The sequence below is a fragment of the Zea mays genome, chromosome 10, assembly GCF_902167145.1.
Source record: "Zea mays cultivar B73 chromosome 10, Zm-B73-REFERENCE-NAM-5.0, whole genome shotgun sequence".
NCBI lineage: Eukaryota > Viridiplantae > Streptophyta > Magnoliopsida > Poales > Poaceae > Zea > Zea mays.
In genome coordinates, this window is record NC_050105.1 from 69,885,241 (window position 1) to 69,957,329 (window position 72,089).

A 72,089-nucleotide genomic window follows, 5' to 3' on the forward strand; every position below is an offset into this window, starting at 1 on the left:
GAAGGGTTTTCTGTCAAGAATATTCCACGAGGAGAAAATGACCACGCTGATCTGCTAGCCAAGTCAGCGGCACAGGGGCTTCCCTTGCCTTCGGAAGTATTTTTTGAGACAATAAGAGCACCTTCGGTGGAACTTCTTGAAAGAGCAGTGCTCAATATATCTCCTGTTCATAGTGAAGATTGGAGGACTGAGATTATATCTTTTCTCCAAGGCAACTGCCTTTCAAATGACGAAGCTTATAATAATAGAATGGAGGCAAGAGCATGACCATATGTAATAATAGAGGGGGAGTTATATAAACATGGAGTCTGCTCCCCATTGCTCAAGTGTCTATCCAGAGCTGAAGGTATAGAATTGATGAAGGAAATACACGCAGGATTGTGTGGATCTCACATTGGATCTAGACCTTTGCTGGGGAAAGTCTTCAGACAAGGATTTTATTGGCCGAAGGCAGCTTCAGATGCAGCGGATCTAGTTCAAAAATGTGAAAATTGCCAAAAATGCGTAAGATACCAGAAACAACCTTCGTCGTTAACCCAAGTGATACAACCAGCCTGGCAATTGCAAAGATGGGGCCTGGATTTGTTAGGTCCACTTCCACCAGCACAAGGCAATTTAAAATATGTTGTGGTGGCTGTAGAATATTTTTCTAAGTGGATTGAAGCGAAGCCTTTGGCCACAATAACTTCGGTCACAGTCCAGAAATTCTTTTGGCAAAACATTGTTTGTCGCTTCGGCGTACCAAAGGCTATAACTGTGGACAACGATACACGGTTTCATGCCGAAACCTTCAAGGAATTCTGTGATCAAATCGGCACAAAGATCCATTTTGCATCAGTCAGACATCTAGAATCAAATGGACTTGTCGAAAGAGCAAATGGTATTATAATGACAGGAATAATGAAGTTAATTTTTAATTAGCCCAGAGGATAGTGGCCAGAAGAGTTGATTAAAGTGGTGTTGAGTCACAACACAACTGTATCAAGATCAACAGGTTTTACGCCATTCAAGCTACTATTTGGTGACGAAGCCATAACCCTAGAAGAAGCTAAAATGGGGTCAATAAGAACAACAGCTTCGACTGAGAACGAAGCTGTTATCATGTAGCAAAAGTCACTATAGAAGGGGTCAGACTTCAGGCTGTAGAAAATATTAATAATATCAAGCTGAAACAATAAAATGACGCGACAGAAAAGTCCGGCTGAAAAATATCAAGCTAGGGCATCTGGTGCTTCGGAGAGTGGCTAATCCGAACATAGTAGGCAAGCTACAGCTGAAGTGGGAAGGACCTTTTCTGTTCGTATCTTCGTCAAGGCCCGGTTCTTACAGACTAAAATATATGGACGACAATGATATTCCTAGGTCTTGGAATGCAGATGAGCTTCGGCGGTATTATGTATAGATTCATGTAATCTTTTTCTATTTTTCTATGGCACCCTTTTCCTTTCCGAAGGGGGAGAAAGGTTTTTAATGGGGCCATAGTTTGTAATCTTTTCCTTTCTTATTCAGCTCCACGAGAGCAAAATCCCCCAAATATGTAAATGTAAAATCTGAACATGCACCATCGAGTGCAGAGAAAAAGAAAAAACAGGGAGAAACTCGAAAGTCGTCCCTAAGGGGATGCAGAGCATGACGAAGCCACAAAAAGCCGTTCCTAAGGGAGTGCAGCGTAAGTTTTCTGCTCAAAAGTCGTTCCTTAGGGAATGCAGAGCCAAATACCGCCGAAATATAAGGTGAAGCGCGAAAAGTCAATGCGAATATCGCCGAAATAGAAGGCGAAGAAGTTCAAAAGACGTTCCTTAGGGAATGCAGAACTTACACCGAAAAATAAACGGTGCAGCCAAAAAATAAACGGCAAAGATCCAGTCATTCCTTAGGAATGAAGGTTATGGATGAAGCTTCGGATGTGTGTGCTTGGGCATTCATTTGCACGATACATTACATCATACATTGCATACATAAACATTCATTTAGACATACATAGGATCATCATCATCATACCATACAGATACAAACAGTTGCTTCGGCTCTAAGAATGCAGCTTCGAAAGCAGTATCATGCTTCATTGTGTACGAAAAGAAGGGAAGGTGTTTTTCACCTTCGACTCAAAAAGTACAAGTTTCGTTCACATAAAAGCACTTCACACGTTGATGGAAAGGTAAAAATATATTACAAGGTATGGACAAAATTTACAGAGTAGAATCTAATTCTTAAATTACAATATTCTTTACAAAGGTTAATACAAGAGTTCTTAGAGTTTTTTTCCACAGCTATCTATTCAAGCTTCATCATTATTTATTGAGCTTCGGATCGTCTGTTAAACTTTGGCTTTGTGCTCTTCAGCTTCGTCATCCTGTACATATTAAAGTGTTGTAAGGAAAATTCAAGTTTAAAGGAAAAAGTAAGCACAAGGTATGATTTTGTTACCGACTTAAGATGACTTCGTGCTTCGACACCAGCTCAGCTTCGTCCACCCTTCGTCCATACTAGCTTTATAAATCTGTTTTCTATGCTTCGGGCAAGACTCGGAATATCAATCAGATCTGCTGGTGATAAGCTAAAGTTGGGTCTATTGACAATCTTTCCATGTGTGCAACTAGATTTCAGGAAAACAACAGCTGTGCCTCGAGAAGCTACCAGGGCACAGAAATCACCATGTCCGGCTATAATTTCATCAAGGGCATCAACTTCACCCTCGATATGTTCGAAGGCCCCTGGCAGATCTTCAATCGAAGGAATAAATTTTTCATAGCCGGCTCCAACCGAATTGAAGATGTGCTTCAGCCGTTGCACACATCGACTACTGAACTCCAGACATTTGTTTTGAAGCTCTGTCAATGATTTTTGCAAATTTGAACTTTTTCGACCTCAGCCTCAAATTTTGCATCAAACTTCTGCTTTTCCTGTTCGAAGCTTTCTGACTTTGAGAGAAGATCATATTCAACTTTGCAATTTTAGCTTCAGCTTCTGCCAATAAACCCTCTGTTGTCTGAAGCTCGAAATCCTTCTTTTCAAGAGCAGCTGCTTGATCTTTTATTTTGCTTTCTAAACCCTCAATTATAACTTCATATTTTTTATCTTCAAGATCTTGTTGCATTCTCAACGCTTTACTCAATAGCATACTCTGTGCAGAAGCAACCTTCGTTAGAAAACACCTTCGTTGTTAAAAACAATAAAAAGTTGAAGAAAAGTTTTTACCTTGAAATTAGAATAGAATAAACTACCGACGATATGCTGTCGTCGGTAGCGGCTAATGTCTGTCTCAAGCTTCGGGAAACCAATACTCTTTAATAGAGTACCGATAACCTTGGCTCCGGTTTGATCTTGGAGACAGCCTAACCTTTCATCGTCAACACCGTTGAAGAGTAGTGCCCCTGGTTGATACCCGCAGGATATGGCGTATTCTCTCAACTCTTCTTTCTCAGCCTTCGTCGATTCTTGCCCAATTAAGTTTTGAAAGTTAAAATTTTCTTCTTCTAAAGCAGCTTCGGCTATTTCCTTCTCCTTCTCAAGCACTATAGTTGTGGTCTCTTCGGCAGCTGCAGCAGCTTCTTCTGCGGCCATGTCCAGAAGTATCTTATCAATATTAGAAAGCATGCTTTCTAGATTTGCATCTTCGGTCGGTTCAGCTTCGACAGTTGCAGCTTCAGTAGGTGCAGCTTCGGTAGCTGTAGTGCTCTCAACAACTGGTGCTTTTGAAGCCGAAGTCAGTTATGGTGTTTCTTCGATAGCTTCTGTCACAGTAATAATTCTTCGTTTTTTCGGCCGAGCTGCCTTCTTCGCTATCGAAGGCTCCTTCTTCTTCTGAAAAAGCTTCGTCAGATGTGGCGCCAGTGGACTTAGCTTGATAGGCAAGGATTCAGTCATTACCTTTAGAATTTCTGCCACATCAGTAGTAGAAGGTGATGTAGGAGTTTCTTCTTCTATATCAGTCGCCTTCTGCTTCGGAGCCGCAACTTTTCTCTTCTTCGGAGCAACTGTCGTCGGCTCAGGGCTCAATTTCCTCTTCTTCAGGTTTTCTTCATCTTCTTTTACCATTCTAGTGGTGTAACACCCAAAATACCTATTTTGGAATTTGAAAGAGGTTCTCCAAAAGATGTCATTGATAAAGATCATCATATCCATGAAAACACCTTCTTGGAACACATAAATGATAATATTAAATTGTTCATATATATATATGTTTGAATACTGAGGTTGGAATTCTAATTAATATATATATATATAAATAAATATATCTATATATTGATTATGTTTTTTTGGAACACAATCATTCCTATTGAATTATATATTATGCCTCTAAACTTAAAGAGATAGAATAAATAAGTAATGATACCGAAAATAGTAGGATTTATATGGCACCCTAGGATTGGAATCTGTTTTAAATTTTAAACAGAAAGATGAATCAGAGTTGAATTCAAACTTGAAATTTGAAAATGAAAACCAAAATAGGAAAATAAAAGAAAAAGAAAATGAGGATGTACCTGTATTGGGCTAAAACCCTCAGTCGGCCCAAATTCGCTCAGCTCGCGTGGCCCACCAATTCCCTTTCACGCCTGGCTCCCACTCTGCCGCGCTCTGCTTGCCTTCTCATCGGTCGGTGGGCCCTCGCTTTCAGATCCTTCCCCAACCAAGCTCCACGGTAAACCTCCACCGCTCACGCGGAATCAGCGTGGGTGGTTCAACAAACCATCGTGGATCTCGCAGCTTGCTCTGACTCAGACTTTGGCCGCTACCCTGGGTATAAAACCCGTGCTGCCCCCCTCTCGCCATCTACCTTGTGCCGCAGCTTCTTTCGCCTCGTAGCAGCGCCACCGAGTGGAAAGGGCAAGGAGGATGGAGCCACTGCAACCAGATCTCGTCTGCGCAGTCACTCAGACCTTCTGCGTGGTCGAGCGGGTTGTCTGGGTGGGCAGCATTGTGACTGCAAGAGAGGGAGAAACGTGTTCGGTCGCTGGAACCGTGTGGGCGAACATGCCATCGTGGAGGAGAGAGAGATGCAGGAAGGGAGAAAATAGAGCAGGGCCTCGGCTACGCGCTTGCTGGTAAGGGCTCCTCTGGTGAACTCAGCTCTTACCCCGCTTTGTGTAGCACGTTTCGGATTTAGGGATAGTCGCCGGTTGGGTTTTATGGCTGTGCATCGGCGTGTTTGCCGCCGGTCAGGCCATGGCGCCGCCTCTGAGCAAGTTCCTGGGAAGACGATGGGTTTCTGGCCGTCGGATCCAAACCTGTGGTTGAGATTAGAAGTCGCATGCCGATCGGGCTGTCCATTGGATCAAGATCGGGTGTACGGGTTTCCATCTCGGCTATTTAAATCCTGAGCGTTGTTATTTGATCGGAAGGTCCATATTGTGTACCGGTTCAGGATAATATAGATCTAATTCCGAGCCGTTGAGATTGATCGAGCGACCCATATCCAACAATACCCCTTCGGCCGAACAAATTTACAAAAGAGACCTTCTGTTTTCTCTATTTCAACCCGCCGTCCATATAAGGTTCGCCTGAGTCTTAGTACAAATTGCTCCAGTGCCCTGTACTTTACAGAAATTGTTAAGCAGTCCAGAAAATAAAGAAAATAGGGAAAAAGAGATTTAGAAATTGATTTTGAGTATAGAAATAATTGTAAAACTTGTATAATCCATAGAAAATTCATATTAAGTCCAAATTACCGATTCCAGTTCCTATAATTTTGTAATATTATCGTTTTTCATTTAGTGCCACTGTTTTGCCATAAAAGCCACATTAAAATTGTTATCTTAACTAATCTTATTAAAAGCACATAGAATCTTTGGAAACCCGTAACTTAAAATCTATAACTCCAAAATTAATAATTCATGTTCCTATCATCTTATTTTCATATATATATTATTAATATGTATTTTGTTCTTATGTTTGGTGTAATGTTAATTTTGCCCATACCATGTTTGGTTGTATTGCTACGAGTAGCGCGAGGTCACGTGTCATCTGAAGAGCAAGTTGGTACCTGGAATCTCAAGTCCCAGGCAAATTGTGCCCTTGATCACTTCTTTTTACCCACTCATGTTCTAATTAATCATAATGATCTGCATAGGTTAATTTTGATGGGACCCAATAGGTTACCCTAGTTTGATTATCTTTATACCTTGTTTACCACTGAACTTTTTGGGTAGTACTTGCTAGTGCTTTATGTGGTTTTGGGTATGAAGATACATTATTCATGATTATACTTTTGTTATCCGTTGTTATTTACTGTTCATGATAAGATCATTATGTTAATTGGAACATGGAGCGACCACCCGGGAAAACAGTGCTACCACATGGGTTTATGGACGCCCTTGGCTGATTAATTAGGAAAGCTAGTGGAGGACTACCTTACCCAAAAGGGGCAAGGGCAGTAGGGGAGTGGTCAGTGTAGGGAGGTCCTTGGGATGATTTTGCTGCGATGGCGATCATGCGGGGGATCCCTGCATTGGAGCTTCCTATAAACTGTAGCGGGTTTTCTGAAGCTAGTGGAACTTTGTAAAGGCCTCGTAGTGTTACCCTGCCTCGCCTCCTCGGTAGAGGTGTATGGGAAGTCGCGATCCCTTGGCAGATGGGTAACATGACTTGTGGGTAAAGATGCATAACCTCTGCAGAGTGTAAAACTGGTATACTAGCCGTGCTCACGGTCATGAGCAGCTCGGACCCTCACATGATTAATTTATGGAACTAAATTCAATTTGTCATATGCATTGCATCGCAGGTGATGTTGTTACTTCTGTTCTACTACTTAATTGGGTTGGTATTTACTTATACTTAGTAACTGCTAAAAAAAATTTGATCAACTTTAAAAGCAATGCTCAGCTCTAACTATCCTCTTTGGTAAGCCTTACACTTCACGTGAGCTCCCACCTTTGGCGAGTTCATTCACATTATTCCCCACAACTTGTTGAGCGATGAACGTATGTGAGCTCACTCTTGCTGTCTCACACCCCCCCCACAGGTCAAGAACAGGTACCACAGGATGAGGCGCATGGACGATGCTGTGATGAGTTCGTGAGTGGTCTAGGTCGTCGTCTCCCAGTCAACTTTGGGTTGCTGGACCGTTGTCTCCTTATAATGTAATTACTTATTTATTTTGTATAGAACTCCTATTATATAGTAAAGATGTGACATTCGATCCTGTGCCATGATTCATCATATGTGTGAGACTTGGTCCCAGCACACCTGGTGATTATGTTTGCGCCCGGGTCTTGGTGCCCCTGAAATCCAGGTGTGACAGAAGTGGTATCAGAGGAATGTTGACTGTAGGACGAAACCTAGATAGAACTGGACAACCAATACTTACTTACCTTTGCTACTCTGATTCTTTTCTAAACTTCTCTTAATCTTTTCTCATCTAATTCTGCTTTACTCTGATTATTCTTACCTTTTCTTTCTAAGAGACAAATGTGGATTTTACACTTTGAAATCATGTGCCTAAAGTGACCTTTAGGAATAGGAGACCTAATCTTAGGAGCAAAAACAAAACTAATTTTTTTGGCATCTATACGCTTGAGTGATTGTTCTTATGATACATGTCTGATTTGGATCTTTGATTGAGTGTGATGAGTTGTGGAGTAATGTCCACAATTACATCTGCATATACATAATGCTTACAAAACTAACTAAACAAACTAGATTATCCCTCATTAAAGTATCTAGCCTAACAATATCCATCTCATCTTAAAAGATTCTATCCTACACTCATAGATCCATCTTATCTTAAAAGATACTCTATTACCTTAGTAGATTCATCTAATCTTGAAAAAAATTATGTCACCCTAATAGATCTAACTGACCTCAAAAGATTCTACCTTATCCTTATGGATTTATCTTGTTCTAATAGGCATACATATCCCACTCTACCGTAACAACCATGATCTAGCCTAAAGTAAATAGATCTTATCTAGTTATACCAATCTGATCTAGATCCCACCTAATCTAACATGATCTAATCCAAATTGAGTTACTTAAATAAGTTAGATAATGTTGGTGACATAAATTAGGCCCTAATTCTGTAAACATATCTTACCCTAAATTAATACCTTGGACTAACTCATCCGTAAACAACAACCTAACTTACATCATAGGTTGTTTATTCCAGATATCACAAAAGCGAAGTAAAACTTTGTTCAAACCTACCTACCTCGTGTACCCCAGCTATCCTAACTATATATCCTTAGCCATATGTCCCTAACGTAGATGGCAACTCCAAGATTAAAGACTGAAGATGACCAACTTCATCAAAGAAGGATAAGCACCAACTCAAGTCTTCAAAGAGCCAAGTTGGATCACCAGATGAATCAAGGTCCACCATCCGGAATGGAAACTCCTTGCCCTAATCCTTCTTACCCCCGCCTTCTCTACTTCTGCCTAATAGTTAAGCATAATGCACCCAGGATTTCCTAACCCATCCCTTACTTAAGGACTTAAGGAAAATAGAAAACATATGTGCTTAAAACCACTTGGGAAAACTCGAAGCTAAACTACAACCAAACGTTTGGATTTCTATATCCCTTTTCTAACAAATCTCGAGGACGAGATTTCTGTTAAGGGGGTAGGATTTGTAACACCCAAAATACCTATTTTGGAATTTGAAAGAGGTTCTCCAAAAGATGTCATTGATAAAGATCATCATATCCATGAAAACACCTTCTTGGAACACATAAATGATAATATTAAATTGTTCATATATATATATATATATATGTTTGAATACTGAGGTTGGAATTCTAATTAATATATATATAAATAAATAAATATATCTATATATTGATTATGTTTTTTTGGAACACAATCATTCCTATTGAATTATATATTATGCCTCTAAACTTAAAGAGATAGAATAAATAAGTAATGATACCGAAAATAGTAGGATTTATATGGCACCCTAGGATTGGAATCTGTTTTAAATTTTAAACAGAAAGATGAATCAGAGTTGAATTCAAACTTGAAATTTGAAAATGAAAACCAAAATAGGAAAATAAAAGAAAAAGAAAATGAGGATGTACCCGTATTGGGCTCAAAACCTCAGTCGGCCCAAATTCGCTCAGCTCGCGTGGCCCACCAATTCCCTTTCACGCCTGGCTCCCACTCTGCCGCGCTCTGCTTGCCTTCTCATCGGTCGGTGGGCCCTCGCTTTCAGATCCTTCCCCAACCAAGCTCCACGGTAAACCTCCACCGCTCACGCGGAATCAGCGCGGGTGGTTCAACAAACCATCGTGGATCTCGCAGCTTGCTCTGACTCAGACTTTGGCCGCTACCCTGGGTATAAAACCCGTGCTGCCCCCCTCTCGCCATCTACCTTGTGCCGCAGCTTCTTTCGCCTCGTAGCAGCGCCACCGAGTGGAAAGGGCAAGGAGGATGGAGCCACTGCAACCAGATCTCGTCTGCGCAGTCACTCAGACCTTCTGCGTGGTCGAGCGGGTTGTCTGGGTGGGCAGCATTGTGACTGCAAGAGAGGGAGAAACGTGTTCGGTCGCTGGAACCGTGTGGGCGAACATGCCACCGTGGAGGAGAGAGAGATGCAGGAAGGGAGAAAATAGAGCAGGGCCTCGGCTACGCGCTTGCTGGTAAGGGCTCCTCTGGTGAACTCAGCTCTTACCCCGCTTTGTGTAGCACGTTTCGGATTTAGGGATAGTCGCCGGTTGGGTTTTATGGCTGTGCATCGGCGTGTTTGCCGCCGGTCAGGCCATGGCGCAGCCTCTGAGCAAGTTCCTGGGAAGACGATGGGTTTCTGGCCGTCGGATCCAAACCTGTGGTTGAGATTAGAAGTCGCATGCCGATCGGGCTGTCCATTAGATCGAGATCGGGTGTACGGGTTTCCATCTCGGCTATTTAAATCCTGAGTGTTGTTATTTGATCGGAAGGTCCATATCGTGTACCGGTTCAGGATAATATAGATCTAATTCCGAGCCGTTGAAATTGATCGAGCGACCCATATCCAACAATACCCCTTCGGCCGAACAAATTTACAAAAGAGACCTTCTGTTTTCTCTATTTCAACCCGCCGTCCATATAAGGTTCGCCTGAGTCTTAGTACAAATTGCTCCAGTGCCCTGTACTTTACAGAAATTGTTAAGCAGTCCAGAAAATAAAGAAAATAGGGAAAAAGAGATTTAGAAATTGATTTTGAGTATAGAAATAATTGTAAAACTTGTATAATCCATAGAAAATTCATATTAAGTCCAAATTAGCCCATGCCAGTTCCTATAATTTTGTAATATTATCGTTTATCATTTAGTGCCACTGTTTTGACATAAGAGCCACATTAAAATTGTTATCTTAACTAATCTTATTAAAAGCACATAGAATCTTTGGAAATCCGTAACTTAAAATCTATAACTCCAAAATTAATAATTCATGTTCCTATCATCTTATTTTCATTTATATATTATTAATATGTATTTTGTTCTTATGTTTGGTGTAATGTTAATTTTGCCCATACCATGTTTGTTTGTATTGCTACGAGTAGCGCGAGGTCACGTGTCATCTGAAGAGCAAGTTGGTACCTGGAATCTCAAGTCCCAGGCAAGTTGTGCCCTTGATCACTTCTTTATACCCACTCATGTTCTAATTAATCATAATGATCTGCATAGGTTAATTTTGATGGGACCCAATAGGTTACCCTAGTTTGATTATGTAAAGCCCAAAATTGGTAGGAGAAAAAAAATAATGATAAAATAAATAAATGAATATATTTAAGATAGTGTTTTAGGGATTCTTGAAACCTTTGGATAATATTGGGATTCTCATGCTTTTGAATGTCTAATTAAATAGAATTAAGCTAGCCAAATAACAAAATAAATAGATACAGAATTATGCACCTAGAGTTCTTGCATTTTTACCTTTGTACTCAAAATTTTAAGATAAGCTTAAGTTTGAAAAGTAGAATTTGTAACACCCAGAATAATATTTTGGTGATTTAGAAAAATTCCCGAAATAAAAAATGAGAGGTTAAAAGGCTTCTAATAATGATTTATTTCGTTTATAAAGTTTACCTCTCTATAATGACAATGTTTTGGCAGTTCAAAACCTAAACCCAATAAACTTTATAGAAATGGCCCTCATACGTGCATACTCAATATGATAATTTATAAAATACTATAAACAAATATTGCACAAATTATTTTCTAGATTAGAGCCATGGTCACGTGATGACCTTGGAATTTTCCTCAAACACAACATCCAAATCGACCTCTAGGTGATGGTCTTTGGGCTGCGTCCTTTTTTTTAACTTAAACACTCGATAAACTAAACCATACCAGAAATGAATGGATGTGGCTGCATTAATCTATTGCATTGGATGGATAAACATGCAGTTAAAAGTCATTATCTCGTACCCCTGTGGCCTATAAAATTAAAGGATCCTAGGCGTGGATCACATAAACTCAGACAACCGCCTCCAGCCATCCGCGTTAGGAAGTTAGAAAAGCTAGGAGGACTCCGCACGTCGCTCAACCTCACCGGCAATCGCGCAGCCGCATAACGACCACCGAATTCCACGGAGCATGTAACACCCCTGGTGTTACTGTAACTAAAACTTGAGCATGGCATCATAAGCATTGGCATTGCATATGTTTGACACACCTAGAGTGCATTCACTAGGCAAAAATTTCAAACAAGTTGTATTGTTTTAATGTATTACAAATAGGACCCTGGATAGGGAGCTTTAACCCTAAATAGTGGTTAAAGGGGTAAAACTTAACCTAGTTGAGAAAACCTAAAAGCTTTAGGGTAAAAGTCATAAAATGACCCCAATCATAAAGTTGAATCACTTCTATACCCCTGGGATACCAGAAACCCTAATTGGAACCCTGGAAAACCCTAAAATCAAACCCTAGGGGCTTATGTACAAAAGTGGTGAACCTTTGGACTAAAGTGTAAAAACTACTATGTTTGAACATATATAGTCATTTGGTTCACAAATCTGTGAATTTGCAAGTTAAACCCTAAGTTTTGGGTTTATTTGCAAAAAGTACCACTTGACCTCTATAGAGTCTAAGTCTGAAATCAGTGTGTTTTCTTCAACTTTGAGCCCTTGTATCTTACAAATTAATAAGAATTTGCCCTAGGTTACCACACCAAACTTGCAGACCAAACAAAGGATAACAACTTTGCTTAAGGTTGTGAGCATAGTTGTTAAGGAATATTTGGAGATAATCCCACTTAAAATCAGACTGTCAGGCTGACTGATGACTGAAACTTGGTCTGACAGTGGGGTGGGTCAATCTTTGAACCCAGATTTAAACATGATCCAGTGCAAGTTTGGGCATGGTTCCCATAACAAAATTGTAGCTGGAACATGGGGCTATAACTTTGGTACAGAAGGTTGATGAATTTCTCATGCAAAATCTGGAGAAAATCTGGCCCCAAATCGCTCTGTCAGACTCGTTGATTTTACTGAAACCGAGTACTGTTCACCGGCCTTCAGAAATATCGCGCCATGGATATGGTCAGCCCCTCGCCGACGATAAGAACGCCACCGCAGCGGATGGTCGTCGGCGGCTGCGGTAAAGTTCTGGTGCGACGTGGCTTCAAGCGTTGAGGTGGCGCTACCCGGTTAAACGGCGGCCACCGGACTTGCGCCGTGGCTCTGCCATGCGGGTGAGCTCGCCAGCGCGATTACTGCCGGTGAGGCTCATCCGATTGCGGCCGGTTAGCTATAAATTGAGGGCGAGCGTTGCTTCTTCACCGTATCCCACCTCTCAGCCACTAAGCGCCCGACTCTGGCTCACCGGAATAACCCCGAGCCTGTTTCCTCTCTGTTTTAACTCCGCCGCGAAGAACATCTCCGTGGCCAGCCTTCTTCGAGTGAGTACTTGCCCAATTGTTTCATGTTCTTGCTTGCTATTAGCCCCCTATTGCTCCCAGTGCCAACCAATCGAACTTAAGCCAAGAGCTTTCACCGGAACGTGTGCTTGCTCTGAAAAACACCGCTGTGACCCCCTCGCCGTCGACCCGCTCCTCGGGCCTTGTTCTGCCCAAACCAACATGTGTCCGTAGAACCTGGTGAACCCGTGAAGCTTTGCCCAGCCCCAATTTGGCCATCCTCATCTCTGTTTGATCGGAACACGTTCATCCCCTTGCCCATCCGCTCGGACACCATGAACCGATTGATCCAACGCCCCCTTGGTGAAATTAATGGAGGGGAAATGCTCGGGCTTGGTTCAATTTGATGTCCGCCGCTCGGGAACCCCAGCCGTTGCCCTAATCGGCCGGCGTAGGTGCTCGCCGGAGCTCTGCTGGACGTGAGCGCAGTCGGGGACTAGGTGTGGTAAAAGATTAGAACGCGAAGGGTCTTTCTGCATATGTCAGGGACTCACCGAAATAGTGCTCTGACCCCGCTTTAAGTTATTCTGTTTGTCAGGGCCTTTTCTGCAAAACCCGCAGCGCGGGCGCGCGCTGGCGCGTTTCTGCGCTTGTTGGGCCGACTTGGGCTGATTTCGGCCCGAGTCTGTTCATTGTTTTTCTTTTTCTATTTCTAGCGGGCTTTGGAAAGCTGTCATAAATTGAAGAAAAATCCTAAAAATATGAGACCAATTTTCTTAGAACCCTAATTTCCTGTAGTATTTAATAAAAATAAACTCATGATTTTTAGATCAAATAGGGAATTTTAGAGTATTTAAAATAGCCTAAACTACTGGTTCTGGATTTTTAGAAAATAGATAATAATCCCAAAATTGCCCACACTTTTTATGTGAGCTTTTCACAATATTTAGAAGCCTTGGGTAGAGTTTGGTTTGATTTGAACATTGTTTGATAACTAGAACCCAAAAACCCTACCCCTGCCCTATGAACTCCTTTACCGACTCCGGAAACCCTAAGTTCCCGGAATCCCGTGAAGGAAAGTTGTACTCAAGACTTAGTTAATAAATCCTTATTACCTTTGCACTCTCATAAGCATTACATGGAATTCATTCTTATATATATACCTATATGGTTATATCTAGAGAACGAAGAAGAGAGTGAAGTGACTTAAAGAGAAGACGCCACCACCACCTTTGGAATCTCAGGCAGAGACTTGGCTCTACTTCGACAACTGCGAGTCCGAGCCTGACTCACCTACTAACGAAGGCAAGCCCCGGTGCATGCAACCCCTTTCCTTGTGTTTTAAATACTTTTCGCACACTTTAAGTCTAGTGAAATGTGCATTAAGTTCATAGGAATTGCTTGAAACCCTTTGATGCATTGCTTTCCTTGATATCCATACCTTTATAGATACTTCTGTGAAGTATCAAAATATGATTTACAAAAATGCTTAGCCTTGCTTAGATCTTGTGGATAGAGGTTGTCCTCAATTTAACCCGGGAGAGGATGACTTCTACCTGCAAGAATATTTTCATTTGGAGCAATGGTGGGATCTTACTGCAAAGTTCCCTGTGATGCTCTTTTCATCCTAAGGAACAGAAACAATCCTAAGGATGGAAGTACTTAAATCGAGACTTGGGCTAGGAACAGGTGATGCTCCGCCCGGGTCAATTAAGGATTGGATGCGTATGTAGGCCTGTTGATCAAGGACTATCTTATCTAGCCACATGCCCTGAGAATGGGACAGGGTAAGCTTGAACCCGGCTATTCCATTCATGAAAAGACAATCGCGCACTGGGCGTGGAGAGATGGCGAGAGTGGCACGTACCCTCCTGGCAACGGATCGCCTAAAAGGGGTGGTGTACTTTCGGGTGGCGCGGACCTGTTCATGCAGTGGAGGATCCGTGGGAATAGTAGACATCAAGGTTTACGAGAAACATATGTCGTGTGGTTAGAGATCCTCAGCTGAGTAAATCGATTCGGATCGCCGTTATATCCCCGGAGAGTGGAGACTTGAGCTCCGACCTACAACCTAAGTCAAGATGTGAACACTATGGATAAAAATGATGTTGTATTGATGAGATGATGAAATTAGACTAGATGCAAACAGAGTCTATTAAATATTTAATCTGGCGTTAAAATATTGAAAGTAAGGACTCACTTTAGTAAGCTATTTCTGCAAAAGTATCTAAGTTGATTCTTGCTAAAGCCTCTCCTTGACTCCTATTTATCCAGCATACCCTTGAGAGTCTTTTCCTTAGTCGGGTAAGACTTGCTGAGTAATTCCATACTCAGGGTTTATCCCTTTGTTGTTTTTAGGTGAGGAAGCGACATATTTTTGTTGCTTTTGCTCCAAGGTGGTACCAAATGAAGGAAAACAGGAGTGAAGATGCGGGAGGACTTGGTCCTCCATATAGGATCTTCTTGTTTTAAAGCTATCGGGAGGAGTCTGTGCCTCCCTTGATATGTGTAACTACTCAGCACTCGTTTATAGCTCTGGTCTGTAACAAGTAACTTGATCTTACTTTCTAAATAAATGAAAGTTTATGTAATTGCTTCCGCACTTCTATATCCCCGATGATCTGTAATGTCTGCAAGACGGGTGAGACGTTCCTGGTAAGGTAAGGAAAGATATCGAACTTGTCAAGTGACTTAGGAACATCTACAGGGTGTCTGATGTCTGTTAGACAAGGACAACTGTAGGTCGGCCTAATTACTTGGGAGGTTCCGTCACAGCTGGTATCGGAGCGTAGCCCTTCTTTGCAGATATTATGAGGCATCTTCAAAAAAAAATTTCAAAAGTCTTACCTAAAAACTCTTTTCTCTTCTTACCTAAGTATTCTGAAGAGTCTATCTTAAAGACCAGATAGGAAGAGTGCAATGTATAGAAGGTTGAATCGACTAAGGTTGATTCTGTAATTATACATGCATCATGCTAAGAATCATACTAATAACATTTTCCCCCTTAGAGAAATGCTGTCGCGCATCAGAAAGACCGCGCGCAAATCTACTAGACCCATTGGCATACCTGCCATTAACTTACCCTAAGACATGAAGAAAGTAGCAGTGGTAGCAACGATCCTATCGGGATCTGGAAGCACAAGTCAAACTGCTTCAATCAGAACTCCGTCGCAGGAATGATCTATGGGTCGCGGATGCAGCCATCCGCTACTTACAAGACCAACTCGTGAATCGAGATCTAGCGCTCGATTGGACGGTTAACTCTCGTCCACTCGCCTGGGCTAAGAAAGCCAAAGCTCGAGCCCATGTGGAGGAGCTTAGCTTAGCCATGAATAACTTGCAGGTCTATTATAATACACTACATGAAGGAATTCATGTGTTGTATTCACAACTGCACCCGAACGTCCCTGTGAATTCTGTCGGGATGGAAGCCGGACCTTCTCATGTAGCGGGAGAAGCACTTGATGGTGCACTGGACCTTTTCAGGCCTCCTCCCTCTATGAAGTTGGTTGACGAATGGTCTTCTACGCCCGACAGTAAAGCTACCAAAGGTGAAAAGAAGCGGCTTACCATGTGCCCATGACATTGGCCGGACGAAACTTTCCTACTAATATGATTGTTCCAAAAGGCCAAGACTTAGATGTCATCTTGGGCATAAACTGGTTAGTCCAGCAAAAAGCAATTCTCAAACACTGATCTGAGAACCATCAGGTTGAGTTATAACCAATAGAGAGTTGATGATTTGATTGCCTAAACCCAAGAATTAGGCTATATTCGTATTTAGTGAACCATAACACGGCCCAAAGTCGAATTTTCCGTTATCACTTCATGGCCAAACCCATACAAGTAAATGCCTAGATAATTTCTTTGTCGGACCTAGAGTATACCTAGATTTCAAACAAGGATCTCAAGTCATGCCTCCTCCTAGAGCCGTTCTCTTGATCAGCTGATGCAGGTTGCAGTCTCTAGTGTATTTGGCCTCTCCTTGCGGATCGTCGTGTTGCTCTATTAACCCAACCTAGAAAAGCCATGTCCGACCATTTCCTTGAATTTGATGCCTTTGGTTTCTTCATATCTATCGAAGGCCTACCAACTTAATCCTTGACCTTGTGATTTCTATGATGGGCATAAAAAAATATGCTTGGGCTGAATTAACAGTCTCCCATCATACTTCTTTCATCAAGTTTAGGTTATGGCCATTCCTTGTTCACTTCTTTGGGCCATGATCTATTTGGCGCTCTACTTGTAGCCATTTTTACTGGTGGAGTATCCCTTTGTATGTAGTCACCCTTGCTCAATCTATTGGTGTCGCATGAGGTTTCTTATTGGTTATGTCTGGTAATGGCGTTATGACTAAAATCGGTGATACCGCGCTGAAACCGAGGGCCTCCGGTGGGTGCACACACAGGGTTGCGCTACTTGGCACGCGCTAGTATCACAGTTAGTAGTCATAATCCATTATAAGACTATATTGATATGTTATCTCTACGCAAATTATTCTTGCCACGTGAGATTCAGTATTGGTGCCAGTTTTGTAATGGTGTCATGGTTAAGAACGTATGGTACTGCAGCGAAGCTGAGGGCCTCCTGTGAATGCGCACACAGGATTTTGCTGCTTGGCGCCTGCCGGTACCAAGGTCTCTGGTCATGATCCATTGTGAAACTACACTGATGTGTTGTCTTCTATTGACCTTTCCTTGAAACAATTTCTGTGTTGTTTATAAAAGAGATCAAGCAACATCTGTTATTTCCATTGGATCAAAAGGGCATACCACTTTCATGTGTGGTCTTATTTCTTTTGATCTTGGTAGTGACTATTCACATAAGTTCCCTTTGCATCCTTTGTGTAAAGGTGAAGCCTTGGAGTTTTTTTAGTGTCGAGAGACAACTGATTAGCTCTCAGAATGGAGATTGGATTTCCCCTGCTGCTAAAATGCAGGAGTTTGTTCATTCGCTCTCCTATTTTCCATGTATTTCCGAACCTAGTCCGTTCATCTCGCATGAAGAAACGGATGAACCACCTGACCAAATGGATTTTTACCCAAATGCATGACCTTTTGTTAGCAAATGTGAACTCTCAACTCCTTGGCTTACCAATGGTATTGAGAGGATTTGCTTAATGTCACAAGTAGTTCAACAAGTTGGTTTTGACTAACTTGTAATTGCCCGTTGAACGAATGTTGAGTTTAGAGATCGTTTCATCAAGTTGTCTAAACTCACTTTAGTTCAACCTACCCCAAAGAAAGTACTTACCAAAATGAGATTAAGTCAGCTAATAGTCACCTAATCATCGCTCTAGTCGTGCCTCGACCACCTCACGCATGTTTTTCCTGCATGTGTGATCATGCCGATCCATGACTAGTGTTGGATAAAAGGGACTGGTTGCAAAGTCCGTATCTATTGATCCCTCCGCTGGTGATTCTCTCGAATTTATATCGCCTTCTAGAGACTTGGATTTTCTGCTTAGCCACGGGTCAACTGTGATGTTATTTGACATTCACACCCGTCTCGTGTATGAACCTACTGTAACCACTTATTGGTAAACCTCTTCTTGTGTGTTTTACCCAAGATGGTGCATCTGATTCTATTTGGGTAAAGTTGCATAATTACCACCTCAGATAGTACAGTGTCATCAGAAGAAGCAAGTTGCACACCTGGAACCTTATGTGTTCTTCTGGTGGGCAAAAATGCAAATTAAAATTGCACCCTACGTGGCTAGATGTGACACTTGTAAACGTGTCAAGGCCATATACATGAAGACTGTTGGTCCATTACAATCCTTACCTATCCCAACATGGAAAGGGGAAGATATTGTGTGGACTTTATCATGGGATTACCCAGGACTACAAATGGGTATGACTCTATCTGGGTTATTGTTGATCGGCTTACGAAAATTGTTCATTTTCTGCCAGTCAAGACAGATCACCCGGCTACTGTCTATGCCCAATTGTACATTGCTCGTATTCTTAGTCTGCATGGTGTTCCGAAGACCATAGTGTCGGATCGTGGATCGCAATTCGTATCCAAATTTTGGGAAGAACTTCATAAATCCCTGGATACCAAGCTGTTCGACAGTTCGGCCTAGCGGACAGACTGAGAGAGTCAATCAAGTACTGGAAGATATGCTACGGGCATGTGTTCTGGAATTCCCACAAAAAGGGGATGAATGTTTGCCCTTAGCAGAGTTTTCATATAATAATAGCTATCAAGAAAATATCAAGATGGCACCCTTCGAAGCTTTATATGGACGACGATGTCGTACTCCGCTAAATTGGTCTGAACCTGGAGAAAGATACTTCTTTAGACCTGATATGGTGAAAGAGGTCGAAGAAAAGGTTCAGAGAATTATTCATAATATGAAGAAAGCTCAAACTCGACAAAAGAGTTAGGCAGACTGACGACGACAACCCTTATGCTTTCTGGTAGGCGATTATGTCTACTTGAAAGTTTCACCAATGAAGGGTGTATCGCGTTTCGGGGTTAAAGGGAAGCTTGCACCCAGGTACATTGGTCCATTCCTGGTACTTGAGCAATGTGGACCAGTGGCATACTGACTCCAACTACCCGAAACATTGTCTGCTGTGCACAATGTGTCCCACGTGTCACAATTGAAGAAGTGTCTTCGGGTTCCCGATCGAACCATTGAAGTGATTGATGTTGTCCTGGAACCAGATTTAACATACTCGGAATATCCTATTCGAGTTCTGGATCAAAAGGACAGGGTTACCCGGAGAAAGACTCTCAAGTTCTACAAGATACAGTGGAACCAGCATTCTGAAGATGAGGCTACATGGGAAACTCAAGACTTCTTGAATAAGAATTTCCCAGGCTTTTTAGCCTCATGTAAATTGTAAAGCCTGTATAGCTGTGTAATAGAGAAGTAACCCCCACATTACCCCTGCCTTGTACCAAGACTTAAGAAATAAAAATGTGATGTGTTTCCTTTACCATTACCTACCCTAGGATTTTAATCTCGGGACGAGATTCTTTTATGGGGGGAAGGATGTAACACCCCTGGTGTTACTGTAACTAAAACTTGAGCATGGCATCATAAGCATTGGCATTGCATATGTTTGACACACCTAGAGTGCATTCACTAGGCAAAAATTTCAAACAAGTTGTATTGTTTTAATGTATTACAAATAGGACCCTGGATAGGGAGCTTTAACCCTAAATAGTGGTTAAAGGGGTAAAACTTAACCTAGTTGAGAAAACCTAAAAGCTTTAGGGTAAAAGTCATAAAATGACCCCAATCATAAAGTTGAATCACTTCTATACCTCTGGGATACCAGAAACCCTAATTGGAACCCTGGAAAACCCTAAAATCAAACCCTAGGGGCTTATGTACAAAAGTGGTGAACCTTTGGACTAAAGTGTAAAAACTACTATGTTTGAACATATATAGTCATTTGGTTCACAAATCTGTGAATTTGCAAGTTAAACCCTAAGTTTTGGGTTTATTTGCAAAAAGTACCACTTGACCTCTATAGAGTCTAAGTCTGAAATCAGTGTGTTTTCTTCAACTTTGAGCCCTTGTATCTTACAAATTAATAAGAATTTGCCCTAGGTTACCACACCAAACTTGCAGACCAAACAAAGGATAACAACTTTGCTTAAGGTTGTGAGCATAGTTGTTAAGGAATATTTGGAGATAATCCCACTTAAAATCAGACTGTCAGGCTGACTGATGACTGAAACTTGGTCTGACAGTGGGGTGGGTCAATCTTTGAACCCAGATTTAAACATGATCCAGTGCAAGTTTGGGCATGGTTCCCATAACAAAATTGTAGCTGGAACATGGGGCTATAACTTTGGTACAGAAGGTTGATGAATTTCTCATGCAAAATCTGGAGAAAATCTGGCCCCAAATCGCTCTGTCAGACTCGTTGATTTTACTGAAACCGAGTACTGTTCACCGGCCTTCAGAAATATCGCGCCATGGATATGGTCAGCCCCTCGCCGACGATAAGAACGCCACCGTAGCGGATGGTCGTCGGCGGCTGCGGTAAAGTTCTGGTGCGACGTGGCTTCAAGCGTTGAGGTGGCGCTACCCGGTTAAACGGCGGCCACCGGACTTGCGCCGTGGCTCTGCCATGCGGGTGAGCTCGCCAGCGCGATTACTGCCGGTGAGGCTCATCCGATTGCGGCCGGTTAGCTATAAATTGAGGGCGAGCGTTGCTTCTTCACCGTATCCCACCTCTCAGCCACTAAGCGCCCGACTCTGGCTCACCGGAATAACCCCGAGCCTGTTTCCTCTCTGTTTTAACTCCGCCGCGAAGAACATCTCCGTGGCCAGCCTTCTTCGAGTGAGTACTTGCCCAATTGTTTCATGTTCTTGCTTGCTATTAGCCCCCTATTGCTCCCAGTGCCAACCAATCGAACTTAAGCCAAGAGCTTTCACCGGAACGTGTGCTTGCTCTGAAAAACACCGCCGTGACCCCCTCGCCGTCGACCCGCTCCTCGGGCCTTGTTCTGCCCAAACCAACATGTGTCCGTAGAACCTGGTGAACCCGTGAAGCTTTGCCCAGCCCCAATTTGGCCATCCTCATCTCTGTTTGATCGGAACACGTTCATCCCCTTGCCCATCCGCTCGGACACCATGAACCGATTGATCCAACGCCCCCTTGGTGAAATTAATGGAGGGGAAATGCTCGGGCTTGGTTCAATTTGATGTCCGCCGCTCGGGAACCCCAGCCGTTGCCCTAATCGGCCGGCGTAGGTGCTCGCCGGAGCTCTGCTGGACGTGAGCGCAGTCGGGGACTAGGTGTGGTAAAAGATTAGAACGCGAAGGGTCTTTCTGCATATGTCAGGGACTCACCGAAATAGTGCTCTGACCCCGCTTTAAGTTATTCTGTTTGTCAGGGCCTTTTCTGCAAAACCTGCAGCGCGGGCGCGCGCTGGCGCGTTTCTGCGCTTGTTGGGCCGACTTGGGCTGATTTCGGCCCGAGTCTGTTCATTGTTTTTCTTTTTCTATTTCTAGCGGGCTTTGGAAAGCTGTCATAAATTGAAGAAAAATCCTAAAAATATGAGACCAATTTTCTTAGAACCCTAATTTCCTGTAGTATTTAATAAAAATAAACTCATGATTTTTAGATCAAATAGGGAATTTTAGAGTATTTAAAATAGCCTAAACTACTGGTTCTGGATTTTTAGAAAATAGATAATAATCCCAAAATTGCCCACACTTTTTATGTGAGCTTTTCACAATATTTAGAAGCCTTGGGTAGAGTTTGGTTTGATTTGAACATTGTTTGATAACTAGAACCCAAAAACCCTACCCCTGCCCTATGAACTCCTTTACCGACTCCGGAAACCCTAAGTTCCCGGAATCCCGTGAAGGAAAGTTGTACTCAAGACTTAGTTAATAAATCCTTATTACCTTTGCACTCTCATAAGCATTACATGGAATTCATTCTTATATATATACCTATATGGTTATATCTAGAGAACGAAGAAGAGAGTGAAGTGACTTAAAGAGAAGACGCCACCACCACCTTTGGAATCTCAGGCAGAGACTTGGCTCTACTTCGACAACTGCGAGTCCGAGCCTGACTCACCTACTAATGAAGGCAAGCCCCGGTGCATGCAGCCCCTTTCCTTGTGTTTTAAATACTTTTCGCACACTTTAAGTCTAGTGAAATGTGCATTAAGTTCATAGGAATTGCTTGAAACCCTTTGATGCATTGCTTTCCTTGATATCCATACCTTTATAGATACTTCTGTGAAGTATCAAAATATGATTTACAAAAATGCTTAGCCTTGCTTAGATCTTGTGGATAGAGGTTGTCCTCAATTTAACCCGGGAGAGGATGACTTCTACCTGCAAGAATATTTTCATTTGGAGCAATGGTGGGATCTTACTGCAAAGTTCCCTGTGATGCTCTTTTCATCCTAAGGAACAGAAACAATCCTAAGGATGGAAGTACTTAAATCGAGACTTGGGCTAGGAACAGGTGATGCTCCGCCCGGGTCAATTAAGGATTGGATGCGTATGTAGGCCTGTTGATCAAGGACTATCTTATCTAGCCACATGCCCTGAGAATGGGACAGGGTAAGCTTGAACCCGGCTATTCCATTCATGAAAAGACAATCGCGCACTGGGCGTGGAGAGATGGCGAGAGTGGCACGTACCCTCCTGGCAACGGATCGCCTAAAAGGGGTGGTGTACTCTCGGGTGGCGCGGACCTGTTCATGCAGTGGAGGATCCGTGGGAATAGTAGACATCAAGGTTTACGAGAAACATATGTCGTGTGGTTAGAGATCCTCAGCTGAGTAAATCGATTCGGATCGCCGTTATATCCCCGGAGAGTGGAGACTTGAGCTCCGACCTACAACCTAAGTCAAGATGTGAACACTATGGATAAAAATGATGTTGTATTGATGAGATGATGAAATTAGACTAGATGCAAACAGAGTCTATTAAATATTTAATCTGGCGTTAAAATATTGAAAGTAAGGACTCACTTTAGTAAGCTATTTCTGCAAAAGTATCTAAGTTGATTCTTGCTAAAGCCTCTCCTTGACTCCTATTTATCCAGCATACCCTTGAGAGTCTTTTCCTTAGTCGGGTAAGACTTGCTGAGTAATTCCATACTCAGGGTTTATCCCTTTGTTGTTTTTAGGTGAGGAAGCGACATATTTTTGTTGCTTTTGCTCCAAGGTGGTACCAAATGAAGGAAAACAGGAGTGAAGATGCGGGAGGACTTGGTCCTCCATATAGGATCTTCTTGTTTTAAAGCTATCGGGAGGAGTCTGTGCCTCCCTTGATATGTGTAACTACTCAGCACTCGTTTATAGCTCTGGTCTGTAACAAGTAACTTGATCTTACTTTCTAAATAAATGAAAGTTTATGTAATTGCTTCCGCACTTCTATATCCCCGATGATCTGTAATGTCTGCAAGACGGGTGAGACGTTCCTGGTAAGGTAAGGAAAGATACCGAACTTGTCAAGTGACTTAGGAACATCTACAGGGTGTCTGATGTCTGTTAGACAAGGACAACTGTAGGTGGGCCTAATTACTTGGGAGGTTCCGTCACAGAGCATATGCCCAGTGCATAAATACCCAGACCGCCTCCACCTCTACTACCACGAGATCGAGCTGGGACCATTACTTTGCACCATCACCGAAGGGGAGAGAGCTGGGGATCGCCGCACCAGGATCTTGTCCATGCCGATTTTTTTCAGCACCTGTTTAAGGACGCCACAGTTCCCCTCGAATCCATAAGTCGAGCTGTCTAGGGTCGCGGGAATCCACACCGAGAGCACCACCATGAAATCCAAAGTTCAGAGAGGGCGAGGAGAAAAGAGACACCACCGGGACAAACTTCACCGCGGCACCATTCCTGGTAAGAGCTATTCCTAGTTATTCCCTATAATCAGCACATCATTTTGAACCCAGCCTATGGTTGGTGTCGCACCTGTGTGCCTGGACGTATCTCCGCTGAGCCACACCGCCATTGGGTGGGCATGCCTCCGCTTAGGCGACCACCGGGAGGAAAGAGAGTACACCGACCGTCGTAGGTAGAAGATGAACCCGGGGCCGTTGATCTGACCACGGACGATCCTGATTAGGACGTGAATACCTCTTCGCGCGATCAAATCTGGGCCATAGATCCGTGATCGTGCGAACTAGGATGGATCGCGGTCGTTTTAAATCTGAACCGTAGGTTGTCGATCCAACGAACCCCTATGCATACCGGTTCGGTAAGGGCTAGATCTAATCTCGTGCGTCCATCTCAGATCGCATGGCCTAGATTGAGCGATACCTCTTCGACGCGGAGTTTTACATAAGAGCCCCATTGTTTTAGTAAAATCGACCCGTCGTCCTATACCATTTGAAAACCAATACAGATAGGTCCTGTTTTATGCGAAATAGACCCTAGGCTTCTGGAAAATTGTGAGCGCAGTCCAGACCACGAATAAATCAGAGAAATTCATTTATAAAATCATTTTAATGTAAAAATAACTGTAGGAACTTGTATAATTCATAGAAAATTTATACTAGCTCATTTTTAATCCATTCCAGTTTCTATAATTTGGTAATAATATTTTCTATCAATGAGTAGCACTGTTCTAGCATGAAAACTATATTAAAATTTATCACGCAATTATGTTTGTACCAAACACAAGGATTTCAGAAATTCATAACTCGCAATCCGTAACTCCAAATTGATCCATTCTAATTGTAGTAAATTCATAATAATATTGTTCATCCTCTGGTAACCTTAGTTTAGTATGAAATATAAGGTTAAATTTATGTGCTTGATTTGTTTTGTATCTACCGCTTAAAAACTTTAGAAAATCATAACTAATTTATTTTAAGTCTGTTTCAATCCGTTCAAATTGCATTAACTTCATGATAAAAAATTTTACACCTTAAAAATATTATTTTTTATTAGTCCACATAAAACTAGATATTTATTTAACTTGTGTTAGTTGATTAATCAATCTAGTCAAGTCGACATGTCTATAAATGTAGTTTGACTGTAATATAATTTCTAAACAAGTTATAATCTTGATTAAAGTAGAATTAATTATTTTGAGGATATTTTCTCATATGTTGTAGATTAACCAATTTATAATATAGTTTAATATTTAATTACGTAGATCTTTAGAAAATCGTATCTTTATAATCGTAACTCCGAATTTAGCGATTCTCGAACCCATGATCTCGTAGCAACGCGTAGATCATTATTATGTAGTTTATTCTTATGTTTGGTGTGATGTTAATTTTGTCTATACCATGTTTGTTTGTATTGCTACGACTTGCGTGAGGTCACGAGGATCCGAAGAATCACCCTGGTAACTGGAATCTCAAGTGCCAGGCAAGTTGTGCCCTTGATCACTTCTTTTTACCCACTCATGTTCTAATTAATCATAATGATCTGCATAGGTTAATTTTGATGGGACCCAATAGGTTACCCTAGTTTGATTACCTTTATACCTTGTTTACCGCTGAACTTTTTGGGTAGTACTTGCTAGTGCTTTATGTGGTTTTGGGTATGAAGATACATTATTCATGATCACACTTTTATTATCTATTTACTATTATTGTTCATGATAAGATCATTATGTTAATTGGAACATGGAGAACCACCCGGGAAAACAGTGCTACCACAAGGGTTTAATGGGACGCCCTTGGCTGATTAACTAGGAAAGCTAGTGGAGGTCTTCCTTACCCGAAAGGGGCAAGGGCAGTAGGGGAGTGGTCAGTGTAGGGAGGTCCTTGGGTTGATTTTGCTGCGATGGCGGTCAGGCAAGAACCCTGCATTGGAGCTTCCTATAAACTGTAGCGGGATTTCTGAAGCTAGTGGAACTTTGTAAAGGCCTCGTAGTGTTACCCTGCCTCGCTTCCTTGGTAGAGGTGTATGGGATTCATGACCCCTTGGCAGATGGGTAACACGGCTTGTGGGTAAAGATGCGCAACCTCTGCAGAGTGTAAAACTAGTATACTAGCCGTGCTCACGGTCATGAGCGGCTCGGACACTCACATGATTAATATATGGAACTAAATTCAATTTGTCATATGCATTGCATCGCAGGTGAGGTTGTTACTTTTGTTCTACTATTTAATTGGGTTGGTATTTACTTATACTTAGTAACTGCTAATAAAATTTTGACCAACTTTAAAAGCAATGCTCAGCTTCAACCATCTTCTTTGGTAAGCCTTACACTTCACATGAGCTCCCATCTTTGGCGAGTTCATACACATTATTCCCCACAACTTGTTGAGCTATGAACGTATGTGAGCTCACTCTTGCTGTCTCACACCCCCCACACAGGTCAAGAACAGGTACCGCAGGATGAGGCGCTTGGAGGATGCCGTGATGTGTTCGTGAGAGATCTAGGCCGTTGTCTCCCAGTCAACTTTGGGTTGCTGGACCGTTGTCTCCTTATAATGTAATTATTTATTTATTTTGTATAGAACTTCTATTATATAGTAAAGATGTGACATTCGATCCTGTGCCATGATTCATCATATGTGTGAGACTTGGTCCCAGCACACCTGGTGATTATGTTCGCGCCCGGGCTTTGGACCCCTAAAACCCGGGTGTGACAGATTATCTTTATACCTTGTTTACCACTGAACTTTTTGGGTAGTACTTGCTAGTGCTTTATGTGGTTTTGGGTATGAAGATACATTATTCATGACTATACTTTTGTTATCCGTTGTTATTTACTGTTCATGATAAGATCATTATGTTAATTGGAACATGGAGCGACCACCTGGGAAAATAGTGCTACCACATGGGTTTATGGACGCCCTTGGCTGATTAATTAGGAAAGCTAGTGGAGGACTACCTTACCCGAAAGGGGCAAGGGCAGTAGGGGAGTGGTCAGTGTAGGGAGGTCCTTGGGATGATTTTGCTGCGATGGCGATCATGCGGGGGATCCCTGCATTGGAGTTTCCTATAAACTGTAGCGGGTTTTCTGAAGCTAGTGGAACTTTGTAAAGGCCTCGTAGTGTTACCCTGCCTCGCCTCCTCAGTAGAGGTGTATGGGAAGTCGCGATCACTTGGCAGATGGGTAACATGACTTGTGGGTAAAGATGCACAACCTCTGCAGAGTGTAAAACTGGTATACTAGTCGTGCTCACGGTCATGAGCAGCTCGGACCCTCACATGATTAATTTATGGAACTAAATTCAATTTGTCATATGCATTGCATCACAGGTGATGTTGTTACTTCTGTTCTACTACTTAATTGGGTTGGTATTTACTTATACTTAGTAACTGCTAATAAAATTTTGACCAACTTTAAAAGCAATGCTCAGCTCTAACTATCCTCTTTGGTAAGCCTTACACTTCACGTGAGCTCCCACCTTTGGCGAGTTCATTCACATTATTCCCCACAACTTGTTGAGCGATGAACGTATGTGAGCTCACTCTTGCTGTCTCACACCCCCCCACAGGTCAAGAACAGGTACCACAGGATGAGGCGCATGGAGGATGCTGTGATGAGTTCGTGAGTGGTCTAGGCCGTCGTCTCCCAGTCAACTTTGGGTTGCTGGACCGTTGTCTCCTTATAATGTAATTACTTATTTATTTTGTATAGAACTCCTATTATATAGTAAAGATGTGACATTCGATCATGTGCCATGATTCATCATATGTGTGAGACTTGGTCCCAGCACACCTGGTGATTATGTTCGCGCCCGGGTCTTGGTGCCCCTGAAATCCGGGTGTGACAAGCGGCCTGTCTGCCAACAACACTGACAGCTCTTTTTCTTTTCTGCCCTTCGGCACCCTTGTTCAACCGCTCATAATCAGGATATTCAAAATGTAGAACATCCATTACCCGATTCAATCTTCGCTTCGATCAAGAGCCGAAGGCTGCAGTCATCAACTGATCTTCTTTTTTCGTATAGTTCCCTAAAATCTCGTTATACATAACTTCGATCGTGTCCAACCATTCTTGGCAGGGTTCCTTGAAGTGTTTTTTGAATTTAAAGTGATAAGGCAGCCGAACGAGTTCACCCTCTTTCTTCTCTTCTTCAAGCTTCATCACTTCCTCAGCGTTGGGAATACTCTGTTGGCCAAGTATTCCTGAACTAGGTCCCTAGTTCCAATATGTTCAGACACAATTCTAAACTCATAAACAGCATCTTGGCATGGATCCCCCGGTGTCATGTTGCATTGAGGCCTAGTCAGCCCGAAGATTAGCTTCATCGGGCTCTGAACTAACTTCTCCTTTTCTTCATCAATTTTAACATAAAACCATTCAGATTTCCAACTGGTCGGCCATTTTGTACGATAGCTGACCACCGGTGTCTTCATATCCTTCCAATAAGCAAAATTATAGCAGCCGAAGTTCTCATGCAATCTGTCCTCTCTAGCCTTCATCTGATAGTGAAGTTCATGTACTCGGCAGAATGCATCGGCCAGCGGCTCTACCCCTTGACTTCGGAGGGCCCAGATGTACACGTTGAGCCTAACAATGGCGTTAGGGATCAGCTGCTGAAGGTAAATCCCGAATTTTTCCAAGATTTCTGCAATCATTCCGTGCAAAGGAAATCTCAACCCTGCTTTGAAGAAGCTCTTAAAAACTACAACTTCATCATCTTCTGGTTTCGGGATAGTTTCTTCCCCGCCAAAGCGAACCAACCCCTTCTTGGTTTCTCTGAAGTAGCCTAGCTTCGTCATCATAGTCATATCAGCTTCAGACATAGTTGATTTCCCAAAATCCAGATGGCTGGGTTTCGATGGCATAATGATGTCATAATCAATCTCTCCTTCATTAGCATCACCCTCTTCAATATCTGCCTGCTCCGTTTCAGCAGCGGGTGATTCTTCGTCAGTAGCGCCTTCAGTCACAAACAATCCCGACCGCCTCATAACTTCAGAGATCGGAGCAGTTTCAGCAGCTTCGGCTTCCTCTCCATCGCGAGTAACTCTAGCTGTTGAGCGTACCCTGGCCATTTGATGCTGAATTTTTTGCGTTTTGACAAAGTTGAAAATTTTTATCTTTGCCAAAGCTCCCTCTTGTTACGAAGCTAGAGCAAAACGATCCTTCGGTTCAGAATGCAATGAGCAAGCTTCGGCTGTGGTCAAATTTTTTGGCAGCACAATGATGCAATAGCAATAAATGTTGTGGTAACTCCACACCTACCCGTCTGTTTATATAATGCTGCAGGTGGGAAGGTGAATCGTCAAGCTGCCCGCACCCGTTGAACAGTCACCCGCACCCGCTGAACGGTGGACCACTCGGTGCCTGGAAGGTGAATCGCCAGATCGCTCGTATACACTGAACGGTGGACCACCCGATGCTGGGAATATTTTAATCGTTTCTCGGCAACAAGCTCAGGGAAGGTGTTTCTCGGACCTTCGGCATTCCGAAGCCTGGGAGAGTTTTTCACGGATCGAGCTCGTCACGAAAAACGATCCAGTACCGTGAAGGGGCTACTGTTGGGGGTCTGCTTCATCGCCGAAGGTCCCATAAGAAGAAACACCTTCGGAAGATTGACATAAAGCCGAAGCTACCAATCAGAAGGCTTCGGAGTACATTTCCAAAGGCACCGACTTAAAGATGAAATGACCAATCGGCCCATGATAATTTGTATTATGATTGTAGACCTTTGTAAAGGGAGTGAATGTAATTCCCCACAGGCTGCGTCCTGTGCCTATAAATAGATGAACAGTACCCCTATACTGTTCACGCTATCCTGTAATTGCCCGCGTGCCACACTTGGGTTTTTGCCTTCTGTCAAGTCGAAGGTATAAATGTAATTAAATATTATATTTAATATTCAAGTTTATATAATGATAACATGTGAATAACAATATATGTCTATTCATATAACCTTTTATGTTTCATATGTTTCATCTTTCATTATCTTATAACTGTGATGATGAAGGTACGTCCTTCATGTCCTTCGTCCGAAGATCGTTATATCCTAAGAGAAATAATGCTTCGAAGGACGAAGGACTTTAACATTTAATATTTTGTGTTGCCTTGTTCTTGATTCATAGTAGTTGAGAACAAGTCCACAACAGTCCTTAAAGTGACTTTTAGGAATAGGAGACCTACCCTTAGGAACAAAAACAAAACTATTATTTTTTTATATGCATGAATGCTTGTTCTTATGATATTTGTCTGATTTGGATCTTTGATTGAGTGTGATGGGTTGTGGAGTAATATCCACAATTGCATCTGCATATACACATAGGTATAAAAAATATATTTATAAAATAACTAGACAACCTAGATTATCCCATTGGAACATATCTAGCTTAAGAGATTTATCTTATCCTAAAAGGTCTCATTCGAACCAATTCATCTTTTCTTAAAAGATTCTCCCTTATCTTAATAGATCCATCTCATCTTAAAAGAAACTCATCTTATCCTGAAAAGATTTTATATTATTCTAATAGATCTAACTGACCTCAAAAGATTCTATTATATCCTAATAATATGCTATCCTACCCTGTTAGATCTAGATAACTTAAACTAGTCTAATCTAGTTATATCCAATTTAGTGTGAGTTACTTAATGCTGGTACAAAGAATTAGGCCATACTCCTAACCCACTTAAGCCTAAATTGGTGACTTAGATCAACTCGGCTGACTCGACCATACCCAAAAAAACCTAACCTACATCATAGGTTGCCTAGTCCATCTATCCTAAAAGCAAAGTAAAACTATGTGTAAACCTACCTACCCCATGTACCTCGGCTAAACTATATGTTCTTAGTCATATGTCCTTAGCGTAGATGGCAACTCCAAGATTAAAGACTGAAGATGACCAACTTCATCAAAGAAGGATAAGCACCAACTCAAGTCTTCAAAGAGCCAAGTTGGATCACCAGATGAATCAAGGTCCACCATCCGGAATGGAAACTCCTTGCCCTAATCCTTCTTACCCCAGCCTTCTCTACTTCTGCCTAATAGTTAAGCATAATACACCCAGGATTTCCTAACCCATCCCTTACTTAAGGACTTAAGGAAAATAGAAAACATATGTGCTTAAAACCACTTGGGAAAACTCGAAGCTAAACTACAACCAAACTTTTGGATTTCTATATCCCTTTTCTAACAAATCTCGAGGACGAGATTTCTGTTAAGGGGGGTAGGATTTGTAACACCCAAGATTCTATTTTAAGATTCATATGTGTTTCTCCAAAAAGATGGGAGTGAGAAAGTCATAGAACCCTTTACTAAGGATAGTCCCCTAAAGTAAATAAATAGTAATGTCAAAAGCTTGGTAGTTTAACACTTAAATCCAAATCTTGAAACTAAAGTTCAAGTTGAAACTATGGAACAATAAGTAAAAGAAACACCTTCAACATATTTATTATAACTTTAAAATTAACACACTTGAATCAAGAGATAAGTTATGGTGGAGATTTTTAGGTTTTCTCCTAAACTAAAAGTATTGAAATTATAGTTAGCTTTTTATTTGATTACACATTCAAAAAAATATACTTGCACTTATGCTGGAATTTTGAGTGAGCACTTTGTTTTGAATTTGGAATGTGGGGATTAAAATAGAAAAGAAAACATAAATAAAAATTAGAAAAAAGGGGAAACTCACCTGCACCAACATGACCCTATCCTTTCCCCTTTCCTTGGCCGGATGGGCCAGGCCCATCAGCTCGTCGTTCTCATTTTCTCAGTCATTGACGCGTGGGGCCATCTCGTCGGTTCCATCTTCTACCCTATACCGAACTCGTCCGTGAATCAAAATCTGCGCGGATCTCGCGGGATTGGCGCGCCCACGCACTTGGCCGATCCATTTCAGCCGCTGACCCACGGGTCCCCATGCTTAGCCCCTCCGCTCACATCAGATCAACAGCACGTATCACCAGATCGCAACGAACTGCGCCGGAGATCCCGAAATCGCCTGCGTCGATCTCGCTTGCCCAACTGAATGCTCACCCGCTGCCGTGAACCGCGGACTCGGCCTCGTGCGATCGTGGAGCTCTGGGCTATATAAGTGCAGGGCGCCGCAAACACCAGCTCATGCAGGGAGGCAAACGAAGCAGAGAGAGCAGCGTGAACCCGACCTCCGCCGCAGCTGTCCTTGGCCTCCATCGCCGTTTGAAGTCCGCGGTGTGCTCGAGGAGGGCCGCCAGGGTGCGTGAGTGCTCATCGTGACGTTGGCTGGCAGGGAAGACCACCGTTCTTGACCCAATTTCTCGTCGGACTTGGGGAGGGGCCGGTGTTCCACGCCACACCGTGGGCAGGACTCCGAATGCCACGATCCTTGGAAGTAAGCCCACCTTCTGTCTCGCGATCGCCTCCATGTTGTTTTGCACTAGTCAGGTTGGGTGGTGTGGCCATCTGTCGCAGTTTTGACCAACTCCGGCGGGCGCACCGCCGTAGCTCCAACGCGCCGCCGTGGTCAAACCACCTGGGGTAGGGGATAAGCTTGCAACCATCAGATCTATGATGGATGGCTGCGATTAGAAGCCCCATACCGGTTCGGCTGGGATAGATCGTGACCGCAGATCTGCTAGTGGGTGGGCAAGGATGGTCTGGAACCGTATAAAATTCTAAGCGTTGAATCAAGATCTAACGGCCCGGGCTGCATACCTGTTTGGATAAAAGAGATCTAATCTGGACCACAGATTACCTATCGCGTGACTGTAATCGTCCCATACCCCTTTGCATGGCATTCTTACTTATGAGCCCCTCGGTTTATTCCAAATTAACCTGTCGTCCACGCGGGGTGAATATGGGTCTTGAGAAATTTTGCGAGTTAACCCCTGCATTTCTCTGCTTTTGACGCCCGGTCCAGTGAACCAAGAAAATAGTAAAAATAATATAGTAAATACTTTTAGTACATAAATAAACCCAAAAACTCAATAAATTCATAGAAAATTCATATTAAATCCTTTTTCGTCCATTCCAGTGGCATTCATTTTGTATTAATATTGTCTACCAACCAGTAACATTGTTTAGCCATGAAACTTGAATTAAAATTGTTCAATTGAATTAATCTATTCTAGGTGCTAAATAATTTCAGAAATTCATAACTCAATATCCGTAACTCCGTTTTGATCCATTCTAGTTGAATTAGTCTCACAATAAAATTTATTATCATCTGGTAACTTTGTTTTGTCATGAGATATAGGTTAAGATATTGCACTTAGTCTATTATATACTTAACCACGTGGATCTTCGGAAAACCATAACTTCTTAACCGTAGCTCCGAATTTAGCGATTCTCGAACCCACGATCTTGTAGAAGCGCGTAGATTATTATTGCACAGTTTATTCTTATGTTTGGTGTGATGTTAATTTTGTCTATACACTATTTGTTTGTATTGCTACGACTAGTGCGAGGTTACGAGTTATCTGAAGATCATCCTGGTACCTGGAACCTCAAGTCTCAGGCAAGTTGTGCCCTTGATCACTTCTTTTACCCACTCATGTTCTAATTAATCATAATGATCTGCATAGATTAATTTTGATGGGACCTAATAGGTTACCCTAGTTTGTCTATCTTTATGCCTTGTTTACCAATGAACTTTTTGGGTAGTACTTGCTAGTGCTATATGTGGTTTTGGGCATTGAGATACACATTATTCATGATTATACTTTTGTTATCAGTTGTTATTTACTGTTCATGATAAGATCATTATGTTAATTGGAACATGGAGCGACCACCCCGGAAAACAGTGCTACCACAAGGGTTTAATGGGACGCCCTTGGCTAATTAATTAGGAAAGCTAGTGGAAGACTACCTTACCCGAAAGGGGCAAGGGCAGTAGGGGAGTGGTCAGTGTGGGGAGGTCCTTGGTTGATTTTGCTGCGATGGCAGTCAGGCAAGGGATCCCTGCATTGGAGCTTCCTATAAACTGTAGCGGGTTTTCTAAAGCTAGTGGAACTTTGTAAAGGCCTCGTAGTGTTACCCTGCCTCGCTTCCTTGGTAGAGGTGTATGGGGCCCGTACAACCCCGTGGCAGATGGGTAACATGACTTGTGGGTAAAGATGTGCAACCTCTGTAGAGTGTAAAATTGGTATACTAGCCGTGCTCACGGTCATGAGCAGCTCGGACCCTCACATGATTAACTTATGGAACTAAATTCAATTTTTCATATGCATTGCATCGCAGGTGATGTTGTTACTTCTGTTCTACTATTTAATTAGGTTGGTATTTACTTATACTTAGTAACTGCTAATAAAATTTTGACCAACTTTAAAAGCAATGCTCAGCTCTAAACATCCTCTTTGGTAAGCCTTACACTTCACGTGAGCTCCCACCTTTGGCGAGTTCATGCACATTATTCCCCACAACTTGTTGAGCTATGAACGTATGTGAGCTCACTCTTGCTATCTCACACACCCCATAGGTCAAGAACAGGTACCACAGGATGAGGCACATGGAGGATGCTGTGATGAGTTCGTGAGTGGTCTAGGCCGTCGTCTCCCAGTCAACTTTGGGTTGCTGGACCGTTGTCTCCTTATTATGTAATTATTTATTTATTTTGTATAGAACTCCTATTATATAGTAAAGTTGTGAAATTTGATCTTGTGCCATGATTCATCATATGTGTGAGACATGGTCCCAGCACACCTGATGATTATGTTTGCGCCCGGGTCTTGGTGCCCCTGAAATCCGGGTGTGACAATAGGTGAACCTAAGGATACTTGGTGGTGGACCGAGGACGTTCAAGTAGCAATAAAGGAGAAGAAATAATGTTACAGGAGCTTGTTCCATGATAGGAGCATGGTCAACATAGATAGGTATAAGGTAGCAAAGAAGACTGCAAGGCAAGCTATGAGTGAGGCAAAGGGTCAAGCCTATGATGATCTTTACCAAAGACTAAGTACAAAGGAAGGGGAGAAGGATGTCTATAAGATGGCTAGGATTCGGGAAAGGAAGACGAGGGACCTAAACCAAGTTAAATGCATTAAGGATGAGATGGATCAACCCTTGGTGAGAGGACAAGACATCAAACATAGGTGGCAGAGGTATTTTGACAATCTTTTCAATGGTGAGAATGAGACTATGGACACCCAATTGGATGACTCCTTTGATGATTTAAATAGATGCTTTGTACGCAGGACCCAAGAATCAGAGGTCAAAGAAGCTTTAAAGAGGATGAAAGGGGGCAAGGCGATGGGCCCGGATGGTATCCCAATAGAGGTGTGGAAATGCCTTGGGGATATTGCTATAGTTTGGCTAACCATGTTGTTCAACCATATTTTTCGATCAAACAAGATGCCCGATGAGTGGAGGAGGAGTACATTAGTACCAATCTTCAAGAACAAGGGCGATATTCAAATTTGTACCAACTATAGAGGGATTAAGCTCATGATCCACACTATGAAGCTATGAGAGAGAGTTATTGAGCATCACCTGAGAAGGAATTATGCATATTACCATGAACCAATTTGGATTCATGCCTAGAAGGTCAATCATGGAAGTAATTTTCTTAATAAGACAGGTCATGGAGCGATATAACGAGCAGAAGAAAGACTTGCACATGGTTTTTATCGACTTGGAAAAGGCCTATGATAAAATACCTTATCTCATGTGGTGGGCATTGGATAAGCATAAAGTCCCAATAAAGTATGTGTTAGGAGCCTAGGTAATACAGGTTGGAGATTAATGAGCTGTTAGTGAGCTATTAGTTAATTGCCAGGAAGAATAGCTGTCCGGGGTTAATAAGCTGTCAGTTAGCTGTTAGTAACTGCTAAGAAGATTAGCTGTCAACAAGCTGTGATTTGGGCCCATTAATCGGTCTTGTAAGGAGGAATCACTCCTATAAATACTTGTATTGGGTGATTGAGAAAAGGGGAGAAAATATAACTGAATACCAGACTCAAAATCCATTTTCCCAACTGACTCACCTGCTGACGCCCTCGGCTCAGCGCCGTAGTAACCTCACCGCCGCTAGAAATCTCACACCGGAGTGGAAATCATCTCCCACGGCCAGGGAGTCATCACATCGTATCAGAGCCATCGGAGTCGGTGATCGTTGAAGAGAAGACGCAACGACTCCTTCTATAAAACCATCCGTGCAGACCTGGTTTCTACTGGAAGCCATGGATGAGAGAGATCGAGCAGTGCAAGGGAATTGGGACCGTATGTTTGAATCTGGAGTTTATGACTGGAAGACTGAAGGAGGTGGAGAGAGTCCAGCAACAATTGTTGATGCAGTCAGAGCTGGCGGCAGTGGTGGCTGAACAAGCTGCTGTTGAGAGGAATGATCTGTACCGGAAGTTGGAGGAAACAGGTTGAGAAGTATCTCAGTTGAGGTTGGAACAGATGGGAAGAGAGCTGGGTGAAACATCGCCTTCTACTCAGGAACAAGGAGGAAATGTCCGAAGGAATCAACAACATTCTCATGGTGATCAGAATCGTGGAAATCAATAGCGAGGCATTAGAGGTGATCCTCGCCAGTCTGCTGATTCAGGTAATCAAGCAATCCCCAAACTACCTTTTCCAAAATTCTCGGAGGGCGATCCTGTGGTATGGTTGGACCAGTGCAGAGAATATTTTACAATCTACCGTGTGCCTGAGTCTATCTGGGTTTCGGTGGCCTCTTTGAATTTGGAAGGCATAGCATCACAGTGGTGGAAGAGTTACAAATTGAGAAACGGAATTGGGGGTTGGCAGGAGTTTGAGGGGGCAGTAACAGATAAGTTTTGGGGCTACTGCATATCCAAAGGTTTTAAGGAGATTGATGTCACTCAAACAAACTGAAAGTCTTGCTGCCTATATTTTAGAGTTTGAGCAGGCTAGATATGGTGTCACAGTTCACAACCTACAGTATGATGAAACATATTTTGTGACCCAATTTGTTAGGGGCCTCAAATTTGAAATACAAAGTGTGGTAGAGGTACAACTGCCTTCAATAGTGGATAGATCCATTCTATTGGCCCAGACCCAACAAGAGGTGCTAGAGAGGGGTACGATGAAGGTAACAAGGCCCTACGTGGAAGGAAAAATGATGAATACTGGAGTGAGAGGTGAAGGGAGGGCTCTAACAGGAGGTGCTAATTTATGCAAAGAGAGACAAATAAGGGAGTTTAGAAAACTGAATGGGTTGTGCTATGTTTGTGGAGATAAGTTCGAACCTGGTCATCTTGCTAAATGTACTAAGAGGGGACAAGCACAACTAAATATGGTAGTAACTGAAGAAGATTCCACATTATTAACTGATGAGGTTCTGCAACAATTGGAGCAGGAGGATTAGAAGGAAGAAATATGTTGCAAAGTGTCCTTGCAAGCTATGGTGGGTAAGGATAATGAGAACAACATGGTGATAAGTGCAACTGTGAGCAAACAAACTTTAGTGATGCTGATTGACTCAGGAAGTTCATCAAACTTCATCAGTGCTCACATGGTGCAACATTTGGGGTTAGTAGAGGCGGTCTGTTCTCTAGTTAAGGTGAAGGTGGCTAATGGAGAAGCTATGATGTGTGATAGAATGGTAAGAGGAGTGGAATGGTGCTCTCAGGGTTTTTTATTTTGTACTGATATGAGATTCTTACCCTTGAGTGCATTTGATGTCATTTTGGGCTATGAATGGCTTAGGCAGTTTAGCCAATGCATTGTGATTGGGACCACAAGATATTGGAATTCATGCACAAGGGAGTCATGGTGAAAATCAAGGGGGATAATTCTCAGCCCCAAACTTCTATACAAGATGTGTCTGTATTGCAAGTGCATAAATGGCTGAAGGGACATGTGGTCTGGGGATTTGTCTTGCTGGAAGTAGTGGAAGACAGAGAGGATTGTGATCAGAAGGAGGAGATTCAAAGCTTACTATTGGAGTTTGCTGATCTGTTTGCAATACCGCAACAATTACCACCCTCCAGACAATATGATCACTACATTCCCTTGGTTCCTGGTGCAATACCTGTGAATTCTAGGCCCTACAGATACTCACCTTTTCATAAGAATGAGATAGTGAAGCAAGTAAAGGCTCTCTTAGAAGCAGGACTTATTGTGCCTAGTGTAAGTCCCTTTGCTTCACCAGTACTATTGGTTAAGAAGGATGGAACATGGAGGTTTTTTGTAGATTACCGAAAGTTAAATGATTTGACCATAAAGAACAGATTTCCAATGCCATTAGTTGAGGAAATCTTGGAAGAATTGGCAGGAACTCAGTATTTTTCTAGTCTGGACCTCACAGCTGGTTATCACCAGATCAGAATTGGTGTGGCAGATGAGTTCAAGACTGCCTTCAAAACTCACCATGGTTGTACCAATTTCGAGTTATGCCTTTTGGATTGACCAATGCTCTAGCAACTTTCCAATGTGCAATGAACTCAGTCGTAGACCCTTTTCTAAGGAAATTTGTTAGGGCCCGTTTGTTTCCTTGGAAATGAAACTCATTCCATGAATAACATTCTAGATATTAGATTCCTAAAGAAAGTAATTCCTTAGAATTTGATTCAATTCAATTTTTTTGTTTGGATGCTAATGGAATTCTTTTCCATGAATCAAATTCAATATCCTGTTTGGATAGTTATATATAGAATTTACATATTTGGAGGGAAGTAACCACATCAACTTGCACACGACAAAATACACAAGTTTTCACCCTACAATTTATCAAGCAACGTGCATCACGAGAATAGTAATAATAATGCAGATTTGTTTCAAATGTCTACATATCATTGGAACACATTACTTGCTACTCAATGTGATGTTCAATTCATCCAACATAAACTAAGACAACAACATCAACACACCCAACAATAGTTCAATTCACCCAACCACAACTCGGTTCACTTTTTAAGTTGCTTCAACAGACATCTCTTCCTCAGAATCAATGGAAGTGCCAATAAGGACTCGTACTTGCGCGCATCACCTGTTAATAATAATATAGCCAATAGAAATCAAACATGAAGTTTTTTTCTGAAAAACTGAAACTTACCGCCACATAAGCCTCCCATACAGAATCACTATCGACGGTGATAGCAAGATAATTGTTGTCTATATTGATTGATGAAGAGAGGAGTACATGCGCACATATTTATAGAGGGACAGAGAGGTAGGAGATCTCAGGTTTATAGAAACAGTACCCTGAGATCTCCTGGAATGGAAGGAAACTATCTCTGCCCCTAAATGGGAGGATTGAATCCATATCTTCCTATATGCGGCTGTAGCTTCCTATATGTGGCTGTAGCTAGAAAGGCAAGGATGCCTGCACATGTATGGTAGGGTATCCTGCGCCTATATGGCAGGAGACACAAGTCTGATATATCAGCTAACAGACGGATATCTTGTTCTTGTTCCAATCCCAACCAAAGCCACTTGTAATGCACAATTGTTTGAAAAAAAGAAACGTGGAGAAACTCAATAATCTGAAAAACTACAAGCAAAGTTACAATAATCTGAATTTTCAGAATGCTGTGCGGATTTAGTACACGATAAAGTTACAATAATCGTGTGTTAGATTTAACGGCCGCGTGATGAACAAATATAATGATGATATTAGTTAGCGATCGAGCGAGCGAGTGGTTTGCACTGTCTTGTCTAGCTATATATATGTGTGTGTCCATGAATAGGACGCAATCATGCACTAGCTGGTGCCTTTTAACAAGAAAATAATCAACAGATAAATCCTCTCTGCCGAGAGTAGCTAGGTCTTCTCTGGAAGATAATCAATGTCTGTACTATTTTTTTATCGTGTACTCATCCATTTCCAAGCACGCACGTGTACTAAATCCACACAGCATGTACTCTATTGTGAATTTTCAGAATGTTGTGTAGGTTTCTTGTGCTTGGATGTGAATTCTGGCAGGTGGCGTTTGCTGGACAAATCAGTTACTCCTCCACTCCACAGTCCACACCACTGCACCGCTGGTAACGCACGCAGGTAAGCGGCCATTCTTGTGCTGTGCTGCCCAGACTGACCCAGAAAGACGCAGGTAGATGGTAACCGCAGAAAGACGCAGGTAGGCGGCTGTGCTAGAAAGAGATCTGGTGGCCGGGGAGAAGGCGAGGACGAGGGACAGAAAAGCAGCAACTCACCATGGCCTCGACGAACTGCCGGTGCAGCTCCTCCGTCCACCGTAGACGCTCGGGCGGCGCTCAGGCGTGCGGCGCTCGGGAGGAGACGGCGCGGGCGTGTAGCGGGGCTCGGGAAGAGACGGCGCGGGCGTGTAGCGCGGGGCTCGGGAGGAGACGGCGCTCGAGAGGAGGCGGCGCGAGCGTGTAGCGCGGGGCTAGGGAGGAGACAGCGCTCGGGAGGAGACGGGCTGGAATCTGTTTCCTCGTTTTAGGTTAGGAAAGTTTTGCAGCCTTCTAATTCCAGCCCAAGAAATGGATGGAAAGTTAGTTTCCAATTCTATAACTTGCCAAACAGATCAGCCCAAGAATTAAATTCCAATTCAACCCAATTCCAATCAAACAAACGGGCCCTTATAGTTTTTATTGATGATATTCTCATCTACAGTACTTCATGGGCTGAGCATATGAAACATGTTAGATTGGTGTTTGAACAATTGAAGAAATACCAATTTTTTGGAAGAAGTCTAAGTGTGTATTTGGAAGGACCCAACTTACCTATTTGGGACATGTAATTTCTCAAAATGGTGTATCCACTGAGTTTTTTGGATAACCAGGTGTTACATTCAGAATTGCAAAGGAAGGCCATGGCAAAACTGATGGGACTGCAGTTCAGGATTGAGTACAAAAAGGGAAAGGAGAATCAGGCTGCAGATGCTCTCTCCAGGATGGGAGATTTCATGGCTTTACAATCAGTAGTGGAAGTAAAACTTGTGTTGATTCAGGAGTTGGTAAACTCATATGTTATAGATGAGGAGGCTCAGGTGTTGTTGGGCAAGTTGTCTGTCCATAGTCCCAATGAAGGGGGTTTTCATTACATCAAGGTGTCATAAGGAAGGGAGATCAGATATGGGTGGCTAACAATTCTGCCTTGAGGACTAAAATCATTGATGTCTTACATAATAGTATTGTGGGAGGTCATTCTGGGGGTCTGGCCAGCTATCACAAAGTAAGAAGGTTGTTTTGGTGGAAAGGCATGAAGTCTGATGTGGTGTGCTTTATTAAGCAGTGTGCAGTGTGTCAGCAGGCTAAGGCAGAAAAGATTCACACCCCAGGTCTTCTTCAGCCCTTGCCAATTCCTCAAGGTGCATGGCAAGATCTAACAATGGATTTTATTGAAGGATTACCCAAATCAGAAGGGTATAACTCTATTTTGGTTGTGGTGGACAGATTTTCTAAATATCCACATTTTTTCCCACTCAAACATCCCTTTACTGCAACCAAAGTGGCTCAAGTATTTTTGGACAATATTGTGAAGTTGCATGGTACCCCTAGGTCTCTGGTATCTGACAAAGATAAGGTGTTCACTAGCAATTTTTGGAAGGCTCTATTTTCCTCACTCAACACCAAATTAGCTCTTACCACATCTTATCATTCTTGGTCTGATGGCCAAAGTGAAAGAGTTAATCAGTGTTTAGAGATGTATTTGAGGTGTGCCATTTCTGATTCTCCAACACAGTGGAAGAAGTGACAGTGGAAGAAGTGGCTTCCTTTGGCCGAATTCTTGTACAATTCCTCATATCATTCAGCTCTGAAGTGTTCACCTTTCAAAGCTTTATATGGGTATGAACCTATGTTTGGTGCTGCTCCTGAGGTGGCTATAGAAGGGGATTAGTTGGTGGATGAGTGGTTGGCATAAAGGCAAGCTTATACTGCTTTACTTAAGCAAAAGTTGGCTTCTGCTCAGAACAGAATGAAAATACAGGCTGACAAGAAGAGGACTGACAGAGAATTCCAAGTTGGTGAGTTTGTGTTGGTAAAACTTCAGCCATATGTGCAAACTACAGTTGTTAGTCGAGCTTTTCCTAAATTGGCTTTGAAATATTTTGGGCCTTTCAAGATTATTCAGAATATTGGATTGGTGGCTTATAAACTAGAACTTCCACCTTCCTCCCAAATTCACCTAGTGTTCCATGTTTCACAACTCAAGGCTTTTACTCCTTCTTCTACTCCTGTGTATTCAAAGTTGTCTCAGATTGTGGACTTGTCTGGAGTAGATGTGAAACCTATGAAGATATGGGAAAGGAGGTTGGTGCGTCAGAGCAATCATCCAGTTGTCCAAGTAATAAAGGTTGGAGATTAATGAGTTGTCAGTGACTTGTCTCAGATTGTGGACTTGTCTGTGGTCTCATTTTGCTGATGCAGTGACTACATGGGAGGACTATGATGTGCTCAAGACCAGGTTTCCTACTGATTTTGATTGGGACAATCAAACTCCAGGCATGGGGAAGATGTTAGGAGCCAAGGTAATACAGGTTGGAGATTAATGAGCTGTCAGTAAGCTGTTAGTTAACTGCCAGGAAGAATAGCTGTCAGGGGTTAATGAGCTATCAGTGAGCTATTAGTAACTGCCAGGAAGATTAGCTGTCAGCAAGCTGTGATTTGGGCCTGTTAATTGGCCTTGTAAGGAGGAATCACTCCTATAAATACTTGTACTAGGTGATTGAGAAAAGGGGAGAAAATATAACTGAATACCAGACTCAAAATCCATTTTCCCAACTGACTCACCTGCTGACGCCCTCAGCTCAGCGCCGCAGTAACCTCACCGCCGCTAGAAATCTCACGCCGGAGTGGAAATCATCTCCCACGGCCATGGGGTCATCACAATATGTTACGCTCATCAAGGACATGCATGACAATGTTGTGACTAGTGTCCGAACAACTGATGGTGATACAAATGTTTTCTCGATTAACATAGGACTACATCAAGGTTCAACTTTGAGCCCTTATCTATTTGCCTTAGTGATAGATGAGGTCACGAGGGATATACAAGAAAATATCCCTTGGTGTATGCTTTTTGCTGACGATGTAGTTCTAGTAGATGAAAGCTGGGAAGGAGTAAATAGAAAGCGAGAGTTATGGTGTCAGACCCTAGAGTCAAAAGGATTTAGAATTGGCAGGACCAAAACCGAGTACATGAGATGTGACTTTGGTACTACAATTAGTGAGAATGGAGATGTAAGCTTGGGAGGCCAAGTAGTACCAAAGAAGGACACCTTCCGTTATTTGGGATCGATGCTACTAAGAGATGGTGATATTGATGAAAATGTTAACCATAGGATCAAAGCGGGGTGGATGAAATGACGACAAGCATCGGGAGTCCTATGCGACAAGAGAGTGCCACGGAAGTTGAAAGACAAGTTCTACAGGATGGCGATTAGGCCTGCTATGTTATATGGGGCTAAGTGTTAGCCTACTAAGAGACGACATATACAGCATCTAAGTGTCGCAGAGATGCTTATGTTGCGTTGGATATGTGGGCACACAAGATTGGATCGAGTGAGAAAACGATGACATACGCGATCGGCTAGAAGTAGCGCCAATTGAAGAAAAGCTTACTTAACACCAGTTGAGATGGTTTGGGCATATCCACCGGAGACCACAGAGGCACCCGATGCATAGAGGCATCAGAAGACAGAACAATAATGTGAAGAGAGGTAGAGGGGCGACCAAACTTGACATGGGAGGACGCAATCAAACAGACTTGAAGGAATATAATATCTCAATGGAGTTATGTTTGGATAGAAGTGCTCGTAAAGAAGCTATCCACGTGCCTGAGTCGTGATTAGGTCTTTTTTTCCTTTTAGAGCTCTCAAAAGCTTTTTCCCTCCCCTTTCTCTCTCTTTATCTTTTTGGTGACATCTTGTTGGGTTTCAACTCTAGTCTATCCCAACTTACTTGGGACTAAAAGGCTATATTGATGTTGATCTAATTTAGCTTTATTCCTAAATTATAATTTGATTAGAAACCACCTTTTAAACTCAACAAGTCATATTTATAAAGCGTTACGTAGGATTCATAACATTTAAATAATTAATTTAGTAAAGACGCGACATGTGAGAACTAACGAATATCGTATTTATGCTATGGGAGTATTAATTCAAAACATTTGTTGCCATTATTCACATTAACATGTATATATAAAAGCATAAATTAAAACTATAAAGTAGTTCTAATTAAATTACTATTTTAACTGTCTAATAAACAAATAATTATTAATTAAAAAAACATGCGACATGACAAAATAATATTTTTAATATGTACAAGACATTATTATGAAGCTAACTTAATTGGAACAAAATAAATCGAACATCTAACACAAATGATATCATACAATATTTAAGCGACGTGGCACGATGCGGTTCGCCATAGCAATGCCACATGAAGGGCCACAAGATGGTAGCCGCAGAGAATCCTTAGATGGTGTAGAGGCATTTTTTTATTGGCTAGTCGCATGCTTCATGCAGTGATTTTGATGGACTCATGGTGCATGTGGGTGGAGCCTAGGAGCATTTTCTTTTCTTCTTTCACGCAGCAACGGCGGTTTATCTTTTGTCCATTCTCTTCTCCATGGCTGTAACTGCATGGGTCGATTTCTTCGTTTCTGTTGTAACGCAGGGGCAGCAAGCGCCGGATGGCCGAGCAGGTTTGCCAGCGGCTAGTCTGGTGGCAGCGGCGTGCCGGGGATGCAGTGCCGGGCGGTGCTGGGCATGGCCGCAGCGACTAGGCTTCAGGCGGCGGATCAGAGTAGTGGTGCCGAGCAGGGCTCGCCGACGGTGCTGCGGCTCGGCAGGGCTGTGCTGCACACGCACGGGACGGGGCTCGGCCGCGGCTCGCCTTGCCGGGGCTGAGGAGGGGCTGGCCGGAGAGCGGCTAGGCGCGATGGGGCTCGCGTCGGCCAGGGGAGTGGAGAGCGGCGCACGTCATGGACGGCATTTGGGGAGGGAGAGGGCAGCACGACGTGGAAGAAAAGGGAGAAGAGGGTGGTTATCTCACCAACGAGCGCTCCTCTTCGGCGACTGCGGCATGACGCAGGGAGAGGAAGGGCATAGAGTGCTGCTCGTTTTGCGTTTTGTGGAGGAAGAGCGAGGGAGGGGGTGAGGCGAGGGGCGGTTCCACCGTGCTTGAAGGAAGGGAGAACAGCGCCGAGCGGGAGAAGCGGTTTGGGAAAAGAAACAATGGCACCTGGGCTGACCGGTAGGGACGAGCTCGGCGGGGCCCACTGGCCAGCCGATGGCGCGGGCTTGGTGCACGCGGCTGCAAGTATAGATGTCCAATAAGCATGAGGCCCGCGAGCCCGGCACGAAGCCCGCTGTTTGGGCCCGGTCCGAGCCCGGCACGGCCCGGTTATATGCGGGCCCGGGCCGACCCGGCACGAATAAGCGGGCCGGGCTCGGACAAGAAATTAGGCACGGTGGGCTAGCCCGGCACAGCCCGTTTAGCTCTAAGCCCGTTAAGCCCGCTTTTTTACACTAAAACGTGTTTTTTAGCCCGCATAGCCCGCTTTTCGGCCCCGCTTTTTTCGTGCTAAACGGGCCGGCCCGGCCCGTTTAGGCCCGTTGCGGGCCGGGCTCGGACAAGAAATTAAGCCAGCGTGCTTACCCGGCCCGGCCCGGTTTTATAATCGTGCCTGGCGGGCCGGGCCCGGGCCGGACCGGGCCGGGCGGCTCGTTTGGACATCTCTAGCTGCAAGTAGGGATGAAAACGGACGGAAAAACCCCTCTCCTGTTTCCGTATCCGCATTTTATCATCGAAAACGGGATCGGGTCCGGAATAGTCGGGAATGGAAACGGGAGCGGGATAAACGAAATTGCGAAAACGAACTGAAACGGAAATACTAACGGAAACTCATAATTTAATATAAATAGAAATGTTATTGATGTTTGACTAGTGATTGATTGGTAGAACAATAACATAAAACAAATAGATATAGAGAGGCAACATTCTATTTTTGTTTGGTTGCTAAATGTGTACATTTAGCTACATCTGATGTTGTTTAAGACTTTAGATCACTTGTCATTTGAAAAGAGCTGGTGGTTACAATGGCCAATTGTGCTATAATTTGTCACCTAAATACACGAGGATTTAGTTTATATACTAATGCATATTAGGCTCGTCCCATATTTGTCAAATATGGAATAAATACGGGTTCAATCCGAAAAAACGGGATCATGCAAAAACGAACGGAATAAGCCCTCTCCCGTTTCCGTCCCGTTTCCATATTTTTGCGTAAATACGGAAACGGTCGGATCAAATGTAGAAAACGGTATGGGTCGGGACGGGATTTTTTCCGTCCGTTTTGAACCCTAGCTGCAAGGCGGGAAGCGCGGCGTGCTTGCTGGGAAGGGCGGAACGCGGACGCGCTGGGCTTGGAGCGGCTAGACTGGGGAGGTCCGTCCGGCCCGGTCCGGTTAAAGCCTGAAAAGGCCTGTATTGTTTGAATTTCGAGCCAGTCTAGCCCGTTTGAATTTCGGGTCGTACCTGGCCGGCCCACGGACCTAGCTCTCGGTCCACAGCCCGGCCCGTAATTGCTTAAACGTGCCGGGCTCATTTCAAGCGGCCCGAAATTATAAAAGACCGAAATTCACATTAGAGCCAGAAATTGTATTTTTTGCCCGAAATTCACATGAGAGCCCGAAATTCAAAACAAATTTAATAAAACAAATAAAAGATAAGACAAATAAATTTGACCAAAAGCAAACTTAATATTTGTATTAAGTTACCAGAGCTATGCAATGACTATCTCGTTTACAAATCATTTTGTTAGAAAGAAAAAGAGTATAATCAGCTCTATATAAAGTTCGTAAGTTCAGTTCATAATCTAATGCTCATAACAAAAATAAAATTACATCATATACTCTAATTCCAAGCTACAAAAAATATCTAAGTAACATTATCTCTAACTTTGTGTTCTTTATCAAGTAAATGAAAGTGTGGAATGAAGTGTGATTTTAATAATTAATAAATATATGGGCCTTTTCGTGCCTCTATATGGGCCATTTCGTGCCTGCCTTAAACGGGCCGTGCTCGTGCCCGCCCATGGGCCGCGACCTCAGCCCAAACCCGGCCCGACACTAAAATATTTTGGGTCGTGCCGTGCCTGGACCGTGCTTTTTTTCCTGTGCTTCGGGCCGGCCCATCAGGCCTGGTCCAAATGTATACCTATAGAGGAAAGGGACTGGGCTTTTTCCTTTTCTTCTGTTTTTTTATTTTGTATTGGAATTTGAAATGCCCCTTTATTCCAAGCCTTAGATGAATGCACAATCAGTCGAATGCACAACCAAAACAGGATGCACTATTGCACCAGCATGTAATGTAACATTCAAAATCCCCTAGGGTTTTATTCTACTAAAACTTAACACTTATATGATACAAAATAACTCCTCTTCATTTAGGGAAAAGATAAAAGAGGGTAATAAAGAGAGGGTAACACCTGGATTTTGAGTATAGAGCAAAGAATTTTTTATATCCCAAAAGTTATGGTGTTACTGTTTTGATGGCCAATCTTCGACGTTATCCTCTTCAAAATCAAACTCTTCACCATCATCATAATAATTAGACAAACCAGTCATGACATATTCAATAATTTTCTCAGCCATGGCCTTCTCCACAGCATCGTAGTATGCTTTCATCACTTTTCCCTCTCCGACTATTTGAGAAGCTACGAAACTTGCAAAAGAGCTAAGCTTTGTGAAAAAAGTTAGCTGAAGCAAGCTTCCGAGTCAGACAAAATGGCAACATCAGGTTTGCAAAAGCAAATGAATGCAGTGATTAGTTACACAGGTTTTGGCTCATTTTATACACAAAAACATTGGAATCAAAAATTCTAATGCAACCTACAATTACAAGCGGGCCCTTTGTGGAAGGTGCTTATGAAGGTGCATTACTACGAATTTGTTTTGATTAATGAGCTCAGTGAAAGTGTTTTTCGACTTTCGGCCCGAGGCCTTCATTTATTCCACGGTTTGAGCTCGTTATGGAAACAAACTAATACCACGAGTGGCTACTATTGGAGGCCCTCTTCGGCCGAAGGTCCTCAAAACATTGTTTTTATAATTATCTCTAAATCTGTTTCATGTAGATAACTTTTATCGAAGGTTACCTTCGGATGGAGATGAGGCACAGTAACAGCGTTTTGCAAAAACGAAGCTAAAAGGCTTCGGCTCAGCGGCACGCATGCATGACGAAGAAGTTAGCAGGAGCAAGGCGGAGTCCTCAAGACTTGTTCAGTAAGAACTATGAAGGGAAAGGACAACAATACCCTTAATCTGCTCCATAGTTCATATGTATGGGTCTAAGGGTATGATTGTAGTTTCCACAAGGTTATACCCCACGACTATAAATAGAGGAACAATGTTATGCATATGGCACGCTTTTTTGCCGGAGAAGAGTGACTCGCTCCCCCTATGAAGTTCTTTTCTCTTTCTACCTACACGTTGTTGTTCATCAAACCTAGGTATAATTGTAATCATTCATCATATAATAAAAGATGGAGAAAAGTAATGTCGAATTAAGATTAGTTATCCATTATATCTTCCATACCGGATTAATTGTATACATGACACTTAATTTTTACAAAATTAGATGGTTATTTCATTTTGATGCATGGAGTGACATGAAAATGAAGTAGTTTCCAATTTTTTTAAAATTTAAGTGGCATGTTTCTAACTGACCCTTAGTATTTTTCATCTTTTGTTCATTCTTTTAACCTTATCCATTTAATTAATCTCTTTGAGAAGGGTTAATTAAAGGGACAAAGTAAAAAAAGATTAATTCATGTGTGTTGTCTTGTTTATGATATTCTTCCGGAGTTAAAAACAAGCGGCAAACCTAAAGTATTGTTGAACACCAAAAGTGGTGGACGGTTCGTGCTCTGGCGATCAGATTAACTGGCGATTATCCTTATCTTGTGCGTGGTTATTCATCTAATCACGTGGGATTTGTTAACTATCATCTAAGAACGGATCCAGACTTCTCCCTGTATATATGAAGGGGTACGGCCGATTGAGAACCCCCGAACACATTCCAATCGAACCAATCTATTTACATTATCTTTTTTTATTATTCTTGTCCTAGGAGTAGATGTAGCCTAGTCTTAGTTGTAGCTTTCTGCATATCCATCTCCACCCCTATTCGACTCTACGTCGTCTAGATCCATCTTAGGTGGCCTGCCGACCCTAGGATCTCGCCCTTCCTGAGGGGCAATATCCACCCTCCTCATCCCTTTAAGTAAAGATCTCTTAACTTGATTCCTTAATTTCTAGGCAAATCTACATCATCTAGAGACGTCCCAGATGATCTGTTGATCCGGAGCGCCCTAAGATCTTTCCCTAGTGGGCGGGATCTAGGACCCCACGAGAAGGAAGACGGCCATGCGCCATCGCGGACCATCTAACCCTGTACGCGGACCGTCCGGAACGACGCAGGGAAGGAGCAGCCCCTGCCGCCAGGTCGCAGACTGTCTGACCCAAAGCCGCAGACAATCTGCGCCACCGCAGAGGGCAGACGGTGACCCTAGTGATTGGCGCTGCCCACGTCAGCGGCAACAAAGTATCATTTAATGTCCCATTTCGGGGTCACTCCCGAAAGTTTAGCTGCACGTGCAGCTCGATCACCAACACATGTAACGTGCACATTGTCTATTCCGGGACACAAGAAACAGAGTGCCTGCGCAATACTCAAGCCGATTAAGCCGCGTTTACGTCGGAACAGCATGGAGGCAGGTCTTCCATGAAGCTAACCTAAGCCAGCTAGCTAACAAGTCAGCCTCCCAAACATTGCCAAGAACATGACCTGTTCTTAATAGACAACGACAGCAAGAGCAAGGATACCAGAAGCTGATTCTTTGGCCTTGGTCGATTGGATTGCAGAGCCAATTAGCTAGGTAGCAGTGATGGCGGCGCATTTGCCGTCTTTCTGTTCTCGTCATGCCAGCATGGCGGTGGCGGCGGCGCTGATGATTGTAATGGCGACGGAGGCTCCGGCAGGCGTGGCGCTGCTGAAGGACGACATTGGATTCATGTGGGGCCCGGACCACAGCTTCTTCTACGACGACGGCAACGCGCTCGCGCTGTGCCTGGAGAAGTCCCACGGCTCGGGGTTCCGCTCCAACGCCGCCAACCTCTACGCCCGCTACGACATCGACGTGAAGCTCGTCGCCAACGACTCGGCCGGCACCGTCACCACGGTCTACGTGAGTTCCTCCACGGCACGGCCGCATCTCTGATCGGTTTTCCGGTGGGCGCGGTCACCGCGCGCGGCACGCAGTCACCATTTCTGCACAAATATATATGACATGTTGTTGAATGCATGGACGCGACGCGTGCCGCGTGCGCATCGCATGCACTGCTTGGCCGGTATTGCAGCTGACGACGGACGACGTGCGGCCGGGGTACCATGACGAGGTGGACATGGAGTTCCTGGGCAACGTCACCGGCGAGCCGTACACGCTGCACACGAACATCTTCGTGAACAGCGTCGGCAACCGCGAGCAGCAATTCCGGCTCTGGTTCGACCCCACCAAGGAATTCCACACCTACTCCGTCGAATGGACGCCCAAGAACATCATGTGAGTAATAACCAGTAAGCGTCGCCATTGCCGTACTTACCGCCGGCCGCCGTCGTGTTCGCCGTGTGCTCAAAAACAAACGTGGGGCTGCTCTTCAGATTCCTCATCGACGGCACGCCGATCCGCGTGTACAAGCACGAGCCCTCGCTCGGCGGGACGTTCCCGACGCAGCGGCACATGCGGCTGGACGGGAGCCTGTGGAACGCCGACGACTGGGCGACGCAGGGCGGCCGCGTCAAGACGGACTGGACGCGTGCTCCCTTCTACGCCTACTACCGCAACTTCCGAGTCACGCCGTGCGCGCCGTCGTCCCCGTCTGGCGTCGCGTCGTGTAGCGATGAGCCGCCGGCGCCAGCGGTGCTGCAAAAGGTGCGAGCGGAGCATCTGCTCTACGACTACTGCGAGGATCAGAACCGGTTCAAGGACACGGGGCTCCCTAAGGAATGTACCGCAGACTAGATGAAGCCCTACCAATTAATAGTGTGATTAGACATGGGCATAGTTCATCGAAACAGAGAAATCGATCCGAAATCAAAACCAAAAGAAATGATATACGGAGTACATGAATTATGATTCACTTGTATTGTATAACTATATTTCATTTATGTCTGATGTCTCACATTGATTTGCTATGTATTTATTTACTGTATTACTATTATTCTCTTATCAATTATTGTTATTTAAAATATAGATTGTGTTGTCTAAATTTGTTTTTAAAACCAGCATATTGTTTTATTCTGTTAACATCTCCTGAAAAGGTTCGGTTAATTAGATTAGAACCAATGGCAAATCTAGCACAAAATATGAGTGAAGTCACACTTACAAAAACAAACACTAAAATATCAAAACGAGGACATCTAAGTTAAGCTGTGTGACGCACGCGGCACGATGTTGTCTGGTTTCATGTGCCAAGCCATAGGTGGTGGTGGCCGAAGTAGCTTTGTAGCTGTTGTGTCAGTCGACACGTCGATGCTCCTCTAGAGGGTTTTGTGTGGGATGCTAGGGCGGAGGCAACGGTGGATGTTGCATGCTTTGCCTCGAGGTCCTGGCTTGGTGATATGCTGGGGGACATCTTAGGCGAAAGCCTCAACGACGGTGATGCCCGCGGGTGCCGCTTCCCTGTTGAGGGCGTCACATTCCCCGGTGCTGTCTTCCATGGACGAAAGCCTAGTCCATCTCGGACAAGCGACGGTGACATCCTAGACGTCACTCCCTTTTTGATGGCGTCGCTATTGAAGTTTGTCTCGGCCACGACGTCGACTTCATTTGATGCTTTTGCTTCTTAGTGTCTGGTTTGCAGATGAAGGTGGGGTTTTGCAACATGAAGTCGAAGCTGCTACGTTAGGTGTTGTGGCTCAACAACTATGACATGAGACAAAACCTCCCTTCTTTGTGGACTGGATTGTTTTGGAGGTTGGGCAAATGTCGGTGGGCGCAGGGCGGAATCTCAAGCTCGTTGGTGAAGAGTCATAGTTGTATCGCGTGTGATGTGTTGAAGCTTGGCAACGACGGTGCACCGTGATCTTCCTCCTTCTATGACGGGTTTTGGGTATAGGCGTGTAACACCCTGAATTTGGGGGTATAAAATTTCTTTTCTAAATGCCTACCAAATTCAGGTGTTACCCTTTTGTCTCTCTCTCTAGACTTCCTCTCTCTCCTCCTTTTGATTAGAGTTATGTTAATTAGGTTAGGGATTAAGTATTTATTTTGTCAAAACAATGTGAGTCATGAATTGTTGCATCATGATGAGCCTAAATTATCATTTTGATTGATGCACATGTTCGAAATGGTTTGAATTTGAATTAGATTTGAATTTGAATTGAGTTCACTAGAGAAAATAAAAGGAAAAAGAATTAGAAATTTGGAAATAAATAAGAAAACCGAAGAAGCCCAGCTGCCCCCACTCTGGCCCATTTGGCCCGCTAGCGCGCGCCCGCTTCCCCCCTTCCCCGCTCCCGCCGCCATGTGGGCCCGCCCTATCGGCACCGATTCGTCCGCGCACGTGCCCACTCTTGCTCGCTGCTCGGTAGACCCTCACTGTCAGCGCTGACCTCCCGTTCACCGACTCACCCTCGCTGGTCTGCGGATCCCGCCTGTCAGCCGCTCCCCCCTTCCCTAACCTTCCGCCAGCGCTCTCCGTCGTGGACGCGCCCATGACCGCGCGTTTCCTGACATGACCCTCGCGCCCGAGCCCTTTTATGCAGCCCGCGCCCACTCACTTGTTTCCCTCTCCCAGTTGCCCCCTCAGCTGAACTCCCTCGCTCTCTCTCTCTCTCTCTCTCTCTGCGCGTGCGCCTGTGGAGCTCCGCCAAAGATCCATCGTCGTTCTGTGGCCGTCGTCGAGCGTCTGCTGCGTCCGTTTCCTCGGTGAGTTCCACCCCTTCGCCATCAACGCAGGACATCTTCCGCTTTGCCCGTAGCCTCTCGGTTTCGCCCGGTCCGCGCTCATCGGCGTTCTCCATGTGCAGCTGAAGCCCCGCCACCGTCGACCCAAGGCATCCCTGCATCCCCGCCGTTGCTCCGGTGCTCCAGAATTTCCTCTCGAGGTGGGCAACCTCCCCATGCCCTTATTTCCCCGTTTGTCGCCCTGTCCTTCGCGCGATTGCTCGCCGGAGCAAGTCCGCGCCGCCGTTGAGCTGCTCTGCCGCGGCTTGCGCTCTCTGGTGCCCCCACTCTGGCGATGTGCCCATGGTCGAGTCTGCCGTGTCACCCTGAGTGCGCCTGAGTCCTTCCCCAGTACCCTAGACCTTCGCCGTGGTCGTGCCCTCGCCTCCGGCGAGACCTTGCCGCGGAGACGGGCGACACCGCCGCGACTAGACCAGCCGCCATGATCGCGCTTGCCGTTGGATCTCGGGCGTCCATCCGAGATTTGGCGGTCTAGGTTTAATTAGAATAGATCTAATCTCAGTCGTCCGTTTCGGATCTGGCCGCTCGGGTGCGCGACCCGCTCGCTCTCTGCAGCTGGGCACGACCGGTCAGCCCGCCTCCGACCTTGGTTGCTGACCGCCCTGGCCCACTAGTCAGTGCACGCCCACGTCCTCGTGCTCGCCCGCTGGATCTGATCTTGGTCGTTCATTCACGATCGTGCGGCTGAGAGACCCCGATACCCCTTCGCGCGGTAAAATTGTTAAAGAGACCCCTAGTTTTCCGAAAATCAACCCGCCGTCCCTGCTTTTCGCACGCATGCCCCTATAATCTTGCAGATTGAACCCTGGACTTTTATTTAATCACATATTTAGGCCTAATTTTGTATTTGAAACTTCAAAACTTTTTTATATCATACCTTTTGCATATGAACTCCAAATTGAGAGATTCAAATTGCAAAATGTTCATAGGATTATTCTCTGTCCAAATAAATTATGATCATTCACTATCTGCGCATCCTAATTTTATGCCTAGGCTATAGGTTAGTGTATGTAATAGTTTATTTAATTAATAAGATAAGTAAAATGGAAAACCTAGTGGTAATTAGATGTTTTAATCTTGTGAGACTGATAATATGTAAAGTATGAATCTATCCCTGGTGTAAGTGTTGTGCCTCATTAAATTAAACTAAGTGGAACCTAATTATGTAACCTATGGAGATAGATAATACTTAGAGAATAACAAACTTCTAAATGTGTTAGTTCACCTTATAAACTAAACTACCTCTTAAGTTTATGATATTCTTGTGAGTTATGTTCACTTGTTTGTACATGATTGGTGTGTTGTTCATTTGTGTTTATCCAAATGTATTGAATGCATGATCACTTTACTTAGACGACGAGCAGCCTGTGGTTCCTGAGTGTGCTGCCGAAGACCTTCCTGAGCAGCAACCTGGTGAAGGCAAGTGTCCTCTGACCTACTATGTCCTACTTACTTCATAATTCATTATCCCACATTACATTATTGAAACCTAAGGATTGATTACACTGTATTTAGTTTATCCTTGTTACCTTTTTGGGTTACTATGGTTAGCTTTATGCCACTGCTTAAACTTCGTCAACGAACATGATGTGAATATTTATGATACGATGATGTTATCCCGATGATGATCTTGTGATACTTTAGGGGACTCAGGCTGTTTCCTGAGTACCTCTCCGTAAGGACCTGTTCGTTGAGTGACCACCCGGGATAACAGTGCAACCATGAGGATGGAATGGGACACCCTTAGCTGAATAATTAGATGAGCCTGGGGTGTAGTTGTCTTTGTCGGTGGGCCGTCAATGGGGGTCGGGGCATAGTGCTCGCTCTGCTAAGGGTGGGTGCCGAGGTTCATTCGATTTGGTTTTGTTAGTCACCCACCTTAGAAAGGTGTACTATGTTTGTACGACTGGCGAAACCTAACGAGCAGCTATGCATTAGGGGAGTCTTTGTAAAGGCTACGTAGTGAGACCCTACTAGGTCAACTTGGTAGTGATCAATGGGGAGTCATGATCTCAGGGCAGAACGAGAATCACGACTCATGGGTAAAGTTTGCAACCTCTACAGAGTGTTAGAAACTGGTATATCAGTCGTGCTCATGGTTAAGACCAGCCTTGGGATCCTCTTTGATTAGAAGAACTTTGGATACTTTTATGATGATGGTTATAATTATGATCTCTAGTATTTTTTTGGAGGGAGTACATTTGGGTAATAATTGAGTTTATTACTAAAATTTGGCTCTACTATTAGTAATAAATACTTGACCAACTAAAAGCAACTGTTTAACCTTAACTCCACATATAGCTAGTCCACTTTAGCCAAACGAGACATTTGCTGAGTACGTTGATGTGTACTCACGCTTGCTTTAAAACCCACCCCCACCCGAGGTTGTCCCCATTGTATTCAGTGCTCAGGAGGAGACACAGGCAACATGGAGGACTTTGAGGAGTTCCAAGACTACGACGAGTTCTAGTTATGTTAGTGGCAAATCCCCAGCCAGCCGCCTGTGAAGGCCATATCTGCTACGTTTGTTTTTCTGCACTTTGATAATTGTCGGGTACCGTAATTAGGGGTACCCCCAACACTCCTAAACACGGCTGGTAACCACCATCAGCACAAACGGCAAAGACTGATGGGCGCGGTTCAGGTCAAGGCCTCGTCTACCAAGGGACGCGATCTCGCCTCACCCGAGCCCGGCCTCGGGCAGGAACAGTAGTCCCAGACGAATTCACGCCTCGCCCGAGGGCCTCCTCAGGCGACGGGCGCACCTTCGACTCGCCCAAAGCCCAGTTCGGGTAGGCTTCGTTGTGAAGCAACCTTGGCCAAATCGCCTCACCAACCGACCGTATCGCAGGTGCATTCAATGCAGGGATCGCCTGACACCTTATCCTGACACGCGTGCCTCAGTCAGCAAGGGCGAAGTGACCGCAGTCACTTCGCCCTTCCACTGACCGGCCTGACAGGAAAACAGCGTCGCTCGCCCCGCTCCGACTGCTGTGCCACCCACCAGGGTGAGGCTGACAAAAGCCAAGTTCAGCCTCGGGCGCAACAGGAAGCTCCGCCTCGCCTGACCTTAGGCCTCGGCCTCGGAAGGAGGTCTCCACCTCGCCCGACCCCAGGGCTCGGCCTCAACCTCGGCTCGGAATGAGGTCTCCGCCTCGCCCGACCCTAGGGCTCGGCATCAACCTCGGCCTCGGGAGGAATCGCGTCCTCGCCCGACCCCGACCCCGGCCTCGGCCTCAGGAGAAGTCTCCGCCTCACCCGACCTTGGGCTCGGACCGACCGCGCCATGGGGGATACATCATTACCCTACCCCTAGCTAGCTCAGGCTACGAGGGAACAAGACCGGCGTCCCATTTGGCTCGCCCCGGTAACAAGTAATGATGACTCCCCGCGTGGGTCCATGACGATGGTGGTTCTCAGCCCCCTACGGAAGCAAGGAGACGTCAGCAGGATCCCAGCAGCACCGACAGCTGTGCTTACACAGGGCTCAGGCACTCCTCCGACGGCCACGTTATCACGTACATAGGGCTCAAGCACTTCTCCGACAGCCACGTTGGCATGTAAACAGGTCTCAGGCACTCCTCTGCCAGACACGTTAGCGCATAGCTACACCCCCATTGTACACCTGGACCCTCTCCTTGCATCTATAAAAGGGAGGTCCAGGGCCTTCATGCGCGGGGGTCGTGCGGGGGAACGAGCTAACGAACAGGCTCACTCTCTCTCTCCCGCGAACGCTTGTAACTCCTACTACGAGCACACCCCCTGGTGCGAGATAATACAAGTCGCGTTTCCCCCTTGTGTTCCATCTCGCGCCAACCCATCTGGGCAGGGGCACGCAGCGACAAATTTACTCGTCGGTCCAGGGACCCCCGGGTCCGAAACGCCGACAGTTGGCGCGCCGGGTAGGGGCCTGCTGCGTGTTAACGAACACCTTCCCGTTGAGTTCCAGATGGGTAGTCTTCAGCAACCTCTTCAGCCCAGGACGGTGCTCCGCTTCGGGAGTCTCGAGTTCATGTCCCTCGATGGCAGCTACGACATGGTACTCCTCCCCCCGCAGCGCGACAGCAACAACGACGGTCGTCAGCTTGCCCGGCGGCGGCGAACTCGACGACGTCTTCCCCCCGTGGCGGAAGAGCAGCATCCGGGTTTGTCCCGCCACCCTCCTTGCCACAAGAGGAGACGGGGCAACCATGGCCAGGCAGGAGGTGGCACCTCGTCGACTGTCGAGCGAGTCAATGACGCCGGCACCCCAGCGGGGGACATGTCGGGCGTTGTCCTCGCACCTAAGACAACGACGAATGTCGTTTCCCCGCAACGTGCCAACCCCAAGCGGACAGATGACGCCAGCACACTCGCGAAGGACTTGCTGGCCGTTAGCCTCGTACCTGAGATAACGGTGCAGTCCGTCCCTAACGCGACTTCGTCACCGTCCATCGATCAAGAGGTACCATCCGTTTTCCACCCTGTGCCTTTTAGATTCAGCTTCGATCCACCAAGCGACCCCGCTTCGGTGAGCGCTTTTATAAAGGCATATCCTAACCTTCCGGGGTACCATATGTGGTCATCTTGGGACCGACTGACGGCCGTCTCAACCTACGGGCACCCGGGTTCTGAGGAAGAGGACGGTCCCAACTCTGGTTGGGATTTCTCCGGGCTCCGTGATCCTAGTGCCATGCGAGACTTCATGACCGCATGTGACTACTGCCTCTCCGGTTGCTCCAATGATGGCCACAGCCTTGACGACGAAGGTTGTGGCCCAAGTCGCGAATGTTTCCACGTCGATCTGGGGGGTCGCGACGAAGGCAACCACCTCGGTATGCCGAAGGATGACGATCCCCCTGGGCCTGCTTCTCGCGTTGACATCCCGCGGGAGCTAGCTGTGGTCCCAGTCCCTACGGGGGGTCAGGACACACAACTCGAGCAAATCCGCGAGATGCAGGCCAAGCTCGACGAGGAAGCAGGGCAACTTGTGCAGCTCCGGCAAAACATCGAGCAGGAGTGGGCAGGCCGAGCGCTCGCCGGAGAAGCGCGTCATCGGGCCCGGGACGTCCAGCGCCATATCGTTGACGATGCCAGGGCAAGGCTGCCCCCGGCCTCCAGCGGGGTCGGCCAGAATCTGGCTGCAGCGGCAATACTACTCTGAGCAATGCCGGAGCCATCCACCACCGAGGGGCGGCGCATTCAGGGAGAACTCAAGAATCTCCTAGAGGATGCCGCGGTCTGACGGGCCGAAAGCTCTGCCTCCTAAAGGCAAGGGTGCCCCCCGAAGCATCGCACAACGACTTCCCGACTCATGCGGGAGGCCTCGGTCCACACCGGGCGCACGCGGGACGCGACTCCTGCAGCCCCAGATCGCCTCGGCAACGAGCACCACCACCACGACCGTCGAGCCCGCCTCAACGAGAAGGTGCGCTGAGGCTACCACCCCAGGCGTGGGGGACGCTACGACAGTGTGGAGGATTGGAGCCCCTCGCCCGAACCACCGGGTCTGCAAGCCTTCAGTCGAGCCATACGACGGGCACCGTTCCTGACCCGGTTCCGAGCCCCGACTACCATCACCAAGTACTCGGGGGGAAACAAGGCCGGAATTGTGGCTTGCGGACTATCGGCTGGTGTGGCGGAACCGTCCGAATTATTCCAACTTAAGTGCCTAAGTCCCGCCTTAGAGGCTAGACCACACTTAAATGGGAATAACCTGTCAATCCCTCGGATCTAGTCCGACATGGCCACTGACAGGATCAAGTACCACAGTCTCACTCGATGGTCAGTCATAGAGCAAATATAATAAAGCATAAAACCATACATTAAAGAGTATTAAACTTATTACATCATCATCGGAGTTTTAACAAAAGTAGTCATCATTGTTCTAAGTGCAGCGGAATAAAACTAACGGTAAATAAACAGAGAGATGGGGAAGCCTGTCCCATCACTCGTCATGCTCCTCCTCAGCCGAGGCAGGGTCCCACTCGACAGTCCAACCCGGTGGCAAGATTGACGGCCAAGTCACTCCAGCAACCATGTCCTCCAGAGAACCTGTAAAATTATGCCACAAGCAAGGCTGAGTATACTAATACTCAGCTAGACTTACCCGGTGTGAGGAGTCTACTCCTCTACCTCTAGACATGCAGCTGTTTGGCAGAGGGGTTTGGTTGCCAAAAGCACTAGCTGAGTTTATAAATCAAGTTTTAGCTTTGTCAAGTTTTAGTGTGACTCTCTTAAGACTAAATGTATACCTATCTAATCACACATGGTATCAAACATTTAGCAATCAACAACTTTTGCCAAGTCATCTCATTTCCACTTGTTACTCAATGTAGCAGCATGGATCAAGCAGTCTCATTAGCTGCGAGAAGCAGACGATTCGAATCGAGTTTTTAAACCTTGCAAGGTAAACCTAAACACACGACGTGGTGAGGCACTCCGTCCCCACACACATCAACCGTCCCCATCGATTCCCTGGCAACAGATTAGGGCTCACTGCCTTGGCGTACAATGCCTCACTGACCCCGACTGCCGTCGTGCAGTGACCGCACTTGTACCCACCATAACCGGAATGGGAGACCACGTCTCAGGTCGTGTGAGGGGTAAAGTCTGCGGGCAGGTTCACTCAGGTACTAGGCTTACCGATTTACCATATTTCTCGGCATGTGTTTAGTACGTTCAAACGCTTGACACACGATACCACACCTTAATCCTTATTCTAATTCCCGTCTCATAGACAATGTATCCCCATGGACCGTTGTCCACAGACCACCATCATTATGATATCAAAATGGATACAACCAATTCCTGACCTCGCGCGAGTGCTAAAAAAAATCACTCGACTTCTACCGAGATCCCTATTTAGCAAAGCAGCCACTCGACCTAGCATATTAGTATCCATCTCAACAAGGATTCCTGAGTTCATGCAACTAGGGTTTCAATCAACTCCTACACTTAAGTGCACAATACAAACCTACAAACATTAAGTGTAGTAAAATATCATATAGAACAGGTTATGCATAAAATCGGGGCTTGCCTTCCAAAGCTGGGGCAGGCAGATCCTCTGGGCAGGCTCTGGTGCTGGATCCGTGGCTACCTCCTGAGTAACTCCTTGCTCCGACACGAGGATGTATTCTCCGTCGGCGAGGTTAAACTCTATCGAATGCAATGAATAAGAATATGCATGCCATGATTATGCAGGATTTAGTAATCATTATGCTAAGTGAAAGAAAACTAAGTTAGTTAGTAACTTAGGGTTTCCTGGTTATACGTGGCTCTTAGTGGTTTATGCTTATCAACTTTAGGTTTGGGTTTTGCCTAGGGATAAGCATAGTGGATTGAAACTTGGATTTCCCTTAGATGCTTTAGTAGGCATTTAAGGGGTTTTGCTGGTTGGGTTTGAAAGTTCCCTTTGACCCGGGAACAGGATCTGGATGTCGCCTAGAGGGGGGGGGTGAATAGGCGAATAAAACTTATTACTTTAAAACTTAAATTCTTACTCTACTCAAAGACTTAGTACGCAGTGGAGTGAGAAGACTCTTCGAGTAGGTTGCAGCGGAATGGAGGATCCTGTCTCGAAATGTCCTGCACTTCAAATCAAGCTTATACCACAGATAAGTATTGAAGTGCATATATAAAGGCGAGTAAGATAGAGAGTCAGGATGCAATACAGAACAGAGCACACAGACACAAGGATTTATCCCGAGGTTCGGCCAAGCCTGAAATGCTTGCCTAGTCCTCGTTGGAGTTAGCCACACCTGGGCTTGGAGTCTATTTCAACTCCTTCCTCCGTTTGCTCAGATCTGTCAGTATGACAGATAGAGCCTTTCACTATTGAGTGGGGTTACAACAGAACCGCGGCTGCTTACAAACTTCTTGGCAGCACTCCGGCAGAGTAATGATACGCTCAAGACCTTGCTCTAGCTCTTAGCAGCACTACTCCTCTCTCTAAAGGCTTATAGCTGTGCCTTCTACACAAACTATAGAGTTACACACAAGAGGGAGAGTGAGAATTGATTCGAGTGATGTCTACACTTGTTGGCTGCACTTGTATTTTGCTGGAGGCGCCTAGGGGTCCCTTTTATAGGCACAAGGGGCCTAGGAGCCGTTGGAAGCAATCCAGGAAGGCAAATCTTGCCTTCTGTCGGGAGGCACACCGGACAGTCCGGTGCACACCGGACACTGTCCGGTGCCCGATTTCTTTCCTAATTCAGCGCAGTCGACCGTTGCAGTCTTGGAGCCGTTGGCGCACCGGACACTGTCCGGTGCACACCGGACAGTCCGGTGCCCCATATGACCGTTGGCCCGGCCACGCGTCACGCCCGGATTGCGCGGCCGACCGTTGGCCCGACCGACCGTTGGCTCACCGGACAGTCCGGTGCACACCGGACAGTCCGGTGAATTTTAGCCGAACGTCGCCGACGAATTTCCGAGAGCGGCCTTTTCACCAGAGTTAGCCTGGCGCACCGGACACTGTCCGGTGCACCACCGGACACTGTCCGGTGCACCACCGGACAGTCCGGTGTGCCAGACTGAGCTGCCTTGGCTGTACATAGCCAAGCCCTTTGCACCTCTCTTCTTTTCTTCTTCTTTCTGTTTCTAACACTTAGACAAGTATATTAGTTCACAAGACCAATGTACTAAGTATAGAAACATACCTTCTCTTAATCATTAAATCTATAGCATTTCACATGCTTGAGCTTTGATGTTGGACTCATAAATCATCAAGTCGGCTTGACTTGATCTAGATTGACATTACTTGGCTCCAACATCCTGTAAAGGTCACATAGAACATCTCCAAACATAGGAACAACCCAAACTAAAGATCAAGGTGAACTTAGCTCTTTTGGGCTGCTTCCTGTTCTGGTTTTGATACTTGTTCACCTTCTAGTGACCTTGATCTCCTCCTTAGAGCTTGATCTTGAGCCTTATGACTTACACCACATAACTGTAGTTGTTACCTCATTGGCTGTAAGTCACGTCCTTATGTAGTGATCCTTGATGTGCCGTAGCTGTTCTCAACTCGATCACCCTTGACTTTGCAAGCCTTCTTCTTCACCCTTGGCTTTGGGTTCCTCAGCCTCCTTGACCTTCTCCCGTGCACTTGGTACCTCGAAGCTTTTCTTGCCTCCGTCCTTGGCTTGATCAGTTGTCTCCGAGCTACGCACCCGAGTCTCACTTATGCAATGTCCATCTTACTTGTGATGTCCATTATGTATCCATGATCCAGTTCTTGGACCATCACATTTGTTCACTTGTGTTGAACCCTGTAGGCTTTACCTTAAGCACCTGTTCAACACTTAGTACACTTGTTAGTCCTTTAATTGAGTTGTCATCCAAACACCAAAACTCACAAGAGAGCTTTCAATCTCCCCCTTTTTGGTGATTGATGGCAACACAATTAAAGCTTACATAAGAATAAGATTTGAAGCACAAATTTGAATTCTAAGATTATAGAATGCTCCCCCTAAATAAGTGCTTACTTCAAAAACATAATTTTGGCCTCAGACGCCAATTTGCCCATACTTAGGCAAATCGAAACATTTCTACACCTTAGCACTTTTTAGTATGCATTGTGGCAAGAATCAAACCATGATACTATAACACACAAATGCACATAATCAAACACACATAATCAGAGTTAAACACCGTTCAAATTAGTGGATATAGCACAGGAATATCAACCTACCACTATTCACCATTAAGATATTGATTTAAACTAAGATACCAATTTAAACCAATCTTAAAGTACCATTAACCACATGCATCATTATCCACATGACTGTCTTATTTCAGAATGAACACAATAGATGCCAATTAATTCATAGCAACGGAAGCACTAGTCCATATGATGCAACACATATAATACTGCAGGAAGCATATGAGTAACACACTAGCAAAGCTTAAACTAACACATCACCCCTTAGGATAAGCTTTCCTCTCAGGTTGAGATAAGCTTTAATGCACAAATTCTCCCCCTTTGACATCAAACACCAAAAACTATACTCAAGCAAGAACATAGGATGATGTCAAGGGACAGCAGGGTGTTAAGGAGGAAAAAAACGACTATTAGAACTCCCCCTTACTTATTGAACATATGCACTAACAACATTTAGATAAGATACATATATGCAAAAAGATTAATACTTCCTTTTGTACCTTTACCATGATTTAGTGTACTTCCCATCTTGAAAATAGTTAATCTCTTGAGAGCTTCTCCACACTTGTGCCTGATTCTTTCTCCTAACTTTTTCTTGTTGCTAAGACACCAAACTTAGAACAAGTTATAGTATTGGGCACAAGAAGAAACTTCTATTCTCATGATTATCAAAAGATGTCAATTGAAGCACACTACCAAGGCTACCAATTGAAAAATCATCACTGTCATAGCTCCATGATATTTAAAGATAAGCATCTAGGATCACCAACTATTATAGAGCACGAGCAACCTTTAAATACGTAATTACTCACAACTTTAGATACCAATTACTCGACTTGTGGAGATACCCAAGTCCTGATCGCTCCATTTCTTGCTCATCTTCCCTTTTCCACCTTGAGACTATATAGGATCACTCAAAAAAACAGTTAGTCTCAAAAGACACAAGTTATGTGTGCTCCCCCTCAAGTTGTGCATCAGGTATTTGAACGACTTGCACTTTGCACATTCTAGCTTCCTTAGAACTAGAGGGGATCACAGCATACCTTGGTCAAGGCATACTCTACCACTTTCATCACCCAAAGATGCCAATTTGAATATTAAATGAAACACCACTTAACATCAATTGAAGGCTAAATGAAAGGTTGACTAAAAACAACAATGCACGCCTCAGTGGCACCTAAGCCAATTCAATACTCAGGGAAGTGTAACATTTACACGCAACTTGTACATGCTTCATACTTAACTATCATTGCATATACCAATTGAAGATCAACACAATCATGTATATAAAGCGAATTATCTAAGCATGTCATAATTAAGAAGGTTTCTTAGGTGCACAAAAGAAACAACATTTTAAAGGCATAAATTACTTAAACCAAGATATTACCAATTGAAAGACAAGAACATAGCTATGATCATTATCAATGGAACTTCAAGATATTTAATAAAATTGCACAGTTCCATTTTCCATACCTTTGCCTTTATGAGAGCACTTGTTATCACCAATTCAGGACTCCTTTTGCTCACACACCTCATAGAGGTTTATCCATATACACCAAGAGAGTTAATCGTTGTGGATATAACAAATGAAATAGCTACCCATGAATGATTCAAAAGATATAACACCAGTCATGATTAAGCAAACATCATTATGATACATTTAACACAGGCATTCATAAAGCATAACTACTCCAAAGACAGGAAGCACAACAAGCCAATTTAAGAGCAATACTAAATTGCAATTATGTACTTAAAATACACGGGGTACCGTCCTTTGGAGAGCTAGTTGAAGATTCTCATCAAAGTCCTTTTACTTGATTCACCAATAATGATTCAGGACCTATACACCTTATTTCACTTGAGATGAACATGGGATTAGTGTTTCACAATAATTCAACCTTGGGTTAATAAACACCAAAACAATTAACAGCTTAAGTATAGAGTTTTAGATAACCGTCTTAAGCTCTCCCATGGTCTCCAGTCCATCTCAAGGCACCTGCATGGTCTAGTTAGCACAGTTTGGTACCCATCTCGGGATGGGTCCATAATGATCATCTAAATGTGCCTTTGGTACCCAAATTGCCTTTGTGCTAGTTCTTGGTGATCTTGTTATAGATCTAGCACAAGTGTATGATTTGGGTCTCCTACGCGAATAAGATTGACACAAATTCACTTGCATAGGAATCTTACCTTTATAACATACCTTGGATAGATGACCCTGCTCACCACACTTGTAGCAGAAACGTCGCTCAACTTGACACGACGCTTGTTGTGTGTCATTTTCCTTAGTGAGGGTCACCTTGGAGGATGCACATCCTTGATTCTTCATGACCGGACATGAAGTGATCGTGTGGTCCTTTTTGTTGCATCCAAAACAACTCCTTGTCCCTTCATTCTTGTCTTTGTACGGACAAGACGCGATGAGGTGGCCTAACTTCTTGCACTTGAAACACCTCCTTTTTCCTTTTCCATTTTTGCTCTTGGATGACATAGAGAGATGATCAGTGCAAACAACATGACTAATTGAATTTTTACCTTTTTCCTCGTTCATGTTGATTTCTTCATTTATAGCTTTGGGAACATTCTTCTTATTGAGCTTAACACTTGCTGCAGTTTTTCCTTTCTCAAGCTTCTTCACCACGCGCCCGTGGATATCTTGAGAGAGTTGAGCTAAGCGTCTTCTCCTCAGTTGTCGTTGCTTCTTATTCCCACAGAATTTCTTTTGTGACCCTAAAACTTGTTGCTCAATCAATGATTGGCTTTCTTTTGAGCAACAGGGGTTAGCACATGATGATATACAATTCAAATGCGCACACGTGCGAGAATGGGGTTCACATGAATTTAAGTTTGAAATTACAACCTCATGAGCAATATTAAGCATGATATGGTCATCAACTAATTCATTATGAGAATAAGATAGCATATCATATTTTTCACTTAGAGCAAGTTTTTCTAAATTTATCATTTCTACTTGACTCTTAAGCATAGAATTCTTAGTTTTAAGTTGAGCAACATCAGATAATACATCATGATTATTTCTTTGCTCAAATAAAATAGATTCATACCGATGGACCAAATTATCATGAGAGCACTTTAGCTCCTCATGTTCTTTGGTCATCTTCTCCAGGCTGTCGTTGGTTTTGATGAGAGTCTCCTCTAGCCTGAGAAGCGTCTCGCCTTGTTCCTTGTTCCTCCTCAACAACTTAACCAAGAGCACTTTGTCTTCTTTGTTGAGATGGGTGTAGAACCGGCGAATCTCCTCTTCTTCCACATCACCGGTCTTATTTTCCCTGTCATTATTATTAGTGGAAGCAGTACAGGAAAATGTACCTTGTGGTGATGAAGACTCATCCTCGCTATCATCCTCATATTCCTCCTCATCATCGCTTTCGTCTCCACCATCATTGTTAGCAATAAGACATTTATAACTAGTGGAAGACAAACCTGTCGACGAGGTGGATTCATCGTTGGGTGCCCATCGTTCTTGATCTTCTCCCTTTGAAAGGTTAGTATCACAAGCAATATAGGGAGTAGAAGCAGTACAATTTGCCACACAATATTTTACTTTAATTCTATTCCATAAATCATGAGCATCAACAATTAAATCATTACCACTACTCATGATGGCAAAATAAGCACCTCTAGAAAGAGAATCAACTAAGATGCTGCAAGCACGGTGATTGAGAGAAAAACATCTTAGTTCATCATTAGAGGGATTTTTACTAATATCAGATGAAAAAATACTTCTCCTAAAGATCTGTCTCAAATCAGGATCAACACTCATGAAAGCATTATAAATAGAGACAGACCAAGATTTGTAATTAGAGCCATCACCTAAAAGAAGTTCTATAGTTACCTCTTGTGACGACATCGTTATCTCCGGACGGCTAAACCCACACTGGAGAGGCCTAGCTCCGATACCAATTGAAAGTTCCCTTTGACCCGGGAACAGGATCTGGATGTCGCCTAGAGGGGGGGGGGTGAATAGGCGAATAAAACTTATTACTTTAAAACTTAAATTCTTACTCTACTCAAAGACTTAGTACGCAGTGGAGTGAGAAGACTCTTCGAGTAGGTTGCAGCGGAATGGAGGATCCTGTCTCGAAATGTCCTGCACTTCAAATCAAGCTTATACCACAGATAAGTATTGAAGTGCAGATATAAAGGCGAGTAAGATAGAGAGTCAGGATGCAATACAGAACAGAGCACACAGACACAAGGATTTATCCCGAGGTTCGGCCAAGCCTGAAATGCTTGCCTAGTCCTCGTTGGAGTTAGCCACACCTGGGCTTGGAGTCTATTTCAACTCCTTCCTCCGTTTGCTCAGATCTGTCAGTATGACAGATAGAGCCTTTCACTATTGAGTGGGGTTACAACAGAACCGCGGCTGCTTACAAACTTCTTGGCAGCACTCCGGCAGAGTAATGATACGCTCAAGACCTTGCTCTAGCTCTTAGCAGCACTACTCCTCTCTCTAAAGGCTTATAGCTGTGCCTTCTACACAAACTATAGAGTTACACACAAGAGGGAGAGTGAGAATTGATTCGAGTGATGTCTACACTTGTTGGCTGCACTTGTATTTTGCTGGAGGCGCCTAGGGGTCCCTTTTATAGGCACAAGGGGCCTAGGAGCCGTTGGAAGCAATCCAGGAAGGCAAATCTTGCCTTCTGTCGGGAGGCGCACCGGACAGTCCGGTGCACACCGGACACTGTCCGGTGCCCGATTTCTTTCCTAATTCAGCGCAGTCGACCGTTGCAGTCTTGGAGCCGTTGGCGCACCGGACACTGTCCGGTGCACACCGGACAGTCCGGTGCCCCATATGACCGTTGGCCCGGCCAAGCGTCACGCCCGGATTGCGCGGCCGACCGTTGGCCCGACCGACCGTTGGCTCACCGGACAGTCCGGTGCACACCGGACAGTCCGGTGAATTTTAGCCGAACGTCGCCGACGAATTTCCGAGAGCGGCCTTTTCACCAGAGTTAGCCTGGCGCACCGGACACTGTCCGGTGCACCACCGGACAGTCCGGTGTGCCAGACTGAGCTGCCTTGGCTGTACATAGCCAAGCCCTTTGCACCTCTCTTCTTTTCTTCTTCTTTCTGTTTCTAACACTTAGACAAGTATATTAGTTCACAAGACCAATGTACTAAGTATAGAAACATACCTTCTCTTAATCATTAAATCTATAGCATTTCACATGCTTGAGCTTTGATGTTGGACTCATAAATCATCAAGTCGGCTTGACTTGATCTAGATTGACATTACTTGGCTCCAACATCCTGTAAAGGTCACATAGAACATCTCCAAACATAGGAACAACCCAAACTAAAGATCAAGGTGAACTTAGCTCTTTTGGGCTGCTTCCTGTTCTGGTTTTGATACTTGTTCACCTTCTAGTGACCTTGATCTCCTCCTTAGAGCTTGATCTTGAGCCTTATGACTTACACCACATAACTGTAGTTGTTACCTCATTGGCTGTAAGTCACGTCCTTATGTAGTGATCCTTGATGTGCCGTAGCTGTTCTCAACTCGATCACCCTTGACTTTGCAAGCCTTCTTCTTCACCCTTGGCTTTGGGTTCCTCAGCCTCCTTGACCTTCTCCCGTGCACTTGGTACCTCGAAGCTTTTCTTGCCTCCGTCCTTGGCTTGATCAGTTGTCTCCGAGCTACGCACCCGAGTCTCACTTATGCAATGTCCATCTTACTTGTGATGTCCATTATGTATCCATGATCCAGTTCTTGGACCATCACATTTGTTCACTTGTGTTGAACCCTGTAGGCTTTACCTTAAGCACCTGTTCAACACTTAGTACACTTGTTAGTCCTTTAATTGAGTTGTCATCCAAACACCAAAACTCACAAGAGAGCTTTCAGGGTTATGATGACATTAATCTCCATTATTAATTTCCCTTTTTAATTTTCTATTTATGAATTCTAGTGTGGGTTTGAACTACGTCAGTGGTTTAACTTTTCCCAAAAATTCTATCAAAATTACAGTGGGTTACTATTTGTCACTGCAGGCTGTCCTATAAATTTGAGGTCCAGAATTATTAAAATATGCCATGGACAAAAATAACAAAAGTTGGGGCAAAGGGGTCACTTTGCACTACAACTCTTAACTAGGGGTGGATTCTGTCTTAAGGGTCATTTTTGCTGGTATCTAAAAGTAATAAGATGCTTCTGTGCCAAAAATCACAGAAGGATATTTGGTGGTTATTTAGTTGTGATTTTCTAAAGTTTAATGTTAAAAAGGCACTTACTACTATCTTGTTATTTGAAAAATGTCAAACAACAGATTTCATATTTTTCCTATGTTTTTAATAACAAAAAATTAGTTATCCCAAGGTTTGGAGTGTTTTCTCTTTGGGGTTATTTTTCTAGGGTTTTTCTAAGTTCTCCTTGTTTTCCTAAAATAAAAGATATCTCAATTATTTTGTACTAAACAAGGGTATAATAAATTTTTCTAGTGAACTATATTGAATAAGTAAACTAACAAAAATGTGGGTGCTCCCTGGTTCTTTATTTAAACCACCTTTAATAGTTTCTCTAACTTTAGGCTAAAAATGATTTAAATGGTAAACTCTACCTTAACTTGGTGTACAGAGGGGTTTATTATTTTTGAACATGTTAGGAAATGATTAAGTACTTCTCTAAATTTTCTTAACCCTAGTCAAATAGTGTAGCTATTTTTCCTTATTTCTTTTAGCTTTTGACTAGTTAATCATTTAAATCAAGACTTTAAAGTTTTCTGTAACACTTAGAAGTTTTATATTTTCCTAGGTAGTTTACATTATTTAGGATCTGGCAAAATTGGTTTGACTTGATTTGGGTTAACCAAACTGAAGTTATGAATTTTTCAAGTTCTATTTGGATTTAATTCAGAATATTTGAAAAGGTTTCCTGGAAAAACTACTTTGCACTGAAGACCCTGGATTCTTTCTAAATCAATCCATTCATTTCTACCCCTACGCTACTATTCCCCTGAGTCACTGACAGCGCACAAAACCCCCTGGCCTTTCCTTCTTCTTCCCCGAGGTCCCTCCCGTATGTAAACAGTAACCGCGGAAAGGAAAAGGGCGGCGCGGCTTACCGGCGGTGAGAGAGGTTCGGCGAGGGGCGGGGTTGGCTTCGGGAGGTCCTAACGGTCACAGCGAGGTACGGCTCGACGGCGGTGGTGGCCGGAATCAGCCGGTCCACGTGCGCAGGCGGGTGAACTCGTCGGCGGCGGGTGCTCCGGCTTAACCACGACGATCTAGTTCAATTAAACGGCACGATGAGCTCCACAGGATGACGTAGAGGCTATGTGTGCAAGGAATCGAAAAATGGTGTAGAGATTTACCCGGTCTACGTTCACCGGCGATCGGGTGAAGTCCGGCGACCGTGGACTGGCTTCTCTGGCGAGGCAAAGTCCGATTCCTTGCTCGGGGAGCTTCACCGAGGCATGCACGGTCTCTTCCGAGGGTCGGGCATGGCTGGGAAGGGCTTTGCAGGCCGGTCTACGGTGGCAAGGGCTCGGGTGGCCGCGGGCACGCCGTTTGCAGGGCAAACGCCGGTGATCTCTGGCTCCGGTGACGTCGAGCATGCGCAGAGGAGTACGGTCGACGTCTAAGGAGGCTTTATAGGCGCGGGCGCGAGCAGGGGACACGAGCACGGCTCAGCACGGCGCGGGGCGCACGGGGTCGGGCGCTGGGCGTGCTCTGGCGCGCTCAGAGCGTGTCGAACACGTGGAAGTGTTCTTCTGCCCTTGTTCAACAGCTCGCCGAGATCGCAAGCGTGCGAATCTTGGCAAAAATCTGGCGTAGGCCTCCTCCTAGCACCTAGGACTGTCTCTTGTATGTGAGTCCCCATGGCAGATATGCCCTAGGTAAGGAGATTTGCGGACGCCAAAACTGGCTTGTCCCTCTGTCCACCCCGCGACAAAAACATGCCAAATCTTGTCAAACGTCTTGGGCTCAGTTTCAAACTTTTCCAGTTGGTGCCTTAGGTGGTATGACACATTTATGGTATACAACTCAAGTGGTTTTGGTGCCATCTACCAAGTGAACACGGTGGATCTTTAGATTAGGTTTAAAATTTGACTTAGAAAGAATTAGAGAGCTCTAGTGCTCTCTCCACTTAAAGAATGGATTTGGGGTTTTTAAGGGGTCTTTTTGTAATGTTTCCTCTCTGCATTTTTGTAAATTATAATGTTACTTAAACTTTGGCTAAGGGTTAACTCATGATTTGCACATTTGCTTAACCTTTCCCCCCTTAACCCAGGGTTTTGGGAGTTAAGGGCTCAAGAAGGGTCTAGGTTTTAATCTTCTCTTGCCCAAGGTGATAATTGCATAAATGCTTGGGTAATGCTTTTGGTCATTAACATTCTTGGTTAATTCATGGTTCCCAAGGTTTTATGCTCTTCTCCTCAAGTCTCTTCCACATGTGATCACAGTCATTAGTGCATAAATGTGCCATGGCCATGGTAACACCTGGGGTGTTACAGCTGGCCTGCCAGCTGGGAGGAACGGACGACGACAACCTCATCATCTGCAACCTCCCCCTGTTCCTCTCCGACGCCGCCCGGGCCTGGCTTCCAGGGCACGTACGTGCGCAGATCTCCAACTGGGACGACCTGGTCAAGACCTTCGCTGGAAATTTCTAGGGCACGTATGTGCGCCTTGGGAACTCCTGGGACCTCCGAAGTTGTCGCCAGCAGCAAGGGGAATCCCTGCGAGAGTACATCCGGCGGTTTTCGAAGCAGCGCACCGAGCTGCCCAACATCACCAACTCGGATGTCATCGAGGCGTTCCTCGCCGGCACCACTTGCCGCGACCTAGTGAGCAAACTGGGCCGCAAGACTCCCACCAAGGCGAGCGAGTTGATGGACATCGCCACCAAGTTCGCCTCTGGTCAGGAGGCGGTCGAAGCCATCTTCCAGAAGGACAAGTAGCCTCAGGGACGGCAGCCGAAAGATGTCCCCGAGGCATCCTCCCAGCGGGGCACGAAGAAGAAGGCCAAGAAGAAGTCGCAAGCGAAGCGCGACGCCGCTGACGCAGATCTTGTCACTGCTGCCGAGCACAGGAACTCTCAGAAGCCTCCCGGAGGGGCCAACCTGTTCGACAAGATGCTCAAGGAGTCATGCCCCTATCACCAGGGTCCCGTCAAGCACACCCTTGAGGAATGCGTCATGCTTCGGCATTACTTCCATAAAGTCGGGTCCCCGCCGGGAGATGGCAAAGGCCAAGACAACAACAAGAAGGAGGGCGACAAGGAAGAGGAGTTCCCCAAGGTCCATGGCTGCTTCATGATCTACGGTGGGCAAGTGGCGAACGCCTCGGCTCGGCACCGCAAGCAGGAGCGCCGGGAGATCTGCTCGGTAAAGGTGGCGGCGCCAGTCTACCTAGACTGGTCCGACAAGCCCATCACATTCGACCAAGGCGACCACCCCGACTGCGTGTCGAGCCCAGGAAGGTACC

At 44.6% G+C, this 72,089-nt stretch overlaps 1 protein-coding gene, 1 long non-coding RNA gene and 1 pseudogene across 2 annotated transcripts; 2 read left to right on the forward strand and 1 right to left on the reverse strand.

The window, feature by feature from the left end:
- Nucleotides 1-35,436: 35,436 nt before the first annotated feature.
- LOC109942833 (uncharacterized) lies at nt 35,437-43,807 on the forward strand (annotated as a pseudogene).
- On the reverse strand, nt 38,778-40,549 carry LOC111590295 (uncharacterized). The gene is made up of 2 exons (XR_002749394.2): nt 40,207-40,549; nt 38,778-39,040 (listed from the first exon to the last, which is right to left on the reverse strand). It is a non-coding gene; the product is annotated as an uncharacterized lncRNA (long non-coding RNA).
- Nucleotides 43,808-49,727: 5,920 nt separating the features above from the next.
- On the forward strand, nt 49,728-51,278 carry LOC103641180 (xyloglucan endotransglucosylase/hydrolase 2). The gene is made up of 3 exons (XM_008664545.3): nt 49,728-50,215; nt 50,388-50,590; nt 50,689-51,278. The coding sequence occupies exons 1-3, from the start codon at nt 49,916-49,918 to the stop codon at nt 51,047-51,049; spliced, it is 864 nt and encodes a 287-aa protein (XP_008662767.1). The 5' UTR covers nt 49,728-49,915; the 3' UTR covers nt 51,050-51,278.
- The last annotated feature ends 20,811 nt before the right edge of the window (nt 51,279-72,089 follow it).

Bases quoted from the DNA above. Each gene is read 5' to 3' on its own strand.
- LOC103641180 (XM_008664545.3), top strand. From the start codon at position 49,916: ATGGCGGCGCATTTGCCGTCTTTCTGTTCTCGTCATGCCAGCATGGCG. The intron at 50,216-50,387 runs GTGAGTTCCTCC...CCGGTATTGCAG, and splicing joins GCACCGTCACCACGGTCTAC to CTGACGACGGACGACGTGCG. The intron at 50,591-50,688 runs GTGAGTAATAAC...GCTGCTCTTCAG, and splicing joins TGGACGCCCAAGAACATCAT to ATTCCTCATCGACGGCACGC.